The 71,871-nt window shown below is 37.7% G+C and overlaps 4 protein-coding genes across 4 annotated transcripts; 2 read left to right on the plus strand and 2 right to left on the minus strand.

The window, feature by feature from the left end:
- The first annotated feature begins 27,302 nt into the window (after positions 1 to 27,302).
- On the plus strand, positions 27,303 to 36,337 carry dmbx1a (diencephalon/mesencephalon homeobox 1a). Its single transcript, XM_082172182.1, has 5 exons — positions 27,303 to 29,238; positions 33,108 to 33,274; positions 33,385 to 33,563; positions 33,672 to 34,071; positions 34,614 to 36,337. Exons 2-5 carry the CDS (start codon positions 33,121 to 33,123, stop codon positions 35,030 to 35,032), a joined length of 1,152 nt encoding a protein of 383 aa, XP_082028308.1. The 5' UTR covers positions 27,303 to 29,238; positions 33,108 to 33,120; the 3' UTR covers positions 35,033 to 36,337.
- A 6,871-nt stretch (positions 36,338 to 43,208) lies between these two features.
- Positions 43,209 to 46,388, minus strand: nsun4 (NOP2/Sun RNA methyltransferase 4). The gene is made up of 6 exons (XM_082173862.1): positions 46,256 to 46,388; positions 45,790 to 46,163; positions 45,552 to 45,706; positions 45,300 to 45,460; positions 44,371 to 44,495; positions 43,209 to 43,794 (listed from the first exon to the last, which is right to left on the minus strand). Exons 1-6 carry the CDS (start codon positions 46,346 to 46,348, stop codon positions 43,518 to 43,520), a joined length of 1,185 nt encoding a protein of 394 aa, XP_082029988.1. The 5' UTR covers positions 46,349 to 46,388; the 3' UTR covers positions 43,209 to 43,517.
- Positions 46,389 to 46,708: 320 nt separating this feature from the next.
- On the plus strand, positions 46,709 to 49,686 carry LOC309501271 (cytochrome b-c1 complex subunit 6, mitochondrial-like). The gene is made up of 4 exons (XM_082173309.1): positions 46,709 to 46,836; positions 47,201 to 47,269; positions 48,010 to 48,171; positions 48,259 to 49,686. The coding sequence occupies exons 1-4, from the start codon at positions 46,783 to 46,785 to the stop codon at positions 48,289 to 48,291; spliced, it is 318 nt and encodes a 105-aa protein (XP_082029435.1). The 5' UTR covers positions 46,709 to 46,782; the 3' UTR covers positions 48,292 to 49,686.
- A 3,249-nt stretch (positions 49,687 to 52,935) lies between these two features.
- pif1 (PIF1 5'-to-3' DNA helicase homolog) lies at positions 52,936 to 60,705 on the minus strand. The gene is made up of 13 exons (XM_082172172.1): positions 60,619 to 60,705; positions 59,815 to 60,380; positions 59,173 to 59,302; positions 58,921 to 59,046; positions 58,448 to 58,601; positions 57,900 to 58,014; positions 56,450 to 56,556; positions 56,051 to 56,190; positions 55,654 to 55,760; positions 55,472 to 55,559; positions 54,208 to 54,353; positions 53,468 to 53,659; positions 52,936 to 53,197 (listed from the first exon to the last, which is right to left on the minus strand). The coding sequence occupies exons 2-13, from the start codon at positions 60,373 to 60,375 to the stop codon at positions 53,144 to 53,146; spliced, it is 1,920 nt and encodes a 639-aa protein (XP_082028298.1). The 5' UTR covers positions 60,376 to 60,380; positions 60,619 to 60,705; the 3' UTR covers positions 52,936 to 53,143.
- Between the last annotated feature and the right edge of the window lie 11,166 nt (positions 60,706 to 71,871).

A 71,871-nucleotide genomic window follows, 5' to 3' on the forward strand; every position in this document is an offset into this window, starting at 1 on the left:
GAATAAGCCGCAATCCTCCTTTCTGTTGGAAAAAAAAGAGAGAGAGAAAGGAAAAATCCAAGAGGATCAAGAGCCGAGAGAGCGGCTGGAGAATCGGATCTGGCGGCGAGGAGAGTTAAGGAGTGGCCTGTCCTATTTCTGACTGCACTCCCTCATCCGGCCACAGAGCCGTGCTAGTCCACTTCAGGCTGCTGGGAACACATTCCTCTACATCACAGGCTCATCCATTTGCTTTTTTTTTTTCATCTCAATCCTGGATTTAGGGAGATACAAAGCTGATTAAGCAACAAAAGCATATGGGAAGATAAAAGACACTTAGGTAATGGGTTTTGACAGTCTCTTTGGCATGGCAAAAAGGCTCATCCTCTTTTTCTTGCTTTGCTCCAAATATGTTTGTTATTCTGTTTCTTTGCCAACTACTTTTGAGGTGGTTAGGGTGGGGGAAGGGGTGGACGATGGAACTTTGGGGAAACGGCTTAGCAAAGATTCTACAAAGTCAGTACCACTTGTGTAAAATAAAAATAGGAGTGGGAATGATATCATCATCAGTAATTCTCTGAATTGACAAAAAGCTGTGAATTATGACCTATATGTGCCATTACAATGCATTTTCACAAAATGTATGGGGGTTTGTAACCAATTAAATGTGGTTTTCAACAGTAAAAATGACCATGCAAATGCAAAATTTGAGGTCCAGAGGCAAAAGTAAACAATTAGTATGATCAAACTTGAGTTTGAGCAAAAATAAAAGAGCTTATTAAAATGAGACAATAGTTTGTTTGCCCCTTGATGCTATAGATTTAAGATTGATTTAAGCAATAAGCTACAAAAAGTATAACAGAAAATGCTACGCTAAAATAAATAATCTACCATAGAACATATTTTTTTTTTCTCATATAGCATATATAAAAATATGAACAATTTAACTTTAATTCCAGTTTAAATATATTTTCAAATATCTTTGTTTGAAATCATGGCCATCAATACAAAAAAGCGTAATCTATTATGCTTAATTAAATGATCACTTAATTATTAAACTATTAATTAAAATGATTAATTATTATACAATAAAATAAATGTATATAAAAAAATCTCAATCACTGCTGAATTAGTATATGAAATAAGACGTGTTATTTCCGTTCTTTTAAAGGGAGTAAAGGGACATTTCAGTAACCCTATGTCAGCGTAACAGAACAAATTCTAGTAATTTACTGGATGCAAAACGTGAAATGTTGACACTAAGACAGGATGGCATTTACACCATCTTGATATTTCATGCACTCCACCAAATCAGACAAACACCTTCCTAAAGGCCACATGGTCAGTCAAAAGCTTCTTGTCAATACCACTTAATGCTGTAGATTTGTGGCTTTGTGAGAGGGAAAAGAAAAACATATTTATCTTATTTCTCCATACATTGTTGAAAATAATAAGCCCTGGAAGATGCTTACTCACTTAGTCAAGATCGAGAGCAAGATAACAGAATGTGGATTAGAGCGCTGGGGTGATTAGGACTCTTTGTGTCCGTGTTTGTGTGCGAGCGGAGTGGCTGGAAGCTGAGTGGGTGGGTCGCCCGGACTGTAGGAGTGAGGGAGTATTAATCCGCGCTCAGTGGGAGCAGGACCTCGGCAAACAGCTCAAGCAGACAGAGCTTAAGGAAGGCCAAGCCTGAGAGAAAGTCCTAAATCTTCACATTAGCTCCCCGCGTTTCTTCTGCCGAACTCGTAAGCTCTTTTTCTAAAGAGAAGCACAAACAAATCACCCCCCCACCTCCCCCTCCGTGGCTTCCAGCTCCAGCCCATGAGAAGGCACACCACCCTAAAGTCGACCCACCGCCAGACAACCCTTTCCACAAGCCCGCTCCTTACTTGCTGAGAGTCATGAAATCAGGGGGATTTGGAACGAGATTGCACTGGGTCTCTAAACCTCCAGAGCAGGAGAAAGAGGGAGGGAGGCGCTTCAGATCTCTAAGAGTCCTCTTCCAAAACGACGGCACTCCTCAAAATCGCATCATGGCTCTCTAAGCCCTGGCCCACTTTACATATTAGGTAAACCCAAGTTCAGGTGATTTTACAGTGAGAGGGCCAGGCCTTCAGTGTTTGAAGAGAAAAAGATTCAGCATGTGACAACAGATCCGAAGTCAAGACTTCCCAGAATATTATAAATATGAAAAGTTCCTGAGTTTTAATCACAAGGCATCATATATTTCAGTATGTTCATCAAGTAGTGGAAATTAGGCTCAGTGGCACAACAAGATGGAATGATCACATTGCCGCTTTGCAGAATCGAAATATAAATTGGATTATGGCTTCGGGTGTCGGGAAGTCACGGCTCATTTGATGCGTTTCTCAACTAACGTTGCTTTTTCCCCTAATGATGAGATGTATTAAGCACAGAGGCATCTCGAGTTTAATTTTTCAGCACCTATTGTCTTGCGCCGTTTCGATTTATAACATTTTATGTGCGCCAAAAGCTAATAATTAATAGTGTTCTCATTATAACTTTGACAGACAATCAGGGAAGTAAATGAGAATGATCACATTATAAGATTTGATGATGTCAGACAAATTAGACTGGTGTTGAGTGGTATTTTTGGTGGTGGTGTTGTGGCAACAGTTTTCCCTCAGAAATTGCTAGTAAATTTCATAAAATAATTGCAATGAAATAACACATTGAGTGACATGTAAAATGTTGAGGCAGAAAGACTCAAATAGTGTTCAACTCCTAACATACTCTAAAATAATTTGTAGAGTGAATGAGTGCATCCCAACCCGTTATATCTCACTTGGCGAGACCAAAACATTACTAAGTAATGAGTATCCATTCTGAGGCCATGAGGAGTATTTAAATGTTATCGATAATCTAATCTGCCAAGGTGCGCGTCGACATCCCCGCTCAGATATTGATCACAGAGAGAGGGCAACGGAGGATGAGTTGAAATAAGTTTTCTTTAAGGATGGAAATGACTCCACTCATGAGAGGAGAGGTGGGGGGTGGGGGGGATGGAGATGGAGAGAGGATGACACTGGAAGAAGGACGAGGACAGCGTCGGGCTGAAATGAGGGGAATCCATAGAGATTGTGCCGTCTATCTGCTTATAGCCCCGGGCGACTGGGGGAGTAAAGTTGCTAATGATCTCATCGACGTCAAATCTCTGCGATGTCAAACGGCAAGGAGGTACATCAGGGAAATGAGACATTGGACACCATATGTCCTGAGGTGTATCAAGGGTCCAAAGTTACTTTACAGCCAGCCAGGCAGCCAGATTAAATAGAGACAGAGCAGATTCTCTCAGGATGCACAGGTCCCTTACACCAGCACTGGCTCGCTGAGCTGATGCTAATAACTAATGAACTACATGATAATGACACGGCAGTGTAAGTAAAATGGGGGATGTTTTAAACAGGCCATAAAAATAGTATTATACATTTTTGGGGTTTTACCCAAAAAAGAACAGTCAGGTTTAACAATCTGAGATTAGTGAAAATGTTTTCCTCCTCAATCCTTTAATAATAATTCATTACAAATGATATGGTCTGCGTTACAATCAGGGCTTGACATGAACTTGTTTGCTCACCAGTCACTATGGATAGTGGTTTTCCAAAGTTACTAGCCTCTCAGCATTTTCATTGGGCAGAATTTTGACATCGATACCATGGGGAAAAACTGCTATATAGATGTTTTCAATATTATCTCATAATTTGGCAGCAGGTATATTAGGCTGCGGTCACTTTAAGACCTTTATGTACGGACCCATGCGTTTTCTTTCTCAACTGTTTACGTTCACTTAAAACATAACTGACTGCGTTTACGTGAATACGAGACCGGCATTTAGACATTATTTATGTGTGTAGTTGACTGTTTAAGCGCTATATGCAGTGAAAAAGAACTCAATTTAATACTGAGGGGCGGCTTAATGTGACTTTGGGTGTGAGCATAAAATCTACTGGAATGAGTAAAATTATGCGCAATATGCGCAATCCCACACCGAAATTCAAGCCCTGTAACACCAACAAATGTTCATCCAGAGCAAATGAGGGGAGGCGGGTTTGTGTGTCAACTTGCTGTCTGAGAGATCATGAGAGAGCAAGAAAGCACAGCTGTTATCGTGTGTCTATTCTGCTGAAAATGAGTATTGGAAGCGTTTAGATATTTCAGTATAGATATGTATCGTCATTTTTTTTACAACACTACATTGCACTTAGTTTATTATTTCAGATGCCTTTTTAAAATACTACACTTTAAGGATCTTAACACGTAGTAACAGTTCTATTTAGAACTGTATTGTCCTGAAGAACCCGCCTTTATATGTTGAAATGGTTCTTTGTGTTAGAGTTTAGGGTTCTTTATTGCCGCCTCGTTTTTCAAATCTGTAACTGTCAAAGCCTCCTCATTACTGATTTTCTGGAGCTCAGCTTTACAACTACACAGACTGTCAACATACTCTCAACAGGTAAATGATTCTATGTCTATAAATTGTCTATAAATTATAACTTTAAAAATGGTAACAATCATATCCTAACAATCATCTCTTTGTCTCTTTTTAGTTTAACAGAACATGTCAGTGTGAGCAGCTCTGTTCAGATAAGGATAACGTTACTCATCTTCTCTTCTCCACAAAGTAAGTAACAGAGATATGGAATTTATGATCCATATTGTTTGATTTTTTTTTTTTAAAACAATGACTTTATGCCTAAACATACCCAGTCACAAAAAACATTAAAGCTATCCCATGACTTTATATCACTTTTTCCTTTTAACATGGTGAAGGGCTCATACTGTCAATTTTTGCAAATTTTGGCCTTCATGAACATAATTGTTTTTACATAATCAAATGGAAGAGACACAATGTGACTCTAAACTCGATTGTGTTCGAGTGTGACAGGTTATGATATGCTGTCACGTATCATAACCTCATCGTCTGCCGAGAGACACTGCCTCTCAGAATACACACATAATGAAGGACGTAAAGACATCATAGAGGATTGTGAAGATATTTCACTGGAACTTGGTGTTCATTACATCTATATCGTGTTCAATGTCAATTGTTATTTATCAATGTATTCAGCTAACAACTGTTGTTAGATCCTTTTTGCTACAACCTGCCATGTCAATACAAAATAAAAGTACCTAAATGACACAACATGCTGTTTGTTATGTAAAACCTAAAAAGAGGCAACAAGATATAAGACCAAGTAGGACTTAAAAAAACAATATTAATAAATAATTTATAAAAAAATAATAGTAATATTAATATGAAGATACTAATATTATTGAAAATAAGTATTGTTGAAAAAGTTATTTATACCACCATTAAGGTCCTATATAGCACTTTCAAAGCATGATTCTTTATGGAACCTTATAAAAAGGGTTCTATTTAGCACCAAAAAGGGTTCTTCTATTGTTACAAGCCGAAGAACCCTAATTTGGTACTGTTTAGAACCACTTTTCTTTAGAGTGTAATTGAAAAATGTATGTATTATATATAGAATTCAACCCGTCATAGTGGCTAGTAGGAGTGATTGTGTTACACGCCACCACTGAAATCCACCTGCATTCGGCGGGTGTTAATGTCAAGCCCTGATTACAATATTAGAAAAATTTAAAAACGTATTTGTGTCCCTTTTGCAGTTTTACTAACACCCTTGAGAGTAAAGCATCTTGTGCTTCAATGGAAGCAAGAACATCTGATCGTCTGTACAATCCTAAAATGTTCTGTTTCATGAATCCAAGACAGTCCAAGACACAAACCCCACTGTATATTCATAAAACAGACAAGTAAATATCTCTGTTTATGCAAAACAAATGTGTTTTTCTGGTGAGGATTAGTATGGTACAGTGCTGTCAAATACTAAAACAAGCAAACAGAGATCAATTTCCAACAACATATGTCCAGATGGACATAAGAAAACGAGTTGGTCAGTGGTGGTCAACATCTCACCCCAAAACATGTTTCTCTGAGCCGTGATCACACTAATCTTCTACGTGTTGTGTTTAAAAGGGGGGTTTATAGAGATTACCAGTGAGAGTGAGAAAAATACACTATACCCACACAAATGCCCAAGCTGGAGTCATAATACAGTCTACATCACTACACTTCTGCCATTTTTATAATGCAGTTGAAAGGTAAACATTTTAAAATAGACAATATTTTCACGATAGTCCAGATGTGAATGCTTAGAGTTATTTGCATGGTAATAATAGCACATCAGAACAATTTGTAGCGGCCAGGTCCTCAAATTCCTAAATCCTTTCCATTAAAACGATATTTATTTATGCACATTCCTATGATGACCATCCTTTTTTCCTCTTTGCATCATAAGGAGTTTTTCAGCATAAAGCTCAGTTCTGAAAATATTTTTATGGCCTATATTTATTCACAAAGCAGAAAATTCCACTCTGGGCCTATAAATAAATAAATATAGCAGATGCTCTAAATAAATGGATGCCTTAATAAGGTTAACTATTTTGGCTTTTGAGAGGCTTCTCATATTTTTCCAAGGGCCTGGCCAAATTAATGACAGTAGATCTAATGCCATTGCAGTACTTGGGAGTGTGTCCAATACTTTAAGGCACGCCGTTAATATAGACTTTGAAAGAGATTGATTTGAACATCAAACAGTACCTTATAGGCTGGCCTCTTTCAAGCTGGTGGGGTTTAAAGTTCTGGTGTCAGCACTGGAGCTCAACCTGCTGTGTAGATTAACATAATTATGCTCGGAGGAATTCAGTGGTATAGTAACCATAACGACCCATCCCTGAGTTTAGGATTGGGAAGAGGCCTGACCCTATGGATCAAGGATCAAAAAATTATGATTACCTAATAAATAAAATGCTGTGGAATCAGTTTAGAGCGTGAATTGCTCTTTCTTTTGGGAGCAAACTATTTTCGCGCACTGAAATAGTTATTGCAGCGTTCATCATTTTGTTGTTAATTGAATAGGAGTCTATGTTCATTTTTTAGATTGATTAAAATATTTCTCAATCTCAAAATTGTTTGCAAATCAGTTTTATCTCAGAAGGAAGTCATGGTTCAACGTGAAAGCCACTAACTGTGGAGACTTTCCTAACTTATGAGATCATCTTATGAAGTGCTACTCAAACTTAACTTTGATTGGGGGTGATGTCAGGACAAAACCTCATCATTAATTCACAAAGAGACAAATACTCTGCTCTACAGGAAAAGGTCAAGCATTGACCGTGAAGGTTGAATCTGTGCCTGAAATGGACTCGTGTCGAGCTTAGAAAAGGGCCAAAAATCAGAGTGTATCTCTCCTGTGGTTTGAAGTTTTACGATGAATGCAGGGATGCTACATAAAGACGTGAAGATGTCATAAACGGCACAGTGGACTGAATAATGAACATGAGGAGATTCAGTCATTCTTCAGAGGCTCAGCTGATGCATGTAATCAACCATTATTACCCGAACCAATACAAAGTTAATCCTATTGAAAAGATATTAATAATGAGAGAGCTCAAACAGCTATACATTTAACGTGGCATGGACACACTTGACAAATTCCAGTGTCAGTAGATCAGTGTCTCGTCTCTAAAACCGCGATTCTTCCGCCGGTTCCCCGAAACATTCCCTCCTCCATCCATCGGGCTCGCATGCAGCTGCTCCTCAGCATCCACCCCTCCACCGGCGCTCCGGCCTCAGGCAGTCCCGGCTTGAGCCAGCCCTCCGCGGCTAATCACCCTTTCCCAAGACACTCCTCATCAAGACAGCCTTTACAACAGATCAATCTTCTCCTGACAGTTCATTTAGACTGAATTAATTTGGAATTAGGGGCCATTACTGCAATTGGCAGCCACTGATATTCCCAGGACTCTGTCTGTTATCCTCTCTGTATGGGAATAGGCCTTTGAATTGACTAGATAAGGTTCTTTTCTCTTTTTTTAAGTGCTGGCTTAGCTGAGCAAAAAATTCGATTGATTAACCAAGTCATCATTGTGCTAAATTGTCTATAGCTATGCTGTTTTTGTAGGTGAGGGATATTATTATTATTATTCTATTACGCTACTGACATTAAAGTAGTGGTCACAGAAAATGTCAATAGAAATTCAACTGTAGTCTGAGATGCCTCAATGTCAGTTTTAAAATAAAATGATAATATAAGTTATTACATTATTCCACAATAAAATAGGAATAGAGGAGAATATTAGCAGTTAATTTTTAGTTTGTTTGTATTATCTAACAGAAAATATGTATTTTCATAGTGATCTAAGTACACTATTTTAGCTAACACTACAATAATAATAATAGTTATTATTTTTTAATAATATTTTAACAATAGGCTAAATTATAGTATTATTACTGTAGTGTTTTTAGTTAACTATTATTTAGTTCAGTTATTATTATTATTTTAATTATTAATAATTATTATTTTAATACTAATATAATATATAATAATAATAATTTATTATTATTATCTGCATGTTTTTTCCTGTGATTGTGTGATTGATAAGATCTCCCATATAACTAACGAAAATGATTTTGTTCAGCTGTAAACTTAAAATTAACCAATTATATATTGGGGGCAATGTTTGTAATATTCTGGTCTCGTCGTGTAGTTTTTAAAAATCCTTCTCATCTGAGGTGTGCAGCTCTGGTTCATGAACTCAATGTGGGTTTTGCAGTGCATGCTGGGAGTCCATGGGGTTCATGGTCAGTGACCCAGCGTGCTGGAGCCCGAACAGCATGGCGATACCTCTTTAAAGAGCTTAACGCTCAACAGCATCCTTAATCTCTTTTCAGCACTAGCCCAGGGAATCCTTCTCTCCTCAAAAAGGGACAGGGAGGAGTTCAAATCTCAGCCACTGTATTGCATGGCAGGTCTCAGAAAATAAAAAAAGCCATAGTGAGTAAAAGTAATCAGCCCAATTCAGATCAGTGTGTCTTTCTTCCTCCTTAAAGGGATAGTTCACCTAAAAATGAAAATTCTGTCATCATTTACTCTTTACCCTTAAATTGTTCCAAACCTGTATGAATTTCATTCGCCTGCTGAACACAAAAGAAGATATTTTAAAGAATGTCGGTAACCGAACAGTTAATGGACCCCATTGACTTCCATAGTATTTTTTTTTTTTTTTCATACTATGGGAGTCAATGGTTCGGTTACATATAGTTCAAAATATCTTCTTTTGTGTTCAGCAGAAGAATGATATTTGTAGAGGTTTGGAACAACTTGATGGTGAGTAAATTATGCAAAATTTTCATTTTTGGGTGAACTATAAATGTAATTCCTTTTTGAGAAGCTATTGAGAAGACACAAGTAGCCATATAGATTTGCTCTGACTGAACATGATTACAACGATAAGTGATCGTGAACAGTTAATTGATGTGATTACTGGACTGTGACTAATTGATTATGGATTCAAGAGTTCGTAAATGATTTTATTACTTCAAATGGTTCCCAGACTGCTATTAAGGGAGACCGGGGCTAGTTGTCACAATGAAAGGCTATTTCATTATAGGATATAAAGGATAAGGATTTTTTACCTGCCAAAACATTTTAAAGCCTGGCATAGCTAGAAAAGCGTCTCATAGCGTCTCATCCGTCTTTCGGATGAGACGTAAAACCGAGGTCATGACTCTCTGTGGTCATTAAAAATCCCAGGATGTCTTTCGAAAGAGTAGGGGTGTAACCCCGGTGTCCTGGCCAAATTTGCCCAGTGGCCTCTGTCCATCATGGCCTCCTAATCATCCCCATATACTGATTGGCTTCATCACTGTCTCCTCTCCACCAGTAAGCTGGTGTGTGGTGGGCGTTCTGGCGCAATATGGCTGCCGTCGCATCATCCAAGTGGATGCTGCACATTGGTGGTGGTTGAGGAGATTCCCCCCTTCTATGTAAAGCGCTTTGAGTGTCGAGAAAAGCGCTATATAAATGTAATGAATTATTATTATTATTATTAAAAGGGTAGTTTTTTTGGTTGTCCACATGAAACAATACTGCATATTAAACCTTTCTGAAGCACAGGCAAATCCCCATGTACCCAATTAAGTTTTCTCAACTTGACTTTGAAATAAAGGTTGCATATTTATTTCTAAATTAGCAATTTTGAGTATTAGTACATTTACTTATCCTCTTTGACATAAAATACGATTATTGTGGCAAATATTTGTAATGTCTAAAACCATTCAATTAAAATTAATAATTTTTTACTTATTTTAAAATAATGTAGGCTCCAGTGGGCCCTGTCTCTCTGGTTGAGAACTACTGCTATAAAGTACATACAGCTATACTGTTTATTGACAGGTTCCATTGTGACAACTTACCCCACATAGTGTGTCCTCCTATTGAGCCATGTTACAACAAAAGGTCAATGTACTTAATGAACTATATCTTTACATATAACATGTAATAAATATACCCTGAGAACAATTCACAGGAGTGCCCCGGGCTTCCATATATAGTTGCTCACATCCTAAAGCTTGTGATAACAACAAACAGTTCATCTGAATGAGGTGAGAAAGGTGTGAGAATGAGAGAGAAGGTGAGAGTCTCTCAGCTCTTCCGAACAGGTAAATATTAACACTGACACAGTCCTGTCATTCCCAGACTGCCGTGCAGGAGAGCGTAACAGGAGAAAACTGAGACGTGCCCCCCTGTAATTCCACCAGCACCCGATGACAGCTTCCCTCAGCGCGTACTGAAGATCCTGCAAGATAAACATGGTGAGCCTCATGTCAGTGTGCAGACACATGCATCGCACTCATATATAAATTCCTTCAATCTAACACACCGCTGAGCCTGAGAATAACTCAATGGGTGCAAAGACGCCAAGAGACCTCATCTTGACCGCTACAGGTTCACTTCTTGGCTACTGATTAAACTTGAAACAATTTTGTGATGAAGGTGAACAGAGCTTAATTTGCTTTGTAAAATTCTGTTACCGTATTGAACCAAAGCGTTATTTTGCCCTTTATTTAAACGTTTATTAGGGCTGCACGATACATCAAAATAAAATCGAAAATCGCAATATGGCTTAATGCGTTAAATTGCACAGACTGCGAATTAATTAAATATGCGATAAAGTGAAGAGTTTCACACTGAAACCGGCTGTGCATTCGTCCAATTGCCGGAAACCCCGTCAAAATAAAATCTCGATGGTTTAATGTATGAAAATGAAGAAATGAAGACATAAATATTAGTATTGTAATTTTAGATGAACTATAAATTAAATTATTTTTATTAAATACTTGATTCATTTTACAGTACAAGAGTTACAATATTACAATATATTTCTTATTTTTTTTATATATTATTTAATAATAATAAAAATAAAAATAAATGTTTTAATTAAATAAATCATTCAGGCCTAAAAGGATGGTTTTCACATAAAAAAAGTAATATATATTATATATATATATATATACACTGCTCAAAAAAATAAAGGGAACACTTTTTAATCAGAGAATATCATCAAGTCAGTTAAACTCCTGGGATATTGATCTGGTCAGTTAAGTAACAGCCAGGGGGTTGGTAATCAGTTTCAGCTGCTTTAGTGTTAATGACATTAACAGCAGGTCCACTCGATGGGCAACAGTGAGACAACCCCCAAAACAGGAATGGTTTTACAGGTGGAGGCCACTGAATTTTTTTCCCCTACTCATCTTTTCGGACTGTTTTTCACCAGTTTTGCATTTGGCTAGGGTCAGTGTCACTACTGGTAGCATGAGGCGATACCTGGACCCTACAGAGGTTGCGCAGGCAGTCCAGCTCCTTCAGGATGGCTCATCAATACGTGCCATTGCCAGAAGGTTTGCTGTGTCTCCCAGCACAGTCTCAAGAGCATGGAGGAGATTCCAGGAAGACAGACAGCTACTCTAGGAGAGCTGGAGAGGGCCGTAGAAGGTCCTTAACCCATCAGCAGGACCGGTATCTGCTCCTTTGTGCGAGGAGGAACATGATGAGCACTGCCAGAGCCCTACAAAATGACCTCCAGCAGGCCACTGGTGTGAATGTCTCTGACCAAACAATCAGAAACAGACTTCATGAGGGTGGCCTGAGGGCCCGACATCCTCTAGTGGGCCCTGTGCTCACTGCCCAGCACCAGGGAGCTCGATTGGCATTTCCCATTGAACACCAGAATTGGCTGGTCCGCCACTGGTGCCCTGTGGTTTTCACAAATGAGAGCAGGTTCACCCTGAGCACGTGACAGACAGGAAAGGGTCTGGAGAAGCCGTGGAGAATGTTATGCTGCCTGTAACATCGTTCAGCATGACCGGTTTGGTGGTGGGTCAGTGATGGTCTGGGGAGGCATATCCATGGAGGGATGCATAGACCTCTGCAGGCTAGACAATGGCACCCTGACTGCCATTAGGTATCGGGATGAAATCCTTGGATCCATTGTCAGACCCTATGCTGGTGCAGTGGGTCCTGGGTTCCTCCTGGTGCACAACAATGCCCGGCCTCATGTGGCGAGAGCATGCAGGCAGTTCCTGGAGGATGAAGGAATGATACCATTGAAGGGCCACCACGCTCACCTGACCTACATCCAATAGAACACCTCTGGGACATTGTGTTTTGGTCCATCTGACATCACCTGGTTGCACCTCAGACTGTCCAGGAGCTCAGTGATGCGCTGGTCCAGATCTGGGAGGAAATACCCCAGGACACCATCCGTCGTCTCATTAGGAGTATGCCCCGACGTTGTCAGGCATGCATACAAGCACGTGGGGGCCATACAAACTACTGAGTACCATTTTGAGTTGCTGCAATGAAATTTCAGCAAAATTGACAAGCCTGCTACATCATTTTTTCACTTAGATTTCCGGGGTGTCTTTGAATTCAATCCTCTGTAGGTTGATCATTTTCATTTCCATCAAACGATGTGGCATCCTTTCGTTCATAACACATTACCCAGTCCATATTAGTATAGATATCCAGCATGACATTTTTCCCCATTGAGATCTGATGTGTTTTCAAAGTGTTCCTTTAATTTTTTTGAGCAGTGTATATATATATATATATATATATATATATATATATATATATATATATATGTCACCTGTATATGGTTACCTGTTATAACGGCAACAATATACAAAACAGATTTTGGTTAAAAAAGTAACTATATACAGGTGTATATAGGTGTGAACTTCAAGGCCTGTTCACACCAACAACAATTAACTAACGATAATAATTACTAAACTCCCAAAAGAGGGTTTTCGCAGTGATGCCATTGAAGAACCATTTTTTTGTGTTTGCCAAAGAGCCTTTCAAAGAACAGTTAATAAGCAATGCACACATTTCAGATACAAAATAAAGACATACAGTATATATTTATTGAAACAAGGCAAAAGGCTGAACTTTATCTGCACCTCAACCTACACGACTGACCCAGAGTACACAGAGAGCCACTGTACTTATTATTTTCCAGGTACAGGGGAATTTTTTCAAGGGGTTGTGAAATTTTATGGACCCTTTAATGTGTGGTGCCTCAGTGTGTGAGATCTTCTGTACTGTACACATTTGTCTGACAGCGCGCAGACAGCGAGGCGTTGCAGTGAAGTTCATTGGAAGTATTTTAAGCGCAAGTGTCACAATTTGACACAGTCTTGATAATAATCGAGTCAACACACACTACATTGGTTTAGAGCTGAGAGGATGTATATGAGGAATCTGAACTGGCGGATTTGAAGAGAGCTACAAAACTGCTTTTACAGCATGATTCCATGATTGACAGATAGTGATGGACCACCGTGAAGTGATTATATTGTCATCAAATAATGAAAGGCTGTGAATTTTCTGATTAGGCTCATCAGTTTATATAAATATGATGCTTAGATATGTTTTTCAGTTTAGTTAACCTGTCCGTGATGTTCTCCTCGATCATTGACTTCAAAGTAATTTGCAGAATGTTGAATTGACTCTTTGAAATGTACTTTTCTCCACAAAGCAGTTTGTGACAAAGTCAAACACATTAAGGCCTAGTTACACCAACGACAATTAACTAACGATAACAATTACTTAACTCCCAAAAGAGTGTTTTCGCAGTGATGCCATAGAAGAACCATGTTTTGTGTTTGCCAAAGAGCCTTTCAAAGAACAGTTCCTAAAAAAAAAATTTAAAAATCAAATCACTATTAAAGAGCATGGGCATTTAAATAAACATTTACCAATTTAAATGTAATAAACATAACTGTGTTGGTGTGGATACTAATATAAAAGTATAGGTTCTTTATAGGTATCTGGTTCCATGAAGAACTTCAACATCCATGGAACCTTCCCATTCCACAAAAGGTTCTTAAAGTCTGGTGGATTCTGATCCAGTGGTTATTATCATTTATCAGCTGGAAAAGAAAGTGTTCTGAAAATGATTCCAACAATATCGTTCCTCTGTGTCATTGTTATTATAGCTGTGGTGTGGACTTCCCTATTCTCTTAGAATTAGAACGATTATTAAAACTTTATTGTTGTAGTTATCATCCTTCGAGAGAACATGCCTTTAGAATTGATGTGACGTGGAATATTAGGATTAGCCAAATCAAAATTGTAATTACTGTATATATGTTGAGTCTCTTCAAAATACTGCCCAATTTTAAGATTTGTCCATGCTGAATCAATAGCAATTAACAGCTCAGATTAAAAACAAACAGCTGTGGAAAAACAGCTTTATCTGGGTTTTTTAAAATAGTCAAATTCAGCACATTTGCAAGAGGCTTTCTCTATTTTGCGCATTCCTTCCAAAGCCTCGGAAAGGCTGCCAGATAAACCAGGATTTAAGACTTATTCATCATTAATACCCAAGATTCATGGGAATTTGTTAGGATTATCACAGTTTTGAGTCAGGAAAACACAGTGTTTATCTTGTCTAATGATAAAATCTCCCCAGAGGGAGTAAGTGTGTAACCCAGCTACTCTCAGGATTTAACCCTTTTTCTCCCATTCACAAGAACGTGTCAGACTGGGATTTTACTAATCATCTTCATCTAATCTAAGAATCTAATTAAAAGCCTCTCCCCAGAGATAATCAGTTGAGAAGTGACTATCACACTATAATAGTCATCTGACAATTGACAATAACTATACAGCTACTTAGCTAGGAGGCATCTACTCTGAATTTGCATTACAAATAATTTAAGCTCATCACTCAGTCGCTATAGTTTTTAGTTAAGTCTGAAGTCTTGAGTAATGATGGAACCACCACTTTAGGGACAGGGGTTTTTATTTGTCAAAGTTCATGATTCCAATGAAGTTGGGACTCATTTCTACATAAAGATGACTTGAAAAACAATATCCATAGTAGTCAATATACAGTAAAGTGGAATAACTGGTAAAGTGGGCCACTTATATTTAATCTATCATTATATATATATATAGACTGTATATATATATTCTACCATCAAGTTTATCCTAAACCAGGGGTCCAATCCTGCTCATGGAGAGCCACCTTCAAGCAGAATCTGAAATCGAATACTTCTCCACTATATATTATGTGAAAAACAGTACGACAAAAGAGTAGTTTGTCTGAATACATAGTATTCGAAAAACAGCAGATGAAAAGTACCCGGATGACCTTCTACTTCCTCTGAGATTCTGAAGTGCGCATACGCTGGACACTTTACTACTTTACTATGAGGAGAGTGACGTAACTGATGCTGGTAGGTCACATGACAGTAACAACATGGCGGATGTAGTACGTTTAAATTTCATTCATACTACCCATATTCCAACTAAAAGAATAACAGGTTTTTTATTATTTCTTTTGCGAGCTACTTTTTATAAATGATAGTGGCTGAGAGCTACTCGTGTTATACAATACTGAAATCTCTCATGGACTGAAAGCAATTATAGGACTTCCACAGAAGATATACAGTATGTGAAGACAGTTTCAACCAGTATAAAAGTTATGAAAAACATTGCCTACCCTACCTTTAAGTAACTTGGCTGGTTCAATAAAAGGTTCAATAAAAAAATAAATAAAAAAAGTTTTGTAAGATTTCTTTCAGCGCTCTGCCAGTCATGTTTTCACACAAAACTAAACTTACGCTGCATGCTGTGCCTGTGTTGCTAAATTTGCTTAATGCTGGAAAGTACTGCATGTGTTTCAAATCGCAATAATCAAATACGGTTTTAATGATAATTAAGATATGAAACGATAATACTAACCGTCAGGAATTTTAATTTTACAGGAGCAACTTGTGGGGCGGGGGGAGGCTCCAGTTATAACAAGCCTTTCCTGTTGTTTACCTGATTACCACATATCAGCCACACACAAAAACCCACTCTCCCATTCCTCATGTAAATAGTATGTTTTTTCCCTTTTCTTTGGTTGAACGCTGTCTTTACTCATCCTGATGCAAACAAAGTTTTCTAGCTAATACGGCCTTGTACCCGTACAATCATGATGACGTGCTTGATTGAAACTTTGAAGTCCCAATAGGTTTTTTTATTGTTGGAAGTTATTCTGTTAATTACATCTGCATGTTGATAAATAAATGAAAAAAAATTACCTCACGGCCGATATGTCAAATAAATACTTAATTTGCATTGAAGAGAGTGGGACACCTGTCCATATTACCTCACTCTGATTGGATGAAAAGTATGACTTTTCAGCTATTCCTCCAATCAGGCCACTTTTTGTTAAACGTATAATTCCTAGATGTTTTTTTATTTTATTACTTACGTTCACTTTAAGGTCCTGCTATAATATTTCAATTTCAGTACAGTTCATATGTTATTTTCAAGGTATATACCAATACACATTTTGAGATCATGCAAATTTCTTTTCAAGTAAAATGGGCCATCCCTAACTTATCAAATATTTTCCTATTGGTCCAAGTTATGACTGGTAATGTTATCAGGCACATTGTGTAGCTAGGCTATAGTTTGTCTTTAGCTCAAAGTCAAATGGCAATAAATTCAAAGTCAAGTCTTAAATGTTGTATTTGCAGAGTCAAGTCTTAAGTCCTCAAAATTGGAACTCAGTCGGAGACAAATCCAAGTTACGAGTTCACATTTTTGTCTCCAGCCAAGGGAACATATGAGGAGCATGCGATTGTCCCAAGCCTGAAAAACGTGGAGGAATTTATATGTATAAGTAACTAAATATGACACGTCCACCCTCAGTCTCAGAGGCCAAAAGCCTATGTCTGCTGGGAGTGAGCTGGAATACATCAGCCATAACCCCCATTAGTTCTCAAAGTTGCCTTTCAGTTCAACACATGCAAACTGTGGGTTTCTGAATTGGGCACAGGGGCTTTTATAATTGCAGCTTTAAAATCTATTTGATTCTCAAGCCATTGGAGACAGAGGGCCACAGAGAACACCCAATTCTCTGTGGGAATCCCAGACCTGACTCAATTACATAAATATCAATTAGAAGGGAACTGGGGGATTGGGCTTGATCTGCCCCTAGAGAGGGTGGCCAAGTGTGGGGCGCAGCAGAGGAGGGGAGAGGGAGGAGACGGCACTTAAAACAATCAGCTGTCATGTTTCATTTGCACACTTTAGTTCGCAGTCATGCTGTAAAAATGATAGCAGGCGGAAATACTGTCGCAAACAATGTGAAATTTAATTAACCGGCAGATGTAACTGGACAGAAATACCAAAATCCATGCAGAAATGTTAATTAAAAATCAGTTTATCTAAGGATTTGAGCAGAAGTCCAAATTAATTAATGTCAAATGTCTCTCTGAGGGACTGTGACAATCGTCATAATTCCATGGAAGCCCAAAAATTGGAATAAAAATGTACACTATGGAAAAGATTTACTCCCATTGGTGGGCCCCTCTTTCATGTCTAATGGAACGATTGGTTAATAAGGCTGACAGCTAAGAGGATTACGATCAGTTTTGGGCCGTGCCTGATAGTGCCCTAAGCATGCGAGAGAATCCCCCCGTACTGTCAGGACTCATATACTCAAAACTGATCGACGCTATAGGCTCTTTATCATTCACAGCTTGAGGGATTTGGTCTCTGGATCACTCTAATGAGGGCCAATAGGATGAGGGCAATTTTTGATATCCGTATTGAGTGTCAGTGGGGGTTTCTTCTCCAGTGACGCGTCTGTGAGGTGTGAGGAAATCAAGGGCCCATTAATCCACAGCTCTGGGAGGGTGAGATTGCAGAATCCAGTCACAGTCGGGATGAGTGTAGAGGTGTGAGGACTGGCTTATGGAACGAATCATGAGGAAGGGAGGCATGTCTCCATACATAAAACTGCTCTATCAGTTCACGGTCAGGGATTTGGAGATATTAGGGTCTCTGCTAAGCATATGTAGCATGCTTTAGACTGCTCTCTGGGATATTCATGGAGTTCAGATACTACACTTTATTGGATGTCACACATATGCTGTTTGAAAACATTTACTGCATGGTCAGTGCCTCCACATTCCTCTTCTGTAATTATAAAATCCAAATTTGAAGTCCAAATTTTCTTGGACGATATAAGGTCTGAGGTCAGGTATTCTTAGTGCAAGACAGGGTCATTCAACTCTGTTTTTTGTGAATTGGCCATTTGGTCAGTTCAGAAACATGGTCATACATAGTCTTGTATTTCATTGGCTTATGCAAACAACAATAAAGTGTGGACTGGGAAACAATGACTTAATTAAATACAAAGAACTCATAATAATTTAGTTCCACTGTGCCTATAATAACTGTTACTTCAACTTCCCTAAACAGCTGCTTTAATCATTAAGCATCTCTGTGTGGATTATACCGGCTGTTGTCAGACTCCTTGTGCATACACAAATCTCACTATGGATTATTACAATTAATGGCAAAAGGGATGTTTGGAAATGTAAACTGATATTTACTGACAAACTACAGCAAAAGATATAACAAAAAAATTATGGGGGGATGAAAATACTAACGTGCCTAAGACTTTTGCACAGCACTGTGTGTATATATATATATATATATAAAATCAAGGCCCTCATGCTGTTGGCCCTAAAAATCACTAATCAGCTAATCAAAAAATCCTTTAAAATGATTATCCATATCTGTGTCACTGCCCAGTACCTTAGATCAGGTGAGAGAAAAGCCAAACCGGCTGCCCACAACCCCGTCACACATAGCAGGAGCATCTCTTCCGTGTGCCGCAGGTCGTCCGGGCACTGTGGCGAGGCGGTAAATATGGGCTCAGAGAAAGTGCGATATGACACTAATCAGCTTGTGCGGTGCATTTCCCAAGCATACGCTTCCAAGCGAGCCCACGCTCTCCCAGGAGCGCCAGTGAACGGGGCCATGACAAACTTTATTTAGCTGAGCAGGTGCCATGACCAATTGAGCCACGTGACTGACGGAGGCGGGCCGTGATTCAACAAGTGCACACTGAGGGAGAGCAATGTGAGATTTGTGCCACATAAAGCCTCATCTTTCACTAATGAAAAAACATCCTTGGAATTGGGGATCTGTATGGCACCGCTGAACATGTTTATTCACAGGGTTTCGTAGCCGCTTGTTGTGGAAAAGACTGACCTTTTGACCAAACGAAAGACCGCCGCTCAGAAAACCAACCCTCTTTTTGGTTTTAGTTGTCCGACGGCTGAAGTCCTGCTCTATTAATGCTTATCTGTCACGCCTCAAGCTTTTTCTACCTGTCTACATTTTTTTCCGCTGCTGTAAGCTCAAAATCACTCGGCATCGATCGCTCCATATCCTCCGAGTCCCTCCTGTCTCACTCACTAATTCTCCCTTTTACCCCTTTCATCCGGATTGAGCACGATGAGGTGGCGAAAAAAAAGAAAGAAATCAATAACAGGGCCAAGTGGGAGAGGTCAAAGTTCAACAGGGTTCCTGACGGATGTGTCAGGAAGGCCTGGACTTTGATACAAGAAGCAGGGGGAGAGGCTGTGGCTCGCGCCCGGCGGCAGGCGAGATGGAGATCAAATTTACAGGCTTCGATCGGACCGGTGTGTTGGTGAAGGGATATTAGAGGAGGGTTTACAGGGTAATCAGATCAGCCCCATTAGAGTGCGAGAGGGTCGGCTTTATCTGGCTCAGGGCCAACGTGTGTCAGAGACGGGGCCGGGGCAAATGACAGTGTCGGGAAAAACACCTGACATGCACTGATGACTGACTCATGCCCTCTGGAGAACCAACATTAGGTAATGACTACAGACGAGGATCCGGTCTGTGATATAGATGTACGGGTCAATAAGGACAGATCCCTCGCCACATCATGAGAGGTGTGATATGCATGTTTCGCTAAATACAAAAGGCCATCAAACTTCTCAAATCAAACTAACAGCACTGGTTTATACCGACACTTCTGTCACGTTTCCTGAATTGTTCGGTCCAAACATTCATTTACAAGCATATGCACCATGTAATCATAGCTTCTGTTACAGAGGCTTATTATTGTCAGAAGAACAGTAATGTAAATATAATATAAATAATAAGTACACTTATTTAACAAAACATTTTATTATTCATGCAGTAAATTTGATCAAAAGTGACAGTAAAGACATTTATAATCTTATTAAAGATTTCTATTTCAAATAAATGCTGTTTTTCTGAACTTTCTATGTATCAAAGAATATATATATATAAAAAAAATGCATCAAGGTTTCCACAACAATATTAAGCAGCACAACTGCACATCTCAACAATGATAATTATATGAAAAGACTGGAGCAATGGCAGCTGAAAATTCAGCATTTCAAATAAAAAAATATATATTTTTATTCTAAAAATATTTCACTGTATTTTATCAAATAAATGCAGCTTTATGAGCCTTGTAATATTTAAATTTGTTTTAAATAATTATATTTAAAAAAACATGGGACAATGTTATACAACATTCATACTAGTTGGTCTGTTTTCTTAAATCACAGTATCTACTTAAACAGCGTAATTTTACTTTGCCAACTAAAAAAAGAAATCGCCAGACACAATTGAGCATTTATTGATTTAATTCATCCCACTGGAAAAGAGCACTCAAATATAAAACTGTAATCATTCATTGTAATCTCTGTAGTGCTGTTTAATCACAGGGCTTTTCCATAGAGGAATTAGCACATTTTCCTCTCAACGCGCTATAGATGACTGAGTGCAAATATGCGTGTGTGAGCGTTTGAGGAGGTTGCCATGAAAAGCAAATTAACTGTCGGTTAAATGACTGACATCTTCATGATACGGGTAATTATCACCACTGATGTTTTCAAATGAGTTGAACAGATCTATTCACTGCCCCTCTTCCTGAGGGATGCTTTGTTAAATGAAGAAAGAGAGATGGCAATACATTATGCCTACACACACACACACACACGCAATGTCTTTTGAGGTTTGTGAACTAGAATACAGTACCACAATGATCTCGGCATCATGGAGATGCTCTTCATTCATGTTCTTATCAGAAGAAGTGATGGCAAATCGGATAGTCCAATCAATCTAGCCACGTTTTGCATCCATGGATCCTTTCAATTGGTCAAAAGGATCTTTATAGTGGAAAAAGGTTCTTTAGATTATTCAAATGTTCTTCAAACTAAAGGTGCAGTCATTTACAGTTTCTCAATAAAATTTCACAGTCGAAATTGAGTCATTTCAATAAGAATGCATGCGATTTTGAGTTTTGCATGAGGATGAAATATTTCCCCATGGATATTTCGCTCATGTTTAATTTGGTCCATCAAATTCACCACGCTGACCAATAGAAAGCTGCTCGATTTGAAAGCGAGATCTGTGTGAGCTACGCTTTATACATCGCTACAAACTTTTTTGCCCACAAATTTTCACTAAATATTAGTATTGTTCTCTTAGAAACAGTTCATTGAAAGGTTTTTTGGGGAACCCAAAATGATTCTTCATTGGCATTGCTGTGAAAACTGCCTTTTGGAAAGTTTATTTTTAAGTGTAGTCCTCTTCATTTAACAGCAACAGAGGCGGTAACAGGAAAAAACTAAAAAACTACAGAAGTGTGTATGTGAGTACATAAATAGAGGTGGTGGTCTGGGGAGGTTGGGGAGAAATCCATTTGCAATTTAAATGGAAATTTAATGATCCCACGGAGGCAGTGAATTAGCCTCCTGATCAATTGATCATGTCAAGGACAAATAGGTAAACAAACATGTCCATTAATTCTGGCCCTCCCTCTGTCCTTACGTCTCCTCCCTGCTGGGGAAGAGTGTTGGAGGATTACCAGGGAAGAGAAGCAGGAGGCGAGGGGGAGGTGAAGGAGCTAACAAGGCCCTGACAAGCTCCCAGCAACTTGGGGGGGGGATGCTGCCCAACTGCCCATGTAAAAACCTCTTTACATGGGCAGTTGGGCCCAGCAAGACTCTGTTCACCATCACAGGGAGGAGAAATAAGAAGTGGGCACGGATGCAGAGAGAGGAGGTTCCTCGGACACGGTGATCTCCACCAATCTGGCTCTGGATCAGCGCTGAGTGCATCGGTGTGGACGGGGACGAGGGCACAGTGCCAGTTCCTTGATGACTGATCACCAGCGTTCATTGACTATTGGTTACAGTGACAGTAGCACATGTCACTTCACATCTGTTCCAGAATGAAAGACTGCAAAGAGTCAGTGAAGCTGCAAGAGTTTCTAGATTAAATTTTTTTTTTAAATCTAAGATCAAATGCACAAGTTACAAAAAAAAAAACAGCACTCAACTGCTAAATGAAGCAAGGTCAGGGGTGAAATCAACAATTAGTCTTGAAATAAAGGCTTTAATTCCCTTATATGAGCATTGATCATTCCTCTTTAGGCCATTTAAACCCTCTTATATGGAGTCTTTCAGCCCAAAATTATCTTTTCCAATCGTCTCTGCTAATTAGCCTAATAAGAAAGAGATGAGGGGTTTCTATAGCATGACTCTCATTGAAAATCTATCAAGACATCTTGATTACCGCTAAATAGCTCTGGCCAGAGTCAATGGGTCTAAAAGGAAAATTTGCTCAGTTCTTTCAGGAAAAGAGTAAAAATACCACTTTTACTTTCAAATTGGCTAATGATAATGTATGAGATCTCTCACCGTGCTAGATATCAGACACTGTAGAGTTTGCACGGATGACATGCATGCCAATTCAAATAAGGGGATATTCTTATGGATGCAGATGTGGTTTAAGAATGATAAAAAAGCATGTTTGAAGCTCAATGCATGTTTTTGCACTTTACACAGCTATCAGATGACTCTAAACATGTATTTTTATAATGCGAGACAGTGATTAAAAAGTGTCCCCACTAATGTTAAAATAATTTATGTCTCGCTACAAAACACTTCTCCATTGTTTAAGGGATATTTCTTCCAAAGACGATATTTGGAAAAATGTTTGTCCATACAACGAAAGTCAATGAAAGACAACCCCACTCATCGTATGGACAGAAAAGGTTGAAACATTATTCAAAAAGTATTTTGTTCTCCACAAAAGAAGGAAAGTCATACAGGTTTGGAACGACATGAGGGTGAGTAAATACTGACATGCAAATATTTCTGCATACTACAACACCTCCTTGAACCAAACAAAGATTTAATCATGTAATTATTACAAACACCCCCCCACAAATTTTCACTTCTCAGTGCAATTCAGTAGAATGCAGGAATCCTGTTTTAAAGCAGCAGACATTTATAGTACAAGTCAAATAAAGCTCTGAAGCAAGATGTAAAGGAAATGCAGACCAGGAGCTTTAACAATGCCAAAGGCGGTGGAAAAGCTTTTTAAAAGGGCCATTTGTAAAACAAGGAGTTAAAACCAGATTATGGGTCAACCATAACACAATCCCTTATGCTCATTCCCGTAATACCCACAGAAGAAGAGGATTTATACTTATTGTGGGAGGCTAAGCATCAGGCAGCCATACTGCAAAAAAAAAAAAAAACATTTTACAGTGGGGCCAGGTAATCCCGTACGGAGGTGGTTCGACTACGCTTTGGGACTGAATGGAGAAAAGGAAGTATTACTGTTATCAGAGAACTCAAATCTGGGCTTTCCAGGTGCTGCTAATGCTGGAGACACCCTCTCCGGCATTTTCAATAGATTGTGGCGGATTTGCCTAGTTGACTCTCTAATGAGTCAATTGTTCTCTCTGTTTACGCTATTAAAAGAGTATTAGCTCCGTTAAGGTGTGGGTGCCAAAGGGAGACACTGCCATAAGGTCTAAATGGGGACCCCTGTGAAGAGCTCATCAAACAGAACTGCACTGTTGATGCATCAAACAGGTCCAGCAGTTAGCTAGCTATTTTACAGACGGTGACATTTCTGCTCCATGTAATGTAACGCGTTGATGACGCAAACACCTCCTAGTCACTGTCTACTCTCTCGGCCGGAGGCGCATTAAAGCCGGTCGTGTGGACGGCAGTCATCAGCCCCCCAGCCGGCTCTATCGCTTCTCATCATCTACAACAAGCAAAAATGCGCTCATGAAACAGGTTATGAGACTATTTCATTTCTTAAAGGATAAGACCTCCAAGCACGGATCCAATGTGGGTGCTTATGACTGAAGTGCCATGGGTTCTTCTCAGGTATCCTCTTAAAGCTACTCATTGAGAGGATGATGAAAACTTCAGTCAGAAGCAGGGAGTCCGCTTATTTCGAATCCTGGGTCATGTTTTAAACCTCTTCGCCAAAGTGCCTCAATACGCATAGAGTGCTGAGAGCCAGATTACTGACTGATAGGACAAAGCCCAGAGCTGATACAGAGGGATTTGACAAAGTAAAGACAGATGTTGTAGTCGTGCAACGGAGAGCAATCCATACTCGGGGGCAAGGAGTTAATGGGGAAGCGTATTGTTATCAAGGGCAGATTTGCAACTTCTGAACCCATCTTTTTATCTGAAAGAGGACTTTGCTTGTATTAAGAGTGTGCGCCAATCCCTTTTAGCAGCAGGGGCCGATCAACTAATCGTACATATCTGAGGTGATCTGTGAATGCCGCCAAACCCACGCCACAGCTGTCTGCTGCTGAAATATCAGGATGTCAGGTCATCAATATAATCAAACTGACCGGGTGCCTTAAAATGCTCATGCCTCTGCCAATTAGCTTTAACTATTAGGATAGTGCTTTCAGGCAAAAATCTGCTTTCAAAAGCCACTACGTAACAGAAAAGTGTGTCTCCCAGCTCTACAGGTTCTCTACAGCTATATAAATATCCCTGAAGTTGGTAGACATTATAAATGAGTTGTCAATAATTCATGCAGGTTGCTGTTCATTGTGTTTTATTAGAAGCTGCTTCTTTCACTCAATAGTCATCAAAGCACTAAAGAGGAAGAGCAGCCACTTTATTCCCCTAATTACCCAATTATAGCCAACAGCACCCATACTGAGGATAATGACCTCATCTGAGTCCAGTCTATTGAAATAATGAAAGCGCCTTATTAATTATGAAAGGCATTAGCAACACTACGATTACAACAGCAAGGGAAAATATTCATTTTAATCAAATAATAATTTAATAATAAGAAATGATAATGGACATAAGACATTTGAACTCATTCTGATTGTGCAGAAATTTGTAATAAAGACTTTTATTGATTGACTGACTTGGAGCAATAAGATAAGAAAGACATTAAAAAAATTTATGAAACATAATTTTAATCTGCGGTCTCTTTAGATTAAGCTAACACTGGCTGTATGTCAGAACTTCCCTTTACCTTTAGTTATTCTTCCGTCTATCTCTCTACTGTGTCCAAGGGCTTCATTTTTACTTATGTCAGTTGCAGAAGCTTGTCAGAAGCGGTTAGTTTCTTTAGGAAAATGACTCCTGGTTCTTAACTCACAGTTCAACTCAAGCCTGAGATTTTTTTAGCGCCTCTTGTTTTTTCCTTTTCTTTTTATTTTTGCAGTGAAGGTGGATTAGGAGAGAGGGGCTTTTGTTTAGATAAAGCGAGGGATTAGGTAGAGATTTGCCCCCATAAAGTTGTGGGCTTGATGGGCCTTTTATCCCTCCATGTCGCTAAAGCTGTGTTGCTTCTGGATTAGGACTATACAATGGGGCCCCTTGTGCTGGGGATCCGGGCCAAAGTGAGCAAGACGGAGAGAGAGAGAGAGAGAGAGAGAGAGAGAGAGAGAGAGAGAGAGAGAGAGAGAGAGAGAGAGAGAGAGAGAGAGAGAGAGATTGAAGAAATACAAGGGGGGAAGAGAGACTGAAGACGGAGAGAGACGGAGAACGAGAGAGAATAAGAGGGGCACAGCTTCTGACAGAACTGACAGGTCAAAAACTTTTAGCATGGGGATTTGTTAAGAAGATCCTGGGATCTTGTCACGAATGATGCGATTTCCAGAGGTATCAGTGGAGCTGTGTGGAGAAATCAAAATAAATTAAAAAGTAGCACTGCCCCTTTAATACAGGTATCTAATTTAGCAAAAGGAAAAAACGGGTTTGAGACGAAGGTGTTGCTAATAACGTGTCTAAGAGATGGCTCCTGGCAAATTGCTTTGTTATTCTTGTCAAAAAGGTCTCCTGGAAGCAGTCGATTTTAAACCATACATCAAAATGATTAATTGCTCTGGGAAGAACAGATGCTGAAATACCCTTGGATTGAGCCTGAGAGGCTACAGCTTTGTGGATTGCAAACGTAATGTATTCATGAAGTTGCAGAAACATCATTAGGTCTATTAATTAGCTAATAACAACCATCTCGCGTTTTGACACCAAATGCCTTTATTTCATTCTTTCCTGCTAAAGCTACGGGACAGTGTTAAATTCAGAAGTTTAAATAAAAGCCAGCGATATGATTGACTCGTTTATACGATATCATCCCTCGTTTTGTAAAAAGCAGCCGCGATTCGCCCTAAATACAATTATTTTGAAATAAATTCTCGTCGGTTTAGTAAATTCAATGTCAGATTCCAAGTATAATCGCGGGGACTTTACATTGCAAATGCTGTTATTATAAATTGCTATATCAAGCACTGAAATAGAAACGTGATAACATACACACGAGAGGGCAGCAAAATGAAATTGGAGTGGCAAAAAAAGAAAAAGAAAAACACAATTACTTGGAGTAAAACTGGACCGAGGGCTTCTTTTGCAGCTCTAAAGGTGGGTTTCTCTCTGTGGCACTTTAAATGGAAGGCATTTAAAGCCCTCAGATGTGCTGGACAGTAGTCCTCGTTTAAGCAGATTTAAGGAAGAGGCGCTGAGAGGAATTCTTTCTCACTTTAATTGCTTTAGAAACGCTTCTCACAAAGAGACATTGCCCAGATTTACCTCCCGTTAAAGTTCTTATTTCCATCGGTTCACAAGTTAATCCTCTTTCTTTCTCAGACCATAAAAAAAAAGTGGGGGGAAATGATGGGAAAGGACACAGGTTTGGTTCCAAAAAGTAAATATTATATATATATATATATACTGCATGAAGCGTCTTTGATAATGGCAACAAAAAAAGACTTGATTTTTTTTTTTTTTTTTTGCTTTAGGCTAACCTACTTTTAATGACCAAATCTCTAAATAAATTTAAAAGTGATGATATTCGCTTACAGCCTAAACTTCTTAAAATCGTATCCATTTGGAGTTTTTCTTTTCTTTTTTTTTTTACATGCATTTGTTAATGCGTCGAATAGGCTAATTATTAATGAATATATTATTAATTATTGTTAGTTATTTTCATGTGGTCTTTCTTGCTTGTTTAAAATGTATAAAAGGGCAGAACGGGAATATTTTTTTTTTTTTTTTTTTTTGTATTTGAATAGCTTACAAAAACTTTTGAAATTTGAAATTCAACATTATTCTACACTTCTGATCGATTAGATACGAGCAACTCGTGAATGTTATAATACATAGTGATTTGATTTTAGCATCGCTTGATTTCTTGCTGCCTATAATAAATCTTAAATTAAACAGAAACATGATTTAGACTGTAAGCCATGCGTTTAACCAGTTCATGATCTGAGCACATACACATCTTGCATTCGACAACACCCATATCATTTTTAAACGACAGTAAATGTGTGTAAGAGACAAACCACTCAGTTTCATTCAATTTCCACTCGTTTCAAATTCCTCTAGATGATAACTATGGTCAGAGATAAAATTCAGTTAGGGATTTTCACCCTGGCCCGCTTTTCTGCGAGCATCTTTAACAAATTATGCAAGCTTTACATTAAAAGGCTACTTTGCGCTGCCCTTAATTCCAACCTAAACGGTTTTGCTCCGAGAGAAGAAATCTTTTCTAAAAACCCTTCAAGAAGAGAAGGGCATTATTGTTTTAATCCTCTTACCGGCAGTCATTTCAAGACAGAGGTTTTTTGGAGGCTGAAATAGCGTCTTGTCTCCCCTTATCCTCACCCAAATCCTTCAAGGCCGGGAGAGATTGTGAAGGCAGTAGCCTGGCATCTATTAGAGATCTCTAAAGTCCCTTCAGTCTCTCCTGCAGTGGCATGACAAAGCCGAAAAGCAAACAAAACCAATGCATGAGATATTCGTTTGTCAAAAAAAGAAGAAGAAAAAAAAAAGGCTTGGGACTGTGACCTTTATAGAAATATTCCTATGTTCAAGAAGTAGGCTAAAAGTAGTCAATGCGTGAGAACAATATGAGAAAGCATATAAGCATTTACACTTACTAAGTTAGGCAAAACAGAGTTCAATATAGGCTAGTCAATTTCTAGCGATCTGCAAATTGTTTGTGGTTCTTGCATAACTTTAACAAATGATTAATCCTAAAATCAAGAAAACAATATGACTCATGTAAAAATGGTCAAGTGGAAATGCAATATTTGTTTGCTCCTTTAAAGATCTTCCTAACCTAAAACCCATTAAAACTACTAGGGTTTTAAAATTACTAAATAAAATTTAGGACGAGAACACGACGTATATTTAATGCCTTATTTGTCCATATTAAAACTCTTTGCCATCACCGTCTAACTATACGCGTTTCTCTTTTGTTCCTGCTTTAAAATCTTAATCCCACCGATGTCAATATTATTCTCACATTATGATATTATTGTTTATAAGCAAAAGTGCTTGTGAGTGGACATTAGTGCTGTGATTTAAGACTTCTAAGTAAAGGGTCAATTGGCTCGGAGTCCACACACACGCAGCCAGAAAAATAGCGTCGAGCTTTGATTGACAGCTTCAAGGACCAGTAGCAAGCCTCGTTGATGTTACGCGGAGCTCTTTAAAATCCCTCCTCAAAGCTCGTGTCAATAGATGGACGCAATGTGCTGAGAAGAGCGCGCAGGGAACGATTTGGAGGCGCTTGATACTTAGCGGATACATTTGAATGGGCTCTTAGACTTTTAGAAACGCGATAAGGACATCTGGGAAATACTCCGAGCTACAGGCAACAAAATATCAAGTGACACTGTGAGACACTGGATAAAGGACAAGACTGAGATAAGGTAAGAGACGAATTGTTTATGCAATTGTTTACATTCTTAAAAATAAAGGTTCTTTATGGCATTGGTGGTTCCATGAAGATCCTTTAACATCAATGAAACCTTTCCATTCCAGAAAAGGATCTTTATGTGTAAACAGTTTCTTTTAGATTATTCAAATGTTCTTCACACTAAGAATTATTATTATTATTTTATTTTATTTTTAAGAAACGTTCACTGAAATGTTCTTTGGGAAACCAAAAATGGTTCTTCTATGGCATCGCTGCAAAAAAACCTTTTATGTTTAAGAGTATGCTAAACAATTACACCATGAACCAATAAAACAACAGAAATATTTAAATTTGTCAGTTCGTCAAATAAATGCTGGCTGTTCCTCAAGTTTTCTTTAGTCTTCAAATAGGCCTATTTTAATTTTAAATATAGGGCCATTACCAATATCCTTATTTTGTATTTTTCTGAGATGCATAGTTGTAATCCAGAGCAAAATAATAATAATAACAATTTAAAATAATCTTCAATTCAACGTGTGTGAAAGAGACAAAACATACAAATACACTTTTAAACATGAGCTAAAACAGCGGTCTGACTTTCTTTTTTTTTTTTTTTTTTTTTTTTTAGCTTACTTTATTTCACAGTATAGTGCCAAACTTGGATAAAACTATTATTTTTCTTAATTCATAATTATTAAATTGAAATTCTGTTAAAATACATTTCAAGTGGATATAGTTCAACTTTGAAATGGAGTATTGGAAAAACCTGGAGGCCTTTGACAGTGAGGGATACAAATATATGAGTGACAATATAAAACCTATGTCATGCGAGACACGATAAATAGTCCCCCCGGGTCAAATGGGGTTTTAACGTTAACATTTTTCCTAATTTAGTCGGATCAAAAAGTTGCACTGTACATGCCAATTTGCATAATGAGGTTTTAATAATCGAAGCATGGAGTGTCACACTGCCCGCAGCAGTAACAGGCGGATGAACAGACTACAATAGCAGCGAGACACAGTATTAAAATAAGCTGCCCTTTGTGCTAAATATCAGCTGGCCTGTGGCGAAATTTGACGTTTAGCAAGTATTCACACGCTTGAACGAATATTTTCGCAAACGTGAACGTTAAATGATATCAGTAAATGGAATCGTAAATATCAGGCCTATCATTATTTGGTCGCACTAAATCACTATTGCATTGATCGTTTTTATTAGCCTACTATTTTGAAATGTGTTTAGGCCTATTCTGTGTATTTATTGATCGTTTACAGTGTTTTTGGTCAAATATAAGTTATAACATCCATGGAATGACAATGAATGGACTAAACGAAAAGTAAAATACATAAGTTGGTATAGGCCTATAACACATCTCTTTAAGACACATATTGGTTGGAAAGGACGCGCGCGAGCATTTCTTGAAGCCACGCGCACACACACACACGCACACGCACACACACACACACACACACACACACACACACACACACACACACGTAAACTCACTGTACGTCCGTCCGTGTCAGCGGTGATGATAAATGGAGGTCTCCACAGTCGAAACCTATTTGCACTTCCATTAGACGGGGACCCAAATGGGGATCAACATGCATATTTTACCCGCAGAGAAGCCATACATCTCAGCCAAAACGTGGCCCCGGGGCGATGGGATAAGGGGCTGCGAGAGAAAGGGAGGGAGAGAAACGGACCCCATTCAATTCAAATACTTGGGGGAGAAAAGTAAATGTTTAGCAAAGCACCTTCTGTGCAAGCGAATTAAACTATTCCCTCTTGCCCTCTGATCACATTCATCAGACGTTGCACTGACTTAATAGTCTGGGAATGGGCAGTCCGGATGTCACAAGCTTCCACGCTGAGGAGGGTACACGCGTTTTGGTGGCCTAAAACGGGTAAAGACAGCAAAAGTGCAACTACAAACTTTTAAACAAATCTTCCAGACAAACTTGCTTCCGTAAGTTCTACCTAAATGCACATAAAGACAATGGCCTGTTACAGAATAAGAAAGACACAGGCATTATTTCCAAAGAATAAAAGGCCCTTAGAAAATCTGTATATAACCTCATTTATAGGCTACTTGAACCAAAAATATGATATAAATGCAGAAATAATAATAATAATAATATAAATAAATTCAACAGGAATTTGATGATTATTATTATAATAATATGGAAATTAATTAGAATTTATCTTATTGAAACGGGACAAAATACGTTCAATATTTCGTTTCCCTAAGAAAGTCAGCTAAATTTATTGTATCACATAAAACATTTGCAATACGTTTTCTACTTCCTTTTTCATTTTTTGCTCCATCATTGCTCATTTAAAAAGTGTCTAACTTAGAATTTTGTCAGAGATTTTAATGTAATATGATTTAAATAAATTATACTTGTTTTAGACATTTAGTCCCATGGATTTAATGTTGGCTACAATCGAAGTAAATAATAAGCAATTTATGTGCTGGTTGGAAATACAATTTCGTTTAAAACTCTAGGCTGTTAGAAGTCCCTGGACACCCGGCGTGTGCGGGAGCATGTACTTTCTCTCTTAATAATTCGCACTGCATTGACCTCGGAGATTTTCGTGCCTGTCAAACACCTCTATATACTAATACATATCTAATCGTGTCCTGGAGCCTTTCATTTTATCTATGAAAAGTTTAAACTGGCTGTGAAAAATGACTGAAAAAACATGGGCACTAAACCTCATGGACAGGCTACATTTGGAAATGCAGATCAGTACAATTTAAATATTGAGATTAAAATATCCCTACACATTTAGGCTTTGCAATTATAGCACAGGTTGAATTAATTTTCGATTACAAAACTGGTAGAATAACATCTTATCTCGTTCACTGCTAAAAGTAAATCTCACTAAAATCAATCAATGATTCATTGACAACTGTTTTTTAAGGATTTGCTACGGTAATTTGCCTCTGAAATTATATATCTAATGTAGTAAGCATAAGTCGGAGCTCATTAGGTAAACAAGTGATAATTGCACCAATTAATTCCTTGTGTATGACTAATGGATTGGACAAAACAATAATTGGATATTAATGAACACAGTTCCGCTCATAAGCGGATTTCCAAAAGCGCTATACTTGACACTCTCACTATTAAGACTGACAACCATATTGATTGATTATATATCACTGTACATAAAAATATCACAAAAGCAAGATGCTAAATAAAATAGTTGTTTTAATAATTGTAATAGGGATAAATGAATGCAGGGTAATTTAAGGATGTAAATGTAGATGATCATCTCAGTATGCGAATTAATCGCTAAATCTTTTAAGGCATTTTGAGGAAAATTCTATTATTAATTTTATAGCCACAATCATGAAACCAACTGTGCAAATCTTGACACCAAAGTGTCAATTATATCAATTGACAAAGTTATTAGTCAATCATTTATTAAATGTAAAAATAAAAAAAATAAAAAAACGTATTACACGCTCAGGAATTATATCAATGAAATATATTATTTTTTTATTTAGTCCATGAATGGTACATAGGCTATTGAAAAGGCGCTCAGATAATGTTGCTATGGTGACCACCTCACGCGAAACGTGACTTCTGTTCAAAAGCATTTATTCTGATTTCTATTCGAACTCTGATTCTATCTTTTGTGATTCCTAAACCGTTCGAAACCCCCTTTTAAATGTATAGTCTACACGCTTGCATGCAAAAAGAAAACTTACTTTTGAGATCCCCAACCTTTTATTCTGACTTCCTTTATGTCAGGCCTCAATATGGGAAATTAGACCACCAGAGAATGTAAAAAAAAAAAAAAAGTGTGTTAACAAATGGGAAAAGAGCTCATTGTTATTATAACATCCTCGCAATCCTGCTCTTTTACAGATATTTTGGAATCATGCAACACTACGGAGTGAACGGATACTCTCTCCACGCCATGAACTCATTGAGCGCCATGTACAACCTGCATCAACAGGCGGCGCAACAAGCGCAGCACGCGCCTGATTACCGGCCGTCCGTTCACGCGCTCACCCTCGCAGAGAGACTGGCTGGTAAGTGCGTTCCCTCTCTCCCTCTCCCATATAACACACACATTTATTGTGATTGTACAATGAATTAAATATGCCGTGTCTTTTCTCTTCCAACGGCTGTACATTTCAAGATATCATACTCGAGGCTCGCTACGGCTCTCAACATCGCAAACAACGCCGCAGTCGCACCGCTTTCACGGCCCAGCAGCTGGAGGCTTTGGAGAAGACGTTTCAGAAAACGCACTATCCAGATGTTGTGATGAGGGAGCGCCTGGCCATGTGCACCAACCTACCTGAGGCACGTGTGCAGGTAAGAAATTAATTTCACCTTTAAACTGGTCTTAAAAAGTTTAGAATGTCCACAGATATGTATCCATGAGTCAGGAGTCAAATCTATAAATTGCCTTTTGGTCATCAGGTATGGTTCAAGAACCGCCGTGCAAAGTTTCGTAAGAAGCAGCGAAGCCTCCAAAAAGAGCAACTGCAGAAGCAGAAAGACGTCTCGACAGATGGAGCCCTAGGAACAAGCGATAAGGATGATGCCCCCTCCAACTTAGCTCTTGAGAACCAGCCACCTTCGTCCTCCTCTTCTTCCTCCTCTATGGAAGCAGAGGCAGCTCCCCATGCACTGGCATCAGAACTTAGTGTTGAGCTTAACGTGACATCGGCAGAGCAGTCAGGCAGCGAGTCGGCCACAGAGGACAACGCAACCGACAAGGAGGAAGAGATAAAGCAGCACAGAGAAGATCTGAAGGTTGAGAAAGAACCAACACCTGGAAACCTTTCCCCTCTTTGCAAACGTCTCAGCCCCAAACCAGGTATGTATTTGCTAAATATACACCATAGCCGTGTAGGCAAGTGCTCCAACATATAGTGCGGATGCACTTCGAGTCCCGACTCGAGGTCCTTTCCTGGTCCAATTCCCCTCTCTCCTCTCCTATAGGATTTGCTATTTGTCCTCCTACTGTCTTATGTAAATAAAGGTAAATAAAGGTAAATAAAGGTAAATAAAGGTAAATAAAGGCAACCCCCCCCAAATAACAAAAAGTTATAATTTTTTTTACTTAAACAAAAAGGTTGTTTATTGGCATTGAGGGTCCCATGAAGAACCTTTCCATTGCGCAAAAGGCTCTTTATAGTGGAAAAAAAAAAGGTTCAGATTATTAAAATGTTCTTTTGCACACTAAGAAAATAATAGTTCTTTTAAGAACTGTTCACTGAAAGGTTTTTTTGGGGATCCCAAAATGGTTCTTCTATGGCATCACTGCGAAAACTCTGTTTTGGAACATTTATTTTTAAGAGTTTGAATTGACACTATGGTTCCAAACTAAATCTCGACAATCCATCTTTGTGTCCTTAGACTCTCCTCTTGGTTCCCCGGCCATCTCATCTTCCTCTAGCGGGGTGACCGGCGGGATCTCTCAGAGTCACTCGTACTCCTCGTCTCCGCTCAGCCTCTTCCGTCTGCAGGAGCAGTTTCGCCAGCACATGGCCGCCACCAACAACCTGGTTCACTATCCGTCTTTCGACATGGCGACCCCGTCGTCTATACCATACCTGGGCATGAACGTCAACATGCCAGCGCCCCTGGGTTCCCTCCCCTGCCAGTCCTACTATCAGTCTCTATCTCACCACGCGCAACAAGTTTGGAACAGCCCCCTGATGCAGACCTCTGGAGGCCTTCCTAACCACAACAGCAAGACCACCAGTATTGAGAACCTACGCTTGCGGGCCAAGCAGCACGCGGCATCACTGGGCCTGGACACGCTGCCCAACTGAACAGGAATCTGAAAACTACCTGAGCAAGGGAACATCTCTCTACCACTACCAACATGCCACCTGGACTTCTCAAGTTAGAGTGTCAATCTTTGAAAAAAAAAAAAAAAAGGATGTCTTGAGGTTCTCTTGAATACTAAAGTTGCTTTCAGGAGAGGCAAATCAAATCTCTGACTCATTTGCAAATATTAGAGGGCTTGTTATTTTGAGGCAGGCAGTGAAATGATGAAGGATATTACATTTGTTTTGCTTAAAAAGACAGACAGGCCCTGGATTAGATTTAGTGTTATTTATATGTTTTGGAAGGGCGTTGATGTTTGATATAAGCACTTTTTGGAGAGGATCTCAGCCGGCTGCATGCACTATATACCAGAATCTGAAAATAACTTTTAATTTAATTTAATTTAATTATCGCGGTTCTCAAATTACACATCACACAAATTACCTTGTAAATGTAAATCTTGCACAACTACATAGATTAATTAAATCTAACCTGTTTAATGGTCAGGATTTAACCACGGTAAATTGAGGATGGTTGGGTAATGAGGAAATTATTTCATTGACTACTTATGCAAAGCTTTTAATTACACGTAGCCTCGGGCAGAGGAAGAAATGCAATTATAGACCATGCATATCATTGGAGATCGCCATATTAACACTCAGAGGGAAAGTACTCTCAAGAAAACTAGTGCTTACATTTCAACAGGAAACAATGCTGAATAGTGGTTGAATGCCAGACAGTCCAGAACAGGAAAAGTTCTCCAGTGGAAAGCAAAGCACTTCCATGTATGGCAGCTTTTCCCCCCCTATTCTCTGCTCATTCTTTCCATCTCAGTGCTGAGCTCTCATTGTGTTTGTAAAGTATTTTAATATGTAAAATACAAAGTCTTTATCTATAAATGTTTACTGGTAAGGCAAATGTAAAAGTTCTATGTTTTAGACTGAGAAGATTTTAACCCTGTGATGATTCTGGTAGCTGTCCCTTTGTAAGATTGTACCGGGTGGGCCACACTGCCCGTCTGCGTCTCCCCCAGATTATTTAACCTATACAGTCTGGTCGTCTATGTAACTCTTTCATTGTCACTGTGAACATCAATATACAGTCACTCACAACATCACACAAAGTGGTGAATTTGTAGCCTATATTGGTGGAGAGTGTTCCAGAAGTATACACATCTTTCCCTATGTCAACTGTAGATTTAAAAACTTGTAAAATAAAACTTCAACAAAACATTGCTTTGACATCTCTTGTTTATCCACAAAATACCACATTCAATCTAAATTAGACTGTGACCATGCTAAACTGATCAATTCATTTTGAAGGTTAAAATCTACCCATCTACCTAAAATAAAATAAAAAAATAAGCTGATTTTAAAAGATAGGACAGCAGAAAACAAGGAAATGAGAGTGAGGAGAGCAAGAAAACAAGGTAATCTTGGGAAATAAAATCGTTGTGGGGACATAAGCCATCCCAGATGAATAAGCAGGCCATTATGCTGAAGAATGACAGCCTGGGGCCGTGATTATGCCGCTATTATATCTTAAACAGTGTGGTTTGTCAAAATGCATAAGCCCTTTGCTCACATAAAGAGGGTCTCCCCCTCTGTGTGTATTTTACCAGAGGCTTGATGCCACCGCCACCATGTTCTCAGTGCTCTTGATGGGGCTGCTAACTGCATTTTAAAGTGCCTTATGCCATATTTAAATACAGCTGATTGTAATGCGTTCTAACATTCAACCTTTTGAGTAGATCAAAACACATGGGAGGGCGGTATGATTCATTATGAAAAAATGACACCAACATGCAAACAGCAAATTTAACTTGTCAGTAAAAGGTTCGAGCAAGTCAACAGTGTAAATAAATAGCATCTCTATTATCTAGTTTCGAGAGCAAAAACAAACTGCCTCCAGGGGTTTGACACAGATTATGTGACAACAAGGTCAAGTTCTCTTTACTAACTCATGTAATGAGACCGGCAAGAGAAGCATTTTCTGTTAATCGTGTAGTATGATTTAAGACATGGGCATTAAATTGTTTGCTTGCAAATGAAGCCTGTTCTATGCCTGGCAATTTAAATGATTAACTTAAATGTCACAGTACCAAAACAAATGGTTACTACTGCTAAGCTCTGCAGCATCCAAATTCAATTATTAAGCGGTTTCTAAATTCACCTTAGTGTTTAATCAGGTGTCACCGTCAGACAGTCCTTTACAGACACGCACAAGCACAAAATGTACTTCGAGAATGCCTAGCACAAAAATCACAGTGTACCATTCAATCAGAACTTTTTCCCCTTCATGCTCTCCTTTTTGGTTTTAGCTGCATGGAGAATGAAAGCTGCCACCATAAGGAACCCCAGCCCATTGAGGAAGTGACAGGCACTGCCAGAATATGATCCTAATCCTGTTCCCAGCATTCTTTTAGCCCGCTGGCACTGCAATTTTGCCACATACTCTCCAAGCTGTCAGCTGAGGTAAATCTCTCTAACAGCACATTGTTCAGATACACATCAAAGAACTCCTGGAAACCAAATACGGCTCACTCAGAAATTAGCGGGAAAAACGAAACATGCCAACTGTTATGTTAAACCTAAACTTCAATGAAAGTGTTCTACAATCTTAAATAAAATATTGGTAACACTTTAGTTTAGGTATGCCCAATTCTCACAATTAACTAGTTGATTAAACTGACTCAGAAAATGAGTTGAACCTTGTATAACTTATAAAAATGTTAAAACATTGCTTAACTTATATTGATGAGTTAAAGCAATGTAAACACATATGTTGTCACAACTACTAATAAGCAGCAATTAGGAGTTCATTGAGGCAAAAGTCGTAGTTAATAGAACCAAAGTACTCAAATGATAGTGTTAAATAAAGTCGGCATGAAATTGAAGTTGCAATAGTCTTTTCTTCCTTATTGTGATGTGTATATAGCCTATATCTGAGTGAAATGGCTTCACCAACAAGAATTTTTTTTTTTAGATTTGATGTAGACTTGATGGATGGTTGTGGTTTGCTATTGTGATGTCATCTGAGTGACAGGTTGTCACGCCCTCGCGCCAGTAAACACGTCATTAGAAAAGAGAAGATGCGTCACAGCAAGAGGGATTATTTTGTAAGTTATTTTGGTTAAAGATCCCGAGGGCACATGATAGTGATGTGCACGGATAAATCATTTATAATAAATATTGGAATATTCCATAAAAAAAAATAAAAAAAGTTAATTTTGATTTTATGGTTACTTTAAGGGAGAGCGAATAAGTAGCAACTGAGCTGAGAAAGCGATGATGACAGGACGATGACAACAGGTGTTTGAACTCGCTTTCGAGAGGTCGCCCTCTTTGGTCCCAGCTCTCTTTTCTGATTCAATTCTCCCCTTTTTATCCCTCTGTTATCGCAACCCCACTTAATCCTCTTAAGGGCAAAGAAAACCCCTCTTTTCTGGGGAGAGCTCACCCAAGCCAACCGCAGCTCTCCAGAGCCTGTCACCAAAGCGCTGTTTCAGTCACACGTAATTACACATCAATGCCACACTACACATACCTTTCAGACGGGGAGAGTGGCATTGTGGGCATGCGGAGGGAAGCTCAGCGCTCTTTGAATGCAGGACACAGTCATATGGATTAAGTCTCCACCGGACACTTGAGAGTTAGGCTAGACACTTCGCTACTGTGCGAGACTTAAGGAAAGCAGACAATCCCCGGCAAAAAAATAAAAAAAATGTATTGAAACGGCCGTTGCCTGCGAGGATTTATTTTCTTAATGGTAGATTAAGAGGGAAGATGTATGGTGTGGTAATTCACGCTAAGCATCATGGGATGGTTCGTGAACGCTGCTTCAGCAGAATGTTTAGCTGTTTTTATCTGAATGCTGCGTCGCATCAGTAATGACGGATCCACCCAGAGATGGACAGTGGACTGGAACTAGGAACACTGGCGGAAAAACTACGATTTTGGTTACACTTTATTTTAATGTGTCCCTGTTACAGTGTAATTATACATGTACTGAGTAATAGTAATTAACTATAGGCTACATGTGCTTACTATAGGGTTAGCGTAGTTGGTTTAGTGTTAGTTGCATGTAATTATGGCTAATTTATAGTTATTATAAATAAATACATAAGCGTTCCATTGATGTATGGTTTGTTAGGATAGGACAATATTTGGCCGAGATACAACTATTTGAAAATCTGGAATCTGAGGGTGTAAAAAAATCGAAACATTGAGAAAATCCCCTTTAAAGTTGTCCATTTATGTTCTCGATTGTGCTGCATTCAATCACAAAAATAAATGTTTTATATATTTACGGTAGGAAATGTACAAAATATCTTCATGGAACATGATCTTTACATAATCAGTAATTATCCTTATGATTTTTGCCATTAAAAAAAAAAAAATCGATAAGTTTGACCCATAAGCTATTGCCACAAATATACCCATGCGACTTGTGACTGGTTGTGTGATCCAGGGTCACATATAGTAAATACATGTAACGTGTAACAAGGACACATTGAAATAAAGTGTTACCAAGTCTCTTAGGTCTCTTAAGTCTAACTAAGGCTGCATTTATTTGATTAAAAACTTTCTATTTAAATATATTTTAAAATGTAATTTATTCATGTGATGGAAAAGTTGAAGTTTCAGCAGCCATACTGCAGTCTTCAGTGTCACATTAGGAGTTGGCGCTCAAGTAATGTTTCTTACTATAATCAATTGTTTTTTACTAAATATTTTTGTGGAAACCTACCTACCTACCTACCTACCTATCTACCTATCTATCTATCTATCTATCTATCTATCTATCTATCTATCTTGTCACTTGATCAATTGAATGCATCCTTGCTCGAATGCATTCATTTATTTCTCTTTTTTACAAAAAAATTTGAATAGTGTACCGGTAAGAAAAACCCCCCAAAAAACCAGTACAACCATTATCAAAACTGATAATAAAAACTAAGCTTTGCATCACAGAAATAAATTACATTTTAAAATCTAAAATAGAACACAAAATTTGTTCCCACAATATTACTGTTATTACCTTATATTTGATCCGATAAATCCAGCCTAATGCAAACTAATGTCTGCTGCATTTTGTAATTAATAGACACATTTCACTGGAACTTTATGTGTCTTAAAGGAAATAGTGGTATATTTGAAAATTCGCACAATGAAATCAGACTAGAGTTCAAAGGATTACATTTTAAAATATTAAATATTTGTAATTGAATTGAAAAAATGCAATATTTGTATAATTAAGTCACAAAAATATTTGGCTTCGACATCTGGCCCTTATGAAAATTCCCTGAGGCCAGTCCACCCTTGATCCACAGTCTGAAGAGTGAATGCTGAGGCCGAGGCCTCATGCTGGGCTCTTAAGATATGCGACTCACACCACAGATATCCGATCAGTAGGATACGCCTTAGGCCAGAGCTTCACAACACCTACAACAATCAGATACCTTATCACTGAAGCGCCTACGGTCAGCCGTTACATTTATGTGAATACGGTGTTAACAGCTTGTGGACATTAGAACAAACATGGAGTACAGAGATCTACTGAGATCCATGACATCTTACATCAGAAGGTGTGAGGACTGGGGCCAGTTGACATAGGCTAATCTTAATTTTTTTTAAACATAATATCCATGAGGTTTAAGGTGACAGAGGTTAAGTTATTGTCATTGGATGAATTTACTGATCCAGAGAGAACGCATATCATTTAAAGGGTTAGTTCACCGTGTCATCATTTACTCAGTTAAAAACCTAAATGACTTGCTTTCTTCTTTGGAGCACAACAGATATTTTGAAGAATATTTATAGTTATTATAAATAAATACATAAGCGTTCCATTGATGTATGGTTTGTTAGGATAGGACAATATTTGGCCGATACACAACTATTTGAAAATCTGGAATCTGAGGGAAACTGTTCCATCGGTGCCAGAGTCGAGATTGGCCGAGCAGTCGTCAAAAACCAAGTCCAAAAACAACACTGAATCCCATTGACTTTCATTGTCCAAAACATCTTCTGTGTTCCGCCTAAGAAAGAAGGTTATACTGGACTGACAATGAGGGTGAGTAAATGATGACAGAATTTTCATTTTTGGGTGAACTAATCTCACATAAAAATGATGAAGTCAAAAGGGGGAGCATGAAGCTTCTGAAGTGGCCCTGCGTTTTTGAAGCAAACTGAATCACAAAAGTTTTGGCAAGAAGCTGTGTGATTGAATCATAAGTTGTTTTTCTCCCCCACAAAACACTCGTGTTTGCCTTTTCCATGTGAAGCAGTTATGACTTCCACCCACCTACGGACATCTGAGATTCCGTCATTATAAGGCCTCGCCGTCCGGACGATATTCCCGACATGTTTCTGTCATTACAAAGATCTACACCCGATTTACATCATTGGCAAGGTGCTCGCCAAATGATCAGATGCCAGCATCCTCAGCAGTGTCAAAGTCAATAATGAATAAAACGTATAGATGAAAAGAACTCGTCCCTAATGGTCCCTCTGTCTCCTGAGTGTTAAAAAATGTAAATTTATGTAAAAGCCCATAGGAAACACATATTTACAATACGTTTAGGTAATCACAAGATGCAGGCATGGAGAAATATCCCGGCCGAGAGAGGCAGTCAATGCAAAAATAGTTTTTATGTGTCATTAATTCTCTTTGCATTCCCAAATAACCCTATATTACCGCGGTAATACAGTAATCACTCACAATCGCACAGAAAATTATCTGCACTCATCTGTGGAATAAAAGGCGAAGGGGAAAACGAGGGGAAAACATCCCATTTTAGTATCCTCTTGCGTCCTTAATGTTCAACGAGAAGCCGGCGAGTAAACGACTGCTCGGCCAATCTCGACTCTGGCACCGATGGAACAGTTTCCGAGCAGCTTAATGATAGCGGGGAGTCGATGGCTCTCGTCAGTCCCTCTTCCTAAAATGCGCACACCTTTTCATGCTACATTGCCCAGAATAGACGCAAGGTTCATGGACAACTGGGGGAAAATTGAACCTTTTATACGCTACCAGAAAACAAAACACTCCTCTGATGCCAAATCTAAACGACACACACTCGGGGCGCTGACATTAGGTGTAGAAGTGCTGCAGACACATCAGTCCATGCAGCATTCATAAGAGCCTCGTCCTTGTCCATGGACAATCTTTATCCCTAAAATCAATGTTACAAACACTAGTACTGAACACTCAATCAAAATGCCTATTGTTGACTGTATATAATACACGTCAATTGTTTGTGAACAGCTGATATGAAATTTCAAGCAGATTCTGTAGTGTCCTGATATGTGAAACTATTGTAAAGAAAATAAGGTCACACTTTAGATTAGTTTCTAAATCTAACTATTATATCCTAGTAATAAGCAATTAGTTCATACAGGGAATTGGACCCTAAAATAAAGTGTTACCGAAAATTATTATTACGCATTCAGCGTTTAGGCCTCATATTAATTGAGAGACTACATGAAGATTGAAAGTATTCAAAAATAATGTAAAACCTGACAGCAATTGAGACTAGATATATCATCTTAATTATAAACTTTCCCCGGAAATAAAAATAATAATTTAAACATGTTTTTTGCTAGGACTTGATAGATGCGAACAACTAATCCGTATAACAGACCTGTGAACAACACACTTAAGGACATACATGAAAACCATTTCATTATCTTTAAACTCCTCTGAATTACTTGCTGGAAAATAAATATGTGGGGAAAAGTTGAGAGAATTCAGAAAATGCAAGACACTGGAATATATATATATACACACACACACACACACATCCATACACACATAGCTGTTTAGGGATTTTTCTCTGAACCCTTTAGGCAAATTAAGTACTTCATTATTATAAATAAATATAATATTTAAGATAATTGTAAAATGATGAAGACCAGCATGTTTTGGTAATCTGCATGACAGGAAGACACAGTCCTGGTTCTTCTTTGAATCATGCAGACATGCATACTGTCAGTTCAGTTCTATAACGGTTCGTCGACGCCCCCTACTGGCCAAACTTGGGAACACGTGAATAACAAACGAACAGGATTCTCAGGTTTCAAAACCATTGCTCTATTCTTGATTTCAGTTATTTGTTTTTAGTTGATTTGTCATTATTGCAGGAACAATGAGATACATATTCAATTATACTCTGGATAGATGCTGTACTGCAATTTATTTGTAAACCTTCGTTTGTTTTTGAAATGAACAGGCATTAAACTTCCCCACGAGAAAAGGGAAAAACAAAACTATTATTCATGTCAGATTTAACTTAAAAAAATTGATAATCAAATAACATAATAATGACATGATTGTCACTATTATCATCTTTACAACAGTATCATATTCCCAGGTGGGGTATTAGAGCCTTTTATTCAGAGAAAGTTCCATGTCTGGTCACTAGGGTGCACTATTGCAGCAATAGTGGTGTGACACTGTCAATTGCGCTAATATCGGAATGTCCGGCTAGTTTATTCGTTGTAATTTGCACATATAAATAGGTCCAAAGTTGGCACACAGGTGTGGTAAAACCAGCTCCCCGACACTTAAGTGTGACGCGAAGTGGAAAGTGTCAGAAAAGCATTGAGCGAACCATCTGAGGTCCTGAACCTGTACTGTGATTCCCAGCTCCTCCTGAGCGAGACTTATGGCCTGTTGCACCACACACTCATTCTGCAGCTGGGACAGGGTACATGTAGAGTACACTATGTGTCCACCTCGGCGAGCGGCCTGGATCCCAGCCCTGGACGGAGAAAGAAATATCCGATTAATTCGAGTTCTCAGTCAGTCTTTATGCAACATCCACATATATTACCCTAAAACACATTCAAGAAAATATTTTTTTTTAAAGTCAAGGTAGTCAACAATATATATACACAGTCAAAAGTTTGGAAACATTACTATTTTTTATGTTTTGAAAGAAGTTTCTTATACTCATCAAGCCTGCATTTATTTGATCAAAATACAGAAAAAACTGTCATATTGTGAAAAATTATTACAATTTAAAATAAAGTATTTTTATATACTTTAAAATATAGTTTATTCCTGTGATGGTAAAGCTGAATTTTCAGCATCATTACTCCAGTCTTTAGTGTCACATGATCCTTTAAAATCATTCTAATATGCTGATAATATGCCAATATAAATCTTTACTATCACTTTTTATCAATTTGATACATCCTAGCTGAATAAAAGTATTAATTTCTTTCACAAAAGAAAGGAAAAAATTACTTACCCCAAACTTTTAAACGGTAGTGTATATTGTAAAAAAAAAAACAATTTCTATCCTATTGTTTGCACATTTAGACAAATTACTTACACAAGAAGTTGTGTTTGCAAGAGTGGAAGTTTCTGTCTCTCTTTGGTCCTGGACCTCTTAAATAAATTGTTCTCTTCCACCATTGCAGAGTGTCTGTCTGTGGTGCAGGGAACATCTACAAGCACCTGTGAGAAGATGGAAGATGAATGGAAGGTACAATGCCCAGATATGCCTGGACTATTTGTGCTGTTGCCATATGCTTGGCAGAGATACATACTTTAATCAGAACACCACAGGGTTTAGGAAGCAGTTGTTAGATATTTTAGAATTTTTTTGTGACATCACACGACATACAAGGACAGGACAATGTAAAACAATGTAAGTCACAGACGCATAAATATATGTTGCTGTTTAAGTACAACGGTGCTCTAAAAGCTTGGGATCGGCAAGACTTTGTTTACAAAATAAGTCTATGCTCACCAAGACTGCATTTATTTGATCAAAAATACAGTAAAAGCATAATATTGTGAAATATTTTTACAATTTAAAATAACTGTTTTCTATTTTAATATGTAATTTATTCCTGTGATGTAAAGCTGAATTCTCAGCATCATTACTCCAGTCTTCAGTGTCACATGATCCTTCAGAAATCATTCTAATAGTCTGATTTGCTGTTCAAGAAACTATTCTAACTATTATCATCAATGTTGAAAACAGTTGTGCTGCTTAATATTTTTGTGAAAACCAGGATACTGTGAATTGTTTTTAAGGATTATTTGACGAATAGAAGTTCAAAAGAACATAATTTATTTGAAATATTTTAACTTTATAAATGTCATTGTTGATCAATTTAATCCATTCTTGCTGAATAAAAGCATTGCTTTCTTTAAAATAAAAATCATACTGACCCCAAGTCAGTACAACATGGCATTCTGCTTTAACTTCATAATACAGGTGCTTCTTCTCCAGACATTTTGCCTCATACTAACTCTGTCAAAGCGGTTCTCCTCTGTCAGGCCTAACTGCCGACCATCAGTGGATGTGATGTGGATTTTGTTTTCATCCAGTAACTCTTTAGGCACATAGCTCTGAAGAGTCCTGCGTAATCGTGTTGTGCGGGAAACTGATAAGTCATTCGCCCATAGATAATCTGAAACGGGGGGGGAAATGATGAAATTATATCATATATGAAGACCTACATCTCTTCCATTAGAAAGCTTTGGCGATATTCATTTACATACCGACTGAATGTGCCTGTAGGAGAGCAAGGGTCTTCCCTCCAGGAGCTGCACACAGATCCAGCACTGTGTGTCCAGGCTGGACGTCCAGCGCTAGTACAGGCAGCACCGAAGCAGCATCCAGAAGGTAATATCCCAATATACCACTGCTGTCAGGTCTAAGTTAATAAGACAGATATATTAAACATAACTTTGGACAAGATAGAATAACTGATTTTTGTTTTGTTTTTGTAATTCTTACCTTGCAGGCTTAAATCTAGATGTGTCTCCTTGTGGAAAGACAAGACATTTGATATCAAGACTTATATTGTGCTGAAGAGCAGAAGGTTCCAGCTCTGTTGAATCTCTGTGTGAGGTTGTGGAGTCCTCCTGTGAATGTTGATGTACTTCATTACTGGAACAGCCAATACTGATGAAATCTTTACAACCTTGAGCTTCTAAATCTGTGATTATGTGAGGTTCTGAAGAGAAACTGTTTATCAGCGCTCCATACTTTTGTTCACACAGCATGGCGACTCGAATTGAGGGCCACAGGTCCTCAAACTGCATACTGTACGTTGTGTCAAAGTTGTGCAGAGCAAGTTCAGTAGATGGAAACTTGGGCCTTGTTGCTGCCTAATGGAATATTGAAGACGACGAGAACATCTTAAGATATGCATTTGCCACGTTGTTTTTAATTTGAAAACCACTGCAAACTCATTACTCACCCATTTTGTTTTAACCCGATACCGTCGCTGAATAAATGTAATCGAGTCTTTGAATTTATTAATACAAAATCTCGTGCATACGTACGCTGCCATGTTTGTGTATCATCAAAAGCGTCCCTCGCTTTTGTCCTCATTGGTTCCTAGCTTGGTTTTGTGATTTTCGCGCATACAAGTGATTACTTGTGATTGTGAATATATAAAACAATATACATTTTCTTTTTTGTTTTTAATTTATTTATTCACCAATATATTACAAAATATATAATGGATAAAGTGCATAAAACATTAGAACTTTCCAGAAATTTCTTTCGTGTGCCCATACTATTGCGAAGGCTGAACTCATAAGCTCATTCTGACGTTTATTGGAACTATCCAATAGCGTTCCTAATTAATATTCATAAGCTAATCCTTTACCATAGTAGAATTCGTAAATTCGCATCCCTATGATATATACACACATGCAGCTCAACTTTACGTTTAGCGGTTGACCTTTGCGCCTTTTAAGTGTGAATTCAAAACATACAAGTATGGTTTTTGAAAGGGAAACGATCAAACATGGACAGCCTGACGAGGTGGAGGAGGTACGGCCACTAATTTGAGAGTTTTACTGTAGTTTAAAGAAAGTGCATTTGTGAAGTTATGCAACTGGCACGTCATTGTATAAACAGGCAAGCCGATTCTTACATGTCAGCTGTCCTGACATAAAGATAAGAAAACAGTTCTGATATTTCAAGCCTGGCCTAACACGTTTAATATAGTATTATAATGTATTTAATTTATGACGCTTACATTGCAAATACATTAAAATGACTATAAAACACAACACAATGATATCACTTACTTAGGAGGACCACAAAATTGTTCATCCCACACAAAAATAAATAAAAATAATGTTATGTAGTATATTACAATATGTTTGTGGCTCTTGTCCATTTATTTGTAAAGGAACAAACACCAATAGAGGAGGAAGATGCGGGAGAAGATGGTGCTGATGAGGAGGAAGAAGAGATGGTGGTATGTTTTTACAGTATTACATAAAATCGGATCCTTAAACAGTAAGATACACACACACACACTGTAAACCTGAATAATTGGGGAAAAATTTAATTTGAGGTAATCAGCAACATCAAAATTAAGTTAAGAAAATCAGAAATTAAGAAAGCAGAACTGGCAGATTTAAATTTTGTACTCATAGGTTTTAATTGCTCCTAGTCCTAACTTGAAAATTGAGCAGGTAAATTCATACATTTAACTTAAAATGATAATGTTATCTCAATTTAAATATTAGTAGTGAAAATGTAACTACTAGATATAACTAGCTAATTGGTGATGCTTTGATAACATTAGCATAGCAGTTGGTGTAAGAGTAAAACAATAGAGAACATTTAACATACAATTATGCTCAAACCAAGTTCATGCTCCACTTGTGATGATGTAACGTTAATGGTAACCCCTCAAAAAAAAAAAAAAAAAAAAAACTCTTCTAAATTAGTATAACAAAGCATTAAACTACTAAATATCTTGCTTAACATTTATCTTGCACAAAAAACATTATGTAACACTTAATTTTAGCATTTACTCTCCCCTTCGAGTGCCAAGGCAAAGCATGCTGGGAAATGAAAATCCCAGCCAGTTTTAGGCAAATTTAAGTTTGTCTTTTTAGTTTATTAAAGTAAAGACTAAACAAATAAAAGCATCATTGCTGAAGGAGAGGTGATTGTCATATAGATTAAACAGTGTCTGGCCCCCTGCAGGACCCCTTAGAAACAATAAGACAGAAATGTGAGCAGACGGCACATTGCATGCATGCACAAGAAAGACTAGAAGCTTGTGAAACTCGAGTTGGCTCACGGTCACACACTGAAGAGGACTGCACAGAGGAGCTGTTTGACTTTCTACATGCACGGGACCACTGCGTAAGTCACTCTCAGCCCCTACTAGGGGCTCAAACAGTGTTCTTAAAAACATTGTTGTAATATTGTAATATTATCATTGTCTTCCAGGTTGCACAAAAGCTCTTCAGTTCGGTTAAATGAAGCCCCTCTGAGACACTATCCTTTCATCCAGTGGATTATCTCAGCTGTAGATGTGTATTTAAAAAGTACAGAACAAGCATAAACAAATCTCAAAACTTGTAGTTGTGTTGTATGTGAATAAATGTGTGTAGACTTCATGTACATCTCTTTGCCTACATTTACATATTAGTTGGTTCTTTTGTTTACACATGTGACCAAAAATGTAACTTGTATATGTAAAAAAAAAAAAAGTAAAATGTATATTCTGCTTTCCAGGAGTCACATCAAAACTATGATATTGCAATTACACATAGTCCCACATGGTGGCAGTAGACATTGAATTTTTGGCTAGTCTCCCCTCTCGCTGTCAGTTAATATCATAGACAATTTTTTTATTTTTTTTTTATCTGGTAAGCTTAGATTTTTTTTTATAAAAGGAGACCATTTTTGTTTGGATTTTGTTACAGCAGTGTTGCAAGCAAGAACAGCCCATGAAAGTAGGTTTTTCATTTTATCTAGCAACTGGATTATTAATTCCATAGTTTTCCATGTGCTATGTAAAAGCCTCAGGATTTCCACAGGAGAAACATGACTAAGCATCTAACTGAAACTCAGTTTCACCTGCTTTTATACAGATTTAATGAGATTAAAACTACGAGGGGGAAATATTCATGCTATTAAGTTAGCTCTCAGGGGCCTATACCATGAAGCCGGTTTAGGTGGCTACTGGCCAGGTATGTTTCAGTTTAGTTTGCGCCAACCCTGAGTTTCAGGCACTATGAAAGTGGTTTGACTTATAGCAGTGTTCATCGCCATAGTAACTACACTCCATGGCTAACCTGTTCCGGCGCAGGTGATGTTCCAGGTAAGAGGTTGCAAACCGAACTGGACCAATCAGCTGTGAGCAAAGGATAAAGTCACTCCACCTGTTTCTGCTCCAAATTAAAGGTCACTACATAACAAATGATTTTTAAAGACAAACTCGTCTGGCTTTTAGTAATGCTTAATTAGAAAAAAAAATGTGTATGATTTGTACCCTTAATCGATCACACGTACAATTTTAGTTCATCAATTATTATTACGCAGAGTTTAAATGAATAAATATATAAAAGGTAATATGAATACGCTTTAGAATCAATAGATAAAGCTATAAAATGACTACATGTGAGCTCAAATGTTCAATTCTCTCCATACTTTTATCAACTGTATAAACTAACTTCACAACTTTTACTTGCACTGATAAACAGTAGCAAGACTTTTTCTTTTAGTTGTCCTCTTTCATAGACAGCTATTTTCTTCTTGCTGTGTAAATTTGTTTAAAGGGGACCTATTATGCAAAATTCACTTTTGCATGCTGTTTGGACATAAATGTGTGTTGGCAGTGTGTGTACACAACCACCCAATAGTGATACAAATCCACTCCACTCAGTGTCTCCCAACGACCTGTTTTCAGAATGCTGTTTTAGTGACGTCACTAGCACAGGCCCCGCCCACGAGTGTTGACAGACACTGCCATTCTAACATAGACCCGCCCTGATCGAGTTCACAGCGAGTTGTACTGACGAGAATGTCTCCCAAGCGTTGTAGGTGTTGTGTGGCTGGATGTATTAATCCACATAGCTCTCTCTATTTACTCCCGAAATCTGAGGCAGCCGCTGAAGACGAGGTGTAATTATTTTGTTTTTAAAGAAAATGCTCCCGCAACTCTTCCGAAATTCGTTTATGTACTTGCGCACTTCTTATAACAAACTTACTGTGTTTACTCAGCTCTTACGGTGATTTTCTGGAGTAAAACTGATGCTTCATCTTTTGTGTTATGTACAATAAACTTTATTAAACTCATCAGTATATGTTTGATCATCATTCGGACCTTGTCCGAAACAGCAGACTTGTAGGCTATTACGGTAATAGTGGATACATACAAGCAGATGACAAATACGTTATAACCGTAATTAAACTACTAAACTATACCTGTTCCATCTCTGACTCTGTAGGCATTATTGTCCGACTCCGGGTCGAAATGAACACCGTTACTGGGAGTTTCTGATATTATTATCATCATTCCGTGAGATGAATTTGTCCTGAGAGACTGAGAGCGAGCTCATGAAGCTCCCCTGTGTCGTGCAGCAGCAGCTTATTTGCATTTAAAGGGCACACACTAAAACAGCTCGTTTTTCTGAGCCCCAAAAAATGACAATTTAAACATGCTGTAAAAAAAAATGATCTGTTGGGTATTTTGAGCTAAAACATCACATACACACTCTGAGGACATCAGAGACTTATTTTACAACTTGTGAAAAGGGGCATAATAGGTCCCCTTTAAATTCTTAATATTGTAATACTTTTATTTAATAAGTGAATCGCGCTGCTTCTCTTGCGAGAAATGAATCGCAGTTTCACTTTCTCAGCATGTGATTGGCTGTTCGCTACTGATGTCACACCTAAACTCCGGATCAAAGCCTGAGTTGATTATCAGTATCATGGTGCCAACAAAGCCTGGTTGGATTGGTTTTGTCAACTCGAAACTAATCCTGCAACTCTTGAGTTTGTTCAACTACCATCACGGTACAGGCCCCTGGTTTAAGATGGAAAATGACTGGCGTTTATTTACCACATTAAGAAATAAGGTTGTAAAGGAGCTTAGAAAGGTGAAAGCAAATTTGTATTAAGGATATCTGTGAAGCTAGAGTATGAGTATATATACATATATATCAGAATACAATTAAATATAGAAGGGAAATATGACTAATGATCCATGTAGGGTGGCAGAAGCATTTCATAATTTTTTTTATAGATTCTACAAAATCTTTGATTCAGAATGTTCCTTGTTCAAATTACGTAATGTTACACCCATACATTTTAAATGTTAGAGAAGTGACCAATTCTAAAGTAAATATGATTATTTCTTCTCTTAACTGTTCAAGAGCAAAAGATAGATATGGGATAGAGCCAGTATTTTTTTAAACCAATAAAGAGGCACTAATTCTCATTTTAAAATTGTTATTTGGTCTATAAGATTTTGTGTTTCAAAGTGCTTGGAAAACTGCAATAATTATATCACTGTTCAAACCAGGTGATCACGTGTCTATAGTTAAAGTCAATTAGTATCCTACCAGCAGGATCTAAATTGCAGAAAAATGGATTTCTGAACAGATATCACATTTGAATAGTACTCCATACTCATTACATCTGATGCAATTTGGGTTTTGAAAGTATCATTCCACAGAAAATGAAAATGGTTTTCTTTTAGAAAATATAAATTGGACAAAGGAGGTGTAGTGGGGGCTGTCTAACTGGATTTAAAGAAGGCATTCGACACAGTAGATCAAGAAGTTAATAAGTTATCAAATATATATTTCTCACAAAAAGTACTGATAGAAAACAGTGAGTTCTGGTAGACTAAGACCTCACAAATACTCAATCCTGTTGGCGTACCTCAGGGTTCAACATTTGGTCCTTTGTTATTCAGTTTGTATATCAATGATCTACCAGATGTTTGTCCATCTACTTGCATGCTAAAAGCAAAAAGCAAGCTGCAGAAGAATTATCAGCTGCAATGGTCAATCTCTCTAAGTCTGTTAAATGTTAATAAAACCGTATGTTTTTTAAAGTCTGCAAACAGACATCCAGATCCAGATGTTATAGCAGCAGGAAGGAAGAAGATTATCAGTAGTGCAGGAGTATAAATATTCAAGCAAGCGTAATAGATTCACAAGTTACATCAATTATAATAATTAGGAATAGGATTAATTTTAATCTGGTAAATTGTAGACCCATTAGGAATAATTTAACTTTTGAGACCTCAGTTATATATGAATGCCATGATCTTCTCACATATGAACTACTGCTTCACCAGCTAGACGCAGACAGGTGGGACTACATTATAATCTATAGAAAGACTATAGTCTGCAGGCTTTGAAAATATTGGATAAGTCAAATGTATATCACTGTAAAATTAACTATTTTAAACTGGGAAAATTATGATTAAATTTGCAGATATTTTATTTGTGTATAAAACGTGGTATGATATGACCAAACTTAATGAGTTTATTAGACAAAAATCATAACTCATCTACTAGATGGGATTGTACAATACCACTGAAGCGCATACCTGGAATTTTATTTATAAAACATTGGTTATTGGATAAAACAATTAGTCTATTAACAAAAGTCTTCATAATTAGGAGTAGAGGCTTGTTTCTGTCTCCTTAGATTTAAAATAATTGTGTTTGTGTTAATATGCTCTGGTTATGGCCATGTTTGCTGGAACGCATTTTGAATGATTCTTAATGTTTTATGTACTCATTTACGGTCAACCTGCCAGGAACTACAGATGAAAATGAGACTATCATGTAAATGTGCTGTTTTAGCCATACAGTGTAAGTGCTCATATTAATGTGCATTGTCCCTTTTAAAATAAATTCTTACTCTTTCCCCTGTAATATAAAAATGTTCTTACTCATTAAGGTTAGCTGTAGTGGCAAACATCCTGTTTAGCCACTACAGCTAACCTCAATGAGAAGGAATATTCAACTAACATTACCAAATCAAATCATAAAGAAAAAATTTTTTTTTACAACCATTGCCACAAGCAAAACCCTGCTTAGGCACTGATAACAATTTGGCCTGATGAAAAGCATATAAACCTGAGACTTTCATACCCAATTCATGTATATAAAACCATAAAATAATTTTATTAAAAGAAAAACAAGGTCAAAATAAAAGTTTAGACAGTAATTATAAAAATAAATATTCAGCTGAAAGCAGCATAATTTATCCAATAAGAAAAACACTAAATGAATTAAATGAATTCATGTTCCTGATGCATCCATGCACACAGTGCATATGAAAACTAGAGCTTCCCGTCACTTCCTCACCAAGGGTAATTCTCCTTATTGCTCAGTCCAACAAAGTCATTCATTGAGGACTGGGGGAAGAAAAGAAAAATTTGAATCAGAACGTATAATAAACTTACTAAATCATTGGTAACCTTGTTGAAAATTTAAATTGGCCAATTTGAATTCTGAAATGATTCACAACTAATATAAAATCATCCAGTAAATTTGAGCTTCCTGGGGGCCTTTTATAAGACAATCTAAGATCATTTAGATTCAATCTTTTAAATCGCTCCGGTCTGGTAGAATACAGAAAAGGGTAATTGTCTGAGGAACAGAGTGATTGTCTAAAGTGGACTGACCTGCATGAGGAGTCTCTCTTTCCTCAGTCGCTTATAGAAGAGCAGCACGTCCTGGTTGGCCTGCACCACTCGAGGATCAAAGTCCATCACACGCAGGCCTTCCAGGCTCCGAGCCCGTGACAGAGCAACATAAGCCTGGCCACTCTCAAACACACGCGCCAAAGAGATCTCCACGCAATCCAAAGTCATGCCCTAAACACACCAAACAAATCAAGACACCAGCAATTTACTTCAATCTAGCAATTTAAGAAAAACTCATTTTGAACTAATTACACAGCGAGATTTAGGCCCACATGTTTATAGTGAGGAATTTTCAGTTCCCCCACTGAGCATTGGGATGTGCCACATGCAGTGTTTCTGAAACATTTGCCAGACACCCAATGAGCTTAATTACTGACACTCTTTGCAACAACTTTGACAGTTCATCAGTGCAGAAGGCACAGAAAAGGTCAGAAATGATGGGTAAACATGGTGACTAGTTATTGAGTCAATACAGAAGCCAGAACCATAGTCCTGAGCATCTGTTCACAGATGCACAGAAACACTGTTCCTGAGCCAAGTCATTTTATTTTAATGGGACATGCAATGAAAATGGCATGATCATTTCCTCTAGGACCCAGAACAGTAGGAGATCAACAGCACAATCTCGTAATATTAGATTTCATTCTATGCATTCAGCTGATGCAGGTTTGACTCACTATGCATAATGAGTTTTGATGGGGCTTCATAGTAGAGCTCACCTGACTCTTGTGGATTGAAATGGCCCAGGCCAGTTTGAGTGGCAGCTGCTGTCGGCTCAGGTACAGCCCCCCGGACGCTTTAAAAATCCAACGCTCTCTCTTCATTACCTCAACAGCCCCGCAGAGGAATCGCACCCGAGGGAGACCTGTGGGAGAGGGGTATTGACGAATGATGGGACGTCACATCTCACTGCATGCGTTCAAATGCTCTGAAATATGTTGGTGTTCTAGAACCAGCCACGTACAGCAATCAATGAAAGATATTTGCGTAAATCTGAAAGCCAGTTAAGAACATGTCGGAATAAAAATATGAACATTTTAAATTGACATCCCCCTAATTTTATTACAGCAATGAGTAATTCAAATATATGAAATCTTACTTTAAAAAGTGTGTAACTTCTGTGGTACTAAATGAAACTGGACAATAATGAATTATCATCATCAGTAATAGAATGAGGCATTTATATAGCGCTTTCATATGTACTACTGTACACCCAAAGAGCTTTTTACAATCATATCAGGGGATCTCTCCTCAACCACCACCAGTGTGGAGCATCCACTTGGATGATGCGACGGCAGCCACAGTACAACGGCGCCAGTGCGCTCAACACACACCAGCTATAGGTGGAGAGAGGAGAGAGAGTGATAGAGCCAATTCAATGTAAAGGGATTATTAGGAGGCCATGATTGGTAAGGGCCAATGGGTGGAATGGATTTTTAATGACCACAGAGAGTCAGGACCTCTGTTTTACATCTCATCCGAAGGACGGTGATCTTTTGACAGTGTAGTGTCCCCGTCACTACACTGGGGCGTTAGGACCCACACAGACCACAGGGTGAGCGCCCCCTGCTGGCCTAACTAACACCTCCCAGCAGCAACCTGGTTTTCTCAGGAGGTCTCCCATCCAGGCACTAACCAGGCTCAGCCCAGGTTAGCTTCAGTGGGCAACCAGTCTTGGGCTACAGGGTGATATGGCTGCTGGCATATAGGTAGTTATATCATGCTGTTTGGACGTCACAAAACAATTAATCTTAATGGTCCTAAAATAATACTTTCAATTCCTTCTTACAAAACAGAATAGCTTATTTCTTTTGAAAAACAAGACATTCTTTGTGAGATTTAACCATTTATTTGCTAATAGCAGTATTGTTTTTTTTATCATGGCATTTTCATAAAAACAACACACTTGTGAGAGAGAAAGTAAAATTAGTAAAATACAATGCGTTTTGGAAGTGCCTGCCAATGTTTTGCAGTCAGCCGTACCTTGATTCCCTGGCTGAAAGTCAACCACTACTCCTCTGGCTCCATTCACTAGACCCCTCTGGACATCCAGGTTTTTTGTAAGCATGACCTAAACAAATAAAAAGGTTCTTGCAACATTTGACATTTAAAAAAAAAAGAAAGAAAAAGAGCACATGTTAGCCAGGAGGAGATAAAACACCAACCTGAGCGCCCACTTTCAGCTGTAACAGCCGACTCACTGGACTCTGGGCGTCAATGGTCTGAACCAGCATAGGGTCACTATCCACAGCTTCGAATACTCGCACGGCCCCTGCAAGTAAACAAGAGACTTAGAAATGTGTAAAATACCTTATCTCTGGATTTCGCTCATCTTACAGTTTGTGTAAAAACATGGTCCTACATGGTTTCTAGTGCCTTATGTCACTCGTGAATCAGATGGTAGATTTCTAGAAACTATTTCAGTTTCTGGTGATCTCATTCAAACCCATCAATGCAACAGAATTGACAGTGATACCAGAACAGCCACCACCTGATGCGACCAGCAAACCACGTCACATTTCACACATATCCACTTTCAAATTAGGTTTCAGTATGACCAACCTGGTAACTGTTTGAGTTTATTCTCATTGGTGAGCTCCACATCATCCTTGTGCGTGCACAGCCTGGTTGCTAGGATACCATCCCTCTCGATGCAGTGATTGGCACTCCTCAGCAGCTGTGTGGTAACTTCCTCTGTGACTCTACAGCATGGAGAGCCACTGTTACAATAGGATCAACATGCTGACAAACTCAGTCAATTCACAACTTCACTGATTACAAGATGTAGCGTAAAAGTTCCCCACTACAAGTCGTGTAAATATTTTTTTTTAAAACACCTACGAGATCCACTTAAGGTCATGGAAAAAAACTGACCATGAACCTCAGGGATTGCATCCCAAAAACACCCCCCGAGCCAGTGAGTCACTGCACTGAACGGTGGCCGTGGTGAGAGCTCAGTACCTGCCCACTCTCACAGCCTGCAGGAGAGAAATGAAGGCCTTGTCTGTTTGTCTGCGCACCTCCATCAGCTCCATGTTCATGTGGATACACTTCCGCCAGCTTCTCGACTGCAGGCAAAATAAATTGTGCATCTTACTCTTAGAAACATGCACAGTGGATATCCAGATGCTAACCCAAAAACAATTATGCACATAGAAATTAAAACCAACTTTCTCCATCTTGTCAAATTTCAAGATATTACAATGTATTCTTAAAGGGATAGATCGTCCACAAATGAAAATTCTCATGATTTACTCACTTTACTTTCATCCATCTTCAAACAGTGGATTCACTAATAATTGTGTGGATTATTTAATTTGTACGCACAGGAGAACTTCTCACAAAAAAAAAAAAAAAAAATCTCTGCCTAAATCACAACGCATGCATACGCACATGAATTTGTTCTTAATCTCGTTGTGATGTTAGTGAATTTGGAGCATTCTAAATGAGCAGCTGCGTGCAAGGTTACTCATTTGCATAAAACACACCCAAACATCTCCTTATAAGGACTTTCCACACACGCTTTCGTCAAACAAATGCCGCTCTACAAGTGCCTCGAGCAACCCCAGGTGTCATTCTCAAAACCAGTTCAAACACTTATCCAGACCCAGATTACAGACCTCTCATAAGTCAGCTGTACATACACATAAATCTGCTCTTTTTTTTTAGAGAAACCTTGCAGCTGAAGCTATAACGCAGCTTCTTACAGTTTCACTGTATATGATAAAATTAAATTGTATCATTTATTAATCATTTAATTATAGTCATTGTTAAGATGAAATATAACTTAACATAAGGTCGCACAGAGAAAGTGCTTTGTGTACAAGTGGTTTCACTTGTTCCTACATTTTTTCATAAATTTAGAATACATTTTAGTACGAACGTTTTTGCCGAATCATGATTTGCTTATGAAAACGTTCACACAAAGAGGTCACGCACAAATGTGTGCATACGGTTGCTTAGTGAATGAGACTACAAAAGAAACTTTTTTTAAAAACAAATTAAATGTAATTCTTCTATTTCTGCCCCTCCACTGAAAATCCATTCCAACAAATAACTTACAGGTTCATAAAGATATTGTAAAAAAAAAAAAAAAAAGTATGTGCATTAATATATGTTTATAGATTAATAAACTGCTCTATTCATATGGATTACCTTTGCAACAGCTTTATGAACTTTTTGAAGCATCAAAGTTAAGGCAACGGACTTTCAACCACGGGACAGAAACCTCTAAGGTTTCATTAAAAATATCATGTATGTTTTGAAGATGAAAGAAAGTCTTATCAGTTCGGAATGTCATGAAGACGAGTAAACGTCAATTTTCATTTTGGGGTGAATGAAACCTTTAATGCCAAGTCAGATCAAGGCTGAAGTGGAAAAAGCATGAACTATGCCTAAATGAGGCTAGTACCTGGAAACAAAAGTTAGCTTTGTCTTTTCCTTTTGATACAGGTGGAAGTTGAAGAAAGTCTCCGCACACAATTAGCTGAATTCCTCCAAATGGCTCAGTTGATCTTCTGATGGACCTAGAAAAATAATATACAGATGACACTTGTCTAATAAGGCAACTCTGACCTAATATTGAAATATTTTGTGTTGTTCCTCTCCTTCAGAACAGATGAGAATTTTTAAACGTACTAGACTAGGACTGGGAGAATTGATGGTTTGGATTAATTTTGTATTCAATTTCTGATCCAAATCACATTCAAAAATTCATTTGCCATCTGGCGTTCATCAGAAGAAAATTCGTTGTGACAAATTCAGATGCAACCAATCACATTAAATGAAACTACTAAACCATTAAAAACTAAAGAAAAAAACAACAACCCTTATCACCACATGAATTGATAATGGTAAATTGAATTTTATCCATGTGGAAAATTAAGTGTGCTGAAATAAACCGGTATCATTAACGGAGTTATCTTTATTTTTGTCATAAGTTCCCTCTGTGTTGCTCACCTGGCTATGGCTTCCAGTTTGTCAAAGAACTGGGCCTCCACCATTGAGATCTCATCAATAATGAGGTGTTTGCAGGAGGTCCAGTGCTGCAGAACCCCAGGACGCTGAGCGAGCTCAAGACACTGTTCAAGAGGAGCAGAGCCAGACCCAATACCTGATAACAAGAGAGATAAAAAAAAAATAAAAGTGACTCGCACACAACATCACAACTCTGTTTATAGATTTGAGAAATGTGTTGATCATATGACACTTCAGAAAAGTGACCCTATGCTGTGTACATACTGAAATAAAATGTGTCACCTATGATTACTGTTTGGTTTGGGGTGAAGGGATACTGCCATTTCATAAAACCTTTGCCATCATCAATTATATATGAGGAGATTTCCTAATGAATGCATGTAGCATGTTTGCATTCGTTGGCAGTCACTTTTCAGAGACATGAGCGAAATCATTTGAACTTGAAATTTTCTTACCTGCAAAACTGTGCAGTGTGGTCCCTCCTATGTGACAGGCTGCGACGCCAGTGCTCGCAGTCGCATATGTGCTTTTTGGGGGCAGAGAGCCTACAATCCTTTTGAGCAAGAAGGACTTCCCTGTTCCTAAAATAAAGCCATGAACAGTAGTGTTTGAAACGCAATGAAAAAAATACCTCTGTAAGAAACTAGATTATATTAATCTGTGGCTATAAGTAATAATAACATAAATAAATCGGTGCGGTTCATTACCTGCACTGCCTGTGAAAAACACATTCTTGCCACTCAAGACTGCATTGAGAACTGCAGTTTGTTCTTTGCTTAGCTTTTGTGCCACGGGCAGAACCAAGACAGGCTTCTTATTGGGGTGAAGCGCCTTAACCTAAAAGAGATAAATTATTAAGTCCATAATCCTGCTAAATACATGATAGTATTGAAAGCAAGCATTGTGCAGTCTTTTTCAGCAAATAGTAGATACAAGATGCTCAACTTTCCAAAAATATTTAGTCTCAAAAATAAACAGTTCACAAAAATAAAAATGTGAGACATGATTGAAATTGTATGATTGTGGATACTACAATAGTTTTTACAACAATAAACTTCATGTAAAATTGTTTAATAAATGAATATCCATTAACTGAAATTTATTGGCCAAAATTATTTTAATAGTTTAATTGTTAAATGCATTGGAACAGGTCAAGACCTTTGAGGTGGGAAAGGCCAAAACCCTCCTTTTAAAGAGAAAAGGACATTTTCTTTTCAACTTAATTTAGTTAAGTAATGGTGCATCAAAATTAACAAAAAGTTAATAAAAATAGTTGTGCTTATAATTTGTCAAGACAAATGTGCAAAGTATTAAAGGAACGTAGGCCTAACACAAAAGGTTGAACATACCGGACTAGCGTCACAATCAGGTCTGGGTCTTTTCACTGGTTTCCTTTCACCCAAGACCTTATTGACAGGTCTCTCTGAAGGACCTTTGGGTTGAATTGGGGCGTTCACTTTACTTCTCAGCTCGTTTGCTTTCTGTACATCTTTCAGCTGGAGAGGACTGACGGTCTCAAAGGCTCTAGGAAGGCCGGCTCGTAGTTTAGCCCTACCACTCATAGGCTTGTTGCTTTGGGATGCTTGATGTTTGATGCTGAGCGTCTTGAGGAACACCTTCAAACGATCCGGTGGACAATCAGAGACTAGAACCTGTGTGCTCTCCGGGACGAATTTAACAGTACATTTACCATCCTTTGCAAAGCGCGTAAAGAGCTGGAAATCGCGCAGCATGAAGTTCTGAGGAGCTTTGCCATCGTGCACACGCAGGACCATCTCCTGAAACTCGTTGCGCCCTAATGTGACGGTGGCTTTGCGCATGAGCTGCCGTTTGATGGCTTGACCTGCAGGATTCAAGCGCTCCACTGCCACGGTGCACTGAAGCTCAGCGGGATCAATGTGTCCCAACATTTTACCTTGAAAGAACATATAAGAACCGATTAAAGCATGCGATTGAGTATCTTATAACTTAACTCATTTACTAACACCGATGAGTCTTTAGCGAGTGCTTGGGTTATACATTTCAATTTGTACATTAAAGAATATACATGCAACAAACATTAATCTAAACTGAAATGGCAAATTTAGCCTAAAATACATGTACGTGTTAATGTCGTGTTGTTATTTTTCTTTAGAGAGAGAGGACTAACTCACCTTTCTTACGAGCTGTTTAAACAGCAAGCAACCACTGCACCACCAGCTGTTCATTTATATGTTGCTGTTCACGCAGGATTTTCAAATAGTTCCGCTCTACAAAGATTGGTCGATTGTGACGAACTACTGTCCAATCAAAGCGGAGGCATTTAAACAAATATCCAATAAACGATTGCGCTTCCTAAACGTAAGCAGCGGCTCCGCCTACAAGCAAGCGCTCCACCAATGAAACGGCGTTGGTTTATATTATCTTTCTTTTGCGCATTCATCTCATCATGGACTGGAGCGTCTGCTTTCTAGGCGTCATACATTGCAAATATAAAAATGTAACCATTGCATTAATCGTTTGGATTTCATTTATTCAAATGATCATTTCTGAAATTACAATTTTAGAAAAAGTAGAATGGAAATAAGGACAGACAATGGCAATTATCCATTGATGAAACAACCGTTTTTCATTCAGTTCTCAAAACAAAGACACAATTCTCAAAACGTTTAACACATTTTCACCTGTGGAAAACACATTTCAATTTTCTTAATGATTTTAAAAATGCCCTCATTTTAAACAGGTTTAACCATGTTGTCATTCATTAAACACAAACATATAATATAGTCTAATTAACTCAAGTGTAACTCAAATAACACATCTATCCATGAGTCAACATTAAGTACCTGATGACACAACAATCAGAATCTAAAGATAATAAATAGGTCCATTGTCAGAAGATCAAGAAACTCTACTGTTATGAAATTTGGCTGAAGGTGCAGAGGATGCTGAATTTATTTATTTATTTTTCACTGTACTGTAGCCTTATTGACAGTATAGTGTATTGTGTTGCATAAAAAGTTCATATTCAGTTCTTTGGTATTTTAACTTTTTTCTAGTGCTTTTCATCTACTTTAACTACTAGCCTACTTACAATAGTGGAATGAAAAATATTTTTTCCTAAAGCTTATTGTTGTATTTTACTGTATAGGCTATCTGCACGCTTTCATGTTGTATGTACACTAGACACTGATTTGCAAAAGTATTCCTGAATCCCAATAAGAGATATTTGTAATAGTGTTCTCTAGGCAGCAATGTAATCTGTGTATTTGTAGGTTTTGTGTTTCATCTGAGGCCAAAGTTTGATTCTGACAAAAGAGAATATGTCTTTGACCAAAATATTTGATTTTGTCGTGACAATTTGAGGTGTGTAGCCAACAAGTTGGTGTGTAGTTCTGGTGTTAGTTGTGAGAAATGTGTGAATTGTTTCATGAATTGTGTGTTAGCAATCGAGAAAATGAACAAATTGAATATTATATTTCACTATTTTATATTTCTGTATGTCACTCCTTCCTTCCTTCCTTCCTTGAAACAATATAAATAAAAAGAAAGGTGCATTCTGGCTACCAATATCACTTACATAAATAAATAAATATATATGCCCTAGGTCATCCAGAAACAGCACTTGGCAAGTTCCCTATATTGCTATTATTATTCATCAATAAACCAGTGATTTAAAATTAGGCTAATATTGCTGAGGTCATTTTCACACAGGCCATGGTTTACTTACTACTGACGGTAAATCAAATGTCTTTTGATTTAGAGGTGGTTAATTACATTTTCCAGGATGAAATCATGGGATCAGTCATGGGTTGCAGGTTGGTGTATTTCCGTAAACAAGACATGCTCTTTTACGTCAGCTGAGAAAGAAATTTCCAGGAATGGGTCACTGTCCCGCATCATTAGGCCCCGTTTAGTACATGCAAGCTTTTCTTTGATTTACATTCATTGGCAAGACGACAGCTGGCTGAGTTATGACACTCGGGAGAGTACAGAATGCAGGCTAACAGTAAGGACTGCCTTTAGCCCATTATTGGAGATGTAGTGAGGTAGAATAATAATAATCAAAAATATAATGAAGGATAATGATCATTTCAATTACATAATTTTTTTGTGATATGCAAATAGGGTTATGAGTGAAACTTCACAGTCGGGATTAATTAGCAATCACATTATGAATTCATATCTAATCTAGTTTGCCACTCCTTCCAAGCAAACAGACCTGCTTCACTAAACATTCACATGCAAAGAGATCTTTGCCAAGCACAAATTTCCCATCATAAATGTCCCTTTGAATAAAAGCGGAACTGCCACGATAGGGTACAGTGCCTTCCACTAATGTTGGCACCTATGGTAAATATAAGCAAAGGTGGCTGTGAAAATAAATCTGCAAGGTTTATCCTTTTTTATCTTTCATTAAAAAAAATTCACAAAATTCTAACCTTTCATTGAAGTAAAATAATTGAAGGGGGGGGGGGGGGGGGGGTAAAATCACATTATCAAAAATAAATGCTTTTCGCCAATGCATGTCCACAATTATTGACACCCCTAGAAATTATAATGAGTAAAATATATCTGAAGTATATTCCCATTAAAATTTACTTTTTTTTAGCCCACCAGGGTGACTAACATAAAATTGTCCAGTCAAGACTTCCTGTTTCACATGAGTATAAATATGAGGAAACACAAAGGCCAAATTTTCTTAATCATCCATCACAATGAGTAAATCCAAAAGAATATGGAACTGGAACTTCAAAAGGGACCTGGTTCTAAGGTCAGATGAAAATAAAAAAGAGCTTTTTGGCAGCAAACACACTAGAGTGGTTTGGTGCGAACAGAAAAAGTACCCCATGCCCACAGGTAAATATTCTGCTGGATCTTTAATGTTGTGGGCCTATTTTTTGCTGGAGGTCCTGGACATCTTGTTCAAATACATGGTATCATGGACTCTAGCAAATATACCAACAGATAAAAAAATCTGGTCACTGCTAGATATCTTATAATGGGTCGTGGTTGGATCTTCCATCAGGACAATGATTAAAAAAATAATTTTGTGCAGTTTTTGAATGAAAGATTAAAAGGATAAACAATGCAGATTTTCACAGCCGCCTTTGCTCATATTTACCAAGGGTGCCAATATTAGTGAAGGGCTCTATAACAGTGTTATCTGTGGTAGATATACGCAACATCCATAGTGCTACAGAAACACCCTCAATGAGGTGTTGCATTGAACAGAAAATCATTACAATTTTTACATAGATCATATATAATGAGTCTACCATGTCATGAGTTCCCCCTCATGTTTGTACCAGCCAAAAAGACTCATTACGCTTATTCCAGAATGACTGCTGTTTGTGCGGATTATTTGCTCTCACTGCATGACATCTCTAATGACACCGTTCCACCACCACACACATCACACGTGTAATGATCACACATAACTGTTTCCAGATGCCCACACCTTGGTCCCCATTAAATTGGGCTTTCATGCTTCATTTCTTAATTAGAAAAGTAAACCGTCTTGTATGCTGTCACAAAACAGCCGTCTGTAGACAGCCACTCAGCAAAAAAATATGTTTTTAGAGCTCCAGCGATCATTATCGTTCCTGCCTGGGTGAAATGTAAAGGGTAAGACTTTACCAAGTGTAAAATAAATGAACCAATGACTCATTTCACGTCACACTCTTTATTCACCTCAAATACAATAGAGCATCTCTGAAGAAATGAAGAACAGAGATCAAATGAACATGTCTCTATTGCAAATTTCGAGTTATGTTAAATTCAATATATGATTATTTTAAAATATGTTTCATAAAAAATAATATATAAAATATATACACGTATACATTCACCGGCCACTTTATAGACACCTTAGTGCTGGGTTGGACTAGACTGTCATAATTATTTGTGGCATAGATTCGACAAGGTGCTGGAAACATTCCTCAGAGATTTTGGTCCATATTGACATGACAGCATCACACAGTTGCTCCAGATTTGTCGGCTGCACATCCATGATATGAATCTCCCGTTCCACCGCATCCCAAAGGTGCTCTGTTGGATTGAGATCTGGTGACTGTGGAGGCCATTTGAGTTTAGTGAAATCATTGTCATGTTTAAGAAGAGATGATTTGAGCTTTGTGACATGGTGCATTATCCTGCAGGAAGATGGGCTCACTGTGGTCATAAAGGGATGGACATGGTCAGCAACAACACTCAGATATAGGCTGCTGCGTTTAAACGATGCTCAGTTGGTACTAAGGGGCCTATAGTGTGCCAAGAAAATACCCCCCACACCATTACACCACAAGCACCAACCACCGTTGATACAAGGCAGGATTGATTCATGCTTTCATGTTGTTTATGCCAAATTCTGACCATCTGCATGTTGCAGCAGAAAGGTTTTACGGGTTGTGCATTCAGAGATGCTCTGAACGAGTGGTTATTTGAGTTACTGTTGCCTTTCTATGACCTCGAACCAGTCCGGCCATTCTCTTGTGACCTCTGGCATCAAGGCATTTTCGCCCACAAAACTGCCACCCACTGGACATTTTCTCTTTTTCAGACCATTCTCTGTAAAACACTAGAGATGGTTGCGTGTGAAAATCCCAGTAGATCAGCAGTTTCTGAAATACTTGGACGAGCCTGCCTGGCACCAACATCCATCCCATGTTCAAAGTCACTTAAAGGAGCAGTAAGCGGTTTTAAAAAAATGCTGTTGAAAGTGCATCTGACCAAGCACCACAACAAACTTGTAGCCAATCAGCAGTAGACACTCATTATGGGAGAGGAGAGTGATCTGAGCAAGAGGGAGATTCGAAGAAAAGAGAGATGGCTGAGAGAGAGAGACATTACAAAAGAGAAAGGCTCAGAGGAATATGACCTTTTTTAGGTTTTTCTATACCGAAGTGTCAGATATTGAAATAATTCAAGTTAGTAGGTGGATATCAGGGAAAACAAAAAACAAAAAACAAGTAAAATCTTGAAGAATATTTATTCAAAAATGCTGATTTTAATTCAGAATGGGGGAAAAAAATGCTGTTACAGATTCCAAAATGCTGTTATAAATGAATTAATTTTGCATTGTAAATGTGTTCAAATCTAACCACTTCATATCTGTGAGCAGTCTGCATTGTGACTGATTGATTTTTATTTGAAAAATATATATATATAAAATATATATATAGGCCTATATATAATGCCTCCATAATATGACCCCCCATTCATTTTAATGGGAATTCCTAGATGCGTGTACATGTGTCTGTATGTGTGTGTGGGTGTGTGTGTGTGTGTGTGTGTGTGTGTGTGTATGCATGAGAGTGTGTTCAGCATTTGGGGATGTTCTATAGTCTCATGCCTTCATTTGTGTGTGTGTTTGTTCTGGATTGTGCCAGATTTTTTTATATATATATTTTTCAAATTAAAAAAATATTCCTCACATTCCATTCATTCCAATGGGGGTCAAATTGACCCGCGATGGAAGGATTTGTTACTTTTTAAAATTTGAACCACATAAACTCCTTGAATCCAGTACATTTTTTGTGTGTTGTGTACAAATGTTACAAAAACTGATTTAAACAGTTTTAGTTATAAAAATAAGTTGGTTAAAAATGAATAAATACATATAAATATAAAAACACCTTACATTTTCAGATTACTGAAGAAGTAGTTCTTTATGCAATGATAAAAAATTTGAATAAAAACAATCCAAAAAGCAAATAGTTTAAGTTGTCAAAAACAAGACACTCCCAAATCCTCCCAGTGATAAACCACAGTGTGAAATGAATGTTTCAGACCCTCACAGAGACGGAGGAGTTACAGACCAGATGAGCCTCTGGGCCACAATGTCACAGTTAAGTTAGTCTGCGCTCCAGAACAGACTACATCCAGAGTTTTATTCATACTAAACTCATTTAAAAGCATAATCTTAAAATTAAAATTAAAATTAAAATCTTTAAATCTTTAAATCTTTAATCTTTAAAGTTTTATTAAAATCGTATCTTCTATTTATCTTCTTAGCAACTTCTGTATGATATAAATGATTTTTCTTAAATTTAACCTAAAGTATTATTTTTACTAAACAGCGCCTGTTCAAAAACCTTTAAAAACATTTTTTTAAAGCAAAAACTGTGCATAAATCTTAGATCTTATTTATACAAAAATATTTCAACAGTATTTTTGTCCATGCGACATGAAACATGTTGTCAGTTTGTCACAATGTTTTCTTTCGTTTTTAAGAAATCCGAGGACTCCACATTGCTCTTATTAGATTAAGTTGTATCATTTAGAAAATCACCACACATTTTCAGAGACGCGATGTGCCTCTGTGGTCCATGACACAGCATAAGTAAAGTTTGTCTTGAGCGAATATTTAATTTTACTCGTCTTAATTCAAAGCAGGATCTTACTTTTTCTACGTTAGCTATGATCTATTGTACGTATAAGATGTCTATCATTTTTTCTTTTCTTGTATCTCCCGAACTATCCTTAATCAGTGTGGAACCACACAGGGTGAAACCCTTACTGAGAATATACTATCGGTTATCTACTCAAAATATATGTAGAATTTTAAAATGTTAGCATTTGTTGATGCGGCAGGACAGACTTTGGGGAGAGCTGATAGCAGGAAGCATGCCCTTTGACCTCCTCGATTTTGGAGGCTTTTTTTGTTAAAGACCCTACAAGTTAGTCCTTAATTTCAGATGTGTACATTACAAAACAGCATTTTTCAACCGAGTGAATCTACACATGAGAAGTCTTCAGAAGTCATAACTTCAGGGGTCAATGTTCAATTTCCCTTAAAAACCAATGATTAAGCTAAATGTCACTAGTTTCCAGCTTTCCCCCAAAATCAAATACTCTATATGATTTGTATTACACTTTTTCAAAGAATAATTTTGCTTTAAAGTTTGAACACAAATTTAAAAGCATTTCTTCATATTGGCTGTGTTCTGACACAATGCCATCAATGGGTACTTTTTCTTTTATAAAATGTACTTTTCTTATTTCTACAAAGGTTCAATTTCAATTCATTTCCTAGCAAGTATAAAGTAAAAAATATGATGTGTCTGATGCAATGTTTTTGCAAAGAAATAGGTGCTGCCTGCAATACTCCAAACAGTTCCTCACATAATGACAGCATTAAGGATGGTCAACGGCCTAGGTCAATGGGTGAAAGCATGTGTAAGGTAGTTTTCCAAATTACCCCAAATTTACACTTTTCAAATGATAATCTAGCTTTAAAGTTAGAATAAAAAGTTCAAACCAAACTTATATTCATACCTGTTGTGTTCTGACACAATGCCATTAACTGGTTCTTTTTGTTTTATAAATTTACTATTATACTAAGTATCAGCCTAATAAATACGGACTTGATACACGATGAAACAAGATAATCATGCCACCAAATATGTCTGACACAATGTTTTTAATAAAAAGCAGTGGTTTAAACTACAACTAAATCATAATAAAAGATGAATTTTTTTATAAAAAAAAAAATTTTTTTTTACAGACCTACAGAAATGCAAGTTGATTACTAAGTTTCAGGCATAGTGCAAACATGCAATGTTCGAGAAAGCTAATATTGGTGTAATCTTTGCGAGGTCTCACCCACAACGCAAAACTTTGTGTTGAGTGATCCAGCCATAGCTTTACTAAAATAATATATTATGGAAGTAATTTTCAAACTGTAATTATATTTATTTATATTATGGTTTCATGTTGATTTAAAGTTTTTGTTTGTTTGTTATTAACTAATTCCTTTATTTTTGAACTAACACTTCAACATCCAGCACACAATTAAATAGATAAAGGAGCTAAGGATGTTCTCTGACCCCAAATAAACAGATAATGGAATGTTCACAATCTACAGTTAGATATTCTCCTACTTAGTATGTTTGTAAATAGTTGTGCTTAAATCTTTGGGTGTATTTTTATTTTTATATAAGATTCAAAAGACCAAATCACTAAGAAAAGAGGGTTGAAAAGCACCATTTATAATAAATTTACAAAAGTGTGCAAATGATGGTTTTATTACTCCACTAGATTTAGTCATCTTGTTCAGATAGCAGATGTCACTGTTTCACATTTTGTGTGTTGGACTGTATGTGTTTACCTAAAAGACTTTTCTTGAGCTGTCAACATTCAGTGTTTATAGGAATAAATGACAATTAAGAATTTAAGTGATAGTCTTTCTGTTTGAGAATGTTTGACTAAATTGATACTTCATTTAGTGCAACTTTCCCTCTATCTATGATGTGGAATCACACAAAGTATTAACATGAAAAGTAAGTGCATGCTGTTTCACACTTAAACTATTACAACAGAATCACATCTGACTATTGCTCTGAGAGATGTATATCCATTAAAGGGATAGTTCACTTTGAAATAAATTTTTGGTATGTTTTAGCTTACCTCAAGGGCATCCAAGATGTAGGTGTCTTTTTTTCCGCAGTAGTTTCAATTTAGATATTTTTAGGTCAAACCGTTCTTGTCTGTCAGTCATATAATGCAGGTCTATGGTCACTGTCTCAAAGAGCATGCACAGAGTCCAAATTAAAACAATTCCCCGTCGTCCAAATTAAACTATTCCCCATCGTAAGTACACATTGATGGCCTAAGACACGAAACGAGCGGTTTGTGTGAGAAAACTAACAGTATTTATATAGTTTTTACCACTTATACACAGCCATGTCCAAGTGATCTGATCTGACGTGTACGCAGACTGGTGCATAGATATATACACACTATGGATTTAATTTGGACGACGGGGAATTGTTTTAATTTGGACTCTGTGCATGCTCTTTGAGACAGTGACCATAGACCTGCATTATATGACTGACAGACAAGAACGGTTTGACCTAAAAATATCAAAATTGAAACTACTGCGGAAAAAAAGACACCTACATCTTGGATGCCCTTGAGGTAAGCTAAAACATACCAAAAATTTATTTCAAAGTGAACTATCCCTTTAAAGCTTGAGGCTGTTAAACAAAGTTCCACACTCTGGTAAAACCTATAGATAAAATTGCACAAAAGTAAATTCTAAAGGTCAACATGCTAAAAAGTAAATACAGCATGATCCATTTAAAACAAATACAGAAAAGCCACTTGTGATCAGTTTTGAATAATTGACATTTTATAGTCGATTACGCTGTTAACATCTTGTTTCTTTTTGTTTTTGTAGAGTTTGCAAAAACTATAGTCTCCGAGCATGGTCAAACATGTTCATATAGGAATTTATGAAAAACATGAACAAATATAGCATAAAGAGAATGAAATGACAGTCCTTCTACATGAGGGTGTTTAAGACTAAACAAATCATATTTCTTTTAGAATATCTTTCTGCTATGTCTACGAAACATTGACATGAAAGATGAGTATTGCTGTTTTTCTGTGAAAGTTTTTTTTTCCACCAATGTAAATGTCTCAGCAGTGCATTATTTGTTTGTATTCGGTGCATTTCACTGTGGATTATTTGGTAAATTTCGGCGCCGGCTTTACAGACAGTCTTTGACGATATGGATCTGCCAGCAACCACAAACATGTCATCATGTTTATTCTAATGCCTGAACTGTGATCAGTGATTTCTGATGTATAATTTTTCAAGTTCAGACAGATTATTTCTCAAAATCGTTCAATGAGTCATTCCACGAAACCGGTACGATTTGGATTTACAAATTTTTGGATTTTTTACCAATATGTATTACTTTTCTGAACACCCCACAACATTAATTACATATTTAACTTACAGAAAAACATATTTTCCCACCTCAGGCATCAAATCTCTATTATTATTGATAATTATTTTAAGATATGGGCACTATTAGTCTTTAACCCTGTTATGGACATTATGGAAGCTCTCTGAATATGATTATAAAATATATTTGTTACTGTTTATCATTATGCATCAGTAAATCAAGCCAGTGACTAAACGATCAACTTCACGTCGCTTCTCTTAGTAGGAACAATAATCTTATTTAAACTGTGATTAAATTATATACAGAAAGCGATCAAAGAACGCTCCCTTTGCAATCGCCCAAGCTGTCAATCACGAGTTTATCTGGACACTTGCCAAAACCCATTATAAAATCAATGATGCTGTTATATTGCACAAGCTCTACTGTATTTACATCATGTTTGCACTGTTATTTAGTAAAAGCATTCATGAGAGAAATTGCGTTGCAATGATTAGATCACCGCATTCACACGATCAACAGTCTGTCTGTCATTTGCTCAATGCTAATCACTGCAACCTTTCATGTGATGGAATAGATCTAAATGATCAATTATTTCCCGATTTGTTCATCTCGATAGCTGTAATAGTAAAAACGTAGTAAAAGATTTCGAGAGAGAGAGTTCCACATGTAATGCTAGCTACTTCATATGCAAACATGTCAGCCAATCACAGCGGTGGGCGTTTACACTGAAGTCTCACACAGACACGCCCCTTAAATCAGAGCATTTAAATCAGAGGCTAAAATCAGGCTAGGAAAAAGGCCTTTTATTTCTAAATTATTACCATTTTTGATGTAAAAATCATACTTATTCATTATAAGGGCACCCCAGGAAACATTATAAAATAATAAAATAGGCTAGTCCAGTTCATGACCCCTTTAACAGTATAATGTAAAAAAATATATATATCTCACTGTAATTTTGTTTTGCAAGTCACTATATTAATTCCCCAACATCACCCTATAGCCTAACATGTAACATATTGTCTTGGCAAATCGAATGTGTATTACTTTTTCCATTTGTGCCTCTGTGGAACACGAATGTGTGTCAGAGAGAAAATCTTATATACAGTACGTCATATGAGTCACTTGCTCTGGTGATTCCGACAACTTCAGAGATCAACTATTCACTCAATAGTGCTTTAAATGTCAGCCGGCTATATCTCAGAGCACAAAAGCAATAAGGTCTAAATTATATTATTGGACTTGATCGATGAGCCGAAACATGGGTGATATTTAATGGCTTAGAGCAATTGGCTAGAGCTTGAATACTGTGACGTGAGAAGATCTACAGCCTCTCATGCCCTTTCCCAGACCACAGGAAAGCCCTCAAAAGCCCATTACGTAATAACCAACTGGTACTAAAAGCAAACCTGTATATATAAATAAGTCTGAGGACTTTCTCTTATAGCATAGCCTATATATTGTATAAGACATACTTATGATTTTCCTTTTATAAACAGGAAAAGAGAGCAATATTTATTAGCAGTTTAGGCAAATTATCATTTTATCTTGCTGCTGCATGAACATCATCCTGACAAATTGCACCACTAATGTCGGGAAAGGCCAGCACATTAATAAAACTATATGGTACAGAGAGGAAGAAAGTGACGATATGGCTAAGAAGGGCAATTCGACCTGTAGTCTGATGTTTTTGTTAACAGAAGGTGCACAGTACATACCATACATAATAAG

The sequence above is a fragment of the Leuciscus leuciscus genome (genome assembly GCF_965113295.1).
Source record: "Leuciscus leuciscus genome assembly, chromosome: 6".
Classification (NCBI taxonomy): domain Eukaryota; kingdom Metazoa; phylum Chordata; class Actinopteri; order Cypriniformes; family Leuciscidae; genus Leuciscus; species Leuciscus leuciscus.

Excerpts from the sequence above, each read along its gene's own strand:
- LOC309501271 (XM_082173309.1), top strand. The coding sequence starts at position 46,783 with ATGGTTTTTGAAAGGGAAACGATCAAACATGGACAGCCTGACGAGGTG. Across the intron at positions 46,837-47,200 it reads AGCCTGACGAGGTGGAGGAG|GAACAAACACCAATAGAGGA; the intron begins GTACGGCCACTA and ends TTATTTGTAAAG. Across the intron at positions 47,270-48,009 it reads AGGAGGAAGAAGAGATGGTG|GACCCCTTAGAAACAATAAG; the intron begins GTATGTTTTTAC and ends GGCCCCCTGCAG.
- nsun4 (XM_082173862.1), bottom strand. The coding sequence starts at position 46,348 with ATGGCAGCGTACGTATGCACGAGATTTTGTATTAATAAATTCAAAGAC. Across the intron at positions 45,707-45,789 it reads TCTAGATTTAAGCCTGCAAG|ACCTGACAGCAGTGGTATAT; the intron begins GTAAGAATTACA and ends TTATTAACTTAG. Across the intron at positions 44,496-45,299 it reads AGGAGAACCGCTTTGACAGA|GTGCTTGTAGATGTTCCCTG; the intron begins GTTAGTATGAGG and ends ATCTTCTCACAG.
- pif1 (XM_082172172.1), bottom strand. The coding sequence starts at position 60,375 with ATGTTGGGACACATTGATCCCGCTGAGCTTCAGTGCACCGTGGCAGTG. Across the intron at positions 56,191-56,449 it reads CAGGCTGTGAGAGTGGGCAG|AGTCACAGAGGAAGTTACCA; the intron begins GTACTGAGCTCT and ends TCCATGCTGTAG. Across the intron at positions 53,198-53,467 it reads AAGAGAGACTCCTCATGCAG|TCCTCAATGAATGACTTTGT; the intron begins GTCAGTCCACTT and ends TTCTTCCCCCAG.
- dmbx1a (XM_082172182.1), top strand. The coding sequence starts at position 33,121 with ATGCAACACTACGGAGTGAACGGATACTCTCTCCACGCCATGAACTCA. Across the intron at positions 33,564-33,671 it reads TACCTGAGGCACGTGTGCAG|GTATGGTTCAAGAACCGCCG; the intron begins GTAAGAAATTAA and ends TTTGGTCATCAG. Across the intron at positions 34,072-34,613 it reads ACGTCTCAGCCCCAAACCAG|ACTCTCCTCTTGGTTCCCCG; the intron begins GTATGTATTTGC and ends TTGTGTCCTTAG.